Source organism: Chionomys nivalis, chromosome 2 (genome assembly GCF_950005125.1).
Source record: "Chionomys nivalis chromosome 2, mChiNiv1.1, whole genome shotgun sequence".
Taxonomy (NCBI): domain Eukaryota; kingdom Metazoa; phylum Chordata; class Mammalia; order Rodentia; family Cricetidae; genus Chionomys; species Chionomys nivalis.
In genome coordinates, this window is record NC_080087.1 from 44,231,483 (window position 1) to 44,303,571 (window position 72,089).

At 37.3% G+C, this 72,089-nt stretch overlaps 2 protein-coding genes across 3 annotated transcripts; one reads left to right on the forward strand and one right to left on the reverse strand.

Moving 5' to 3' along the window:
* Positions 1-8,434: 8,434 nt before the first annotated feature.
* On the forward strand, positions 8,435-28,588 carry Serinc1 (serine incorporator 1). Its single transcript, XM_057763103.1, has 10 exons — positions 8,435-8,589; positions 12,628-12,789; positions 16,832-17,001; positions 17,901-17,980; positions 18,202-18,339; positions 18,865-19,034; positions 19,130-19,220; positions 25,150-25,294; positions 25,392-25,622; positions 27,292-28,588. The coding sequence occupies exons 1-10, from the start codon at positions 8,551-8,553 to the stop codon at positions 27,425-27,427; spliced, it is 1,362 nt and encodes a 453-aa protein (XP_057619086.1). The 5' UTR covers positions 8,435-8,550; the 3' UTR covers positions 27,428-28,588.
* A 123-nt stretch (positions 28,589-28,711) lies between these two features.
* Positions 28,712-56,988, reverse strand: Hsf2 (heat shock transcription factor 2). 2 transcript variants are annotated; one of them, XM_057763101.1, is made up of 13 exons: positions 56,762-56,988; positions 51,273-51,381; positions 51,017-51,144; positions 49,432-49,556; positions 47,551-47,626; positions 45,466-45,527; positions 43,951-44,038; positions 41,845-41,990; positions 41,189-41,428; positions 40,447-40,552; positions 36,140-36,193; positions 33,676-33,760; positions 28,712-33,224 (listed from the first exon to the last, which is right to left on the reverse strand). In XM_057763101.1, the coding sequence occupies exons 1-13, from the start codon at positions 56,852-56,854 to the stop codon at positions 32,929-32,931; spliced, it is 1,608 nt and encodes a 535-aa protein (XP_057619084.1). In that variant the 5' UTR covers positions 56,855-56,988; the 3' UTR covers positions 28,712-32,928. The 2 variants fall into 2 exon arrangements, with proteins under 2 accessions (XP_057619084.1, XP_057619085.1); XM_057763102.1 differs by lacking the exon at positions 36,140-36,193.
* Between the last annotated feature and the right edge of the window lie 15,101 nt (positions 56,989-72,089).

The following is a 72,089-nucleotide window of genomic DNA, read 5'->3' on the forward strand; positions in this document are numbered from 1 at the left end:
GACCAGAAGACAACTAAAATAATACATAACTAAAGAGAAGGATTGCAAAGAGAGAGAGAGAGAGAGAGAGAGAGAGAGAGAGAGAGAGAGAGAGAAAGAAAGAGAGAGACACTAATGTATAAAGGTGTATGAAGAAGGGAAGAAAGATCCCAGCAAGATCCACCTCTCAAGAGGAACGGCACACCTTGAACTAGAAAGCGATGTTCCTTTTTTGTCATAGTAAAACTAATGCAGGCAAGGGTCACCCCGCTCGCATCTGAGATTTCTCCTGAAAAACAGAAGTGGGGTGAACTGAAGGTCATGAAAATAAATAGCATGTGGAGGGCACAGGGAATGACAAATGAGATAAGAAAGCAAAGAGAACTTTGGTGTGATAGTAGAGGACAGGGATGATGACACTGTCCATTAGCTGAGCAGGACTACAGTAGAAATGACAGCCAGACTTCCTCCCACATGCCAGGTAAACAATAGCTTCTCTTTTCCCCCTTTTATTGATTTTATAGATTGTTTTCTCACATAATACAACCTGATAATCATTTCCTCCCCCTCTACTCCTCCCAGTTCCCCCCACCTCCCTCCTCATCTCCATCCATCCTGTCTCTCAGAAAAGTAAAAGGCTCATAAGGGGTTATAATATTATAACATAATGTGATAAAATGTAACAAAATCCCACACATTGAGATCGAACAAAACAATGAAACAGAAAGAAAGCAGTCCAAAAGAAGGTACGAGAAACTGAGATTCACTCATTCACACACACAGGAATCTCATAAAAACACCAAAAAAAAAAAAAAAAACCAGGCAAAATATATTTACAAAGAACCTATAAGTTAAATGGGAGAACAAAAATATAAATAAAATATAAATAATAGTAAGATCAAAATTTTTAAAAAATTATAAAAAGCATAGGTTCTGAGATGACATTATTAGAAGACAAAGAACCTCCAAAGATGCCATTGAGTTCGTTTTCTGTTGGCCATCTACTGCTTGGTATATAGCCTACCCTTAAGAGTAATTTGTATCCCCAAGGAGACTATCTTGAAAAAAAAAAAAAAGAAAAAAATTGCAAGTGGTTATCAATTTTTTGCCACCTTTGCACCAGTATATCTTGCAGGAAGGACATCCTTGCAGATCAAATAATTTGCAGCTCGTTTGATGTTTCTGTAACAAGCAGAGTACCTTCCTGTCCACATCAAAGGATGATAGAATGTAGGACTGAACGGTCTATGTAGGTACCAGCTCAAGTTCTCCATATTCAGGTGTTCTTTCAGCAATAAGGTCTTGCTGACAGTTTGTTGAGAGCAACCTACAGTGCAACTTCCTGGGTTGTCTGGGAATTCCCATGGGACTCCTTTGGCCAACAACTCAATTAACGATAACCCAATCCAAGCACTTGAAGCATCACTGGGTGGCAATAGATGGCCACTTGAAGATCTGTCTCCCCATTATTTGGCAATGTCATTCAGACCACCTTCATACTTCTTATGGATTTGAAGGAGAGAAAGGAAAGGTGAAGTCCTACAGCTAGCCTGCCTTGCTTCTCTGGCTGGAGTGAGGTTTGTTTTTCTAAATAAGAAAACATAGTAAGATCATGAGCATTTCTCTACACGGACTGCCTTCCATTCTTGAGCACAGACTCTATATAATTCTGAACAGATAAGAAAGCTAAATAGGAGACCATGACAGTGGACGGAAGAAGAATGTCATAATACAGGTAAAAGTAGTTAGCTATGATCTTAAACAAATTAGACTTTGTAAAATAAAGCACAAAATGAAGACTCATAGAACTTGGTGACGAGATGAGGAAATAATAAAATGTAAATTCACAAGTGTCTGGCACTGTGTAGAAGAAAACTGAGCAAAGCAAAATTCTTAAAAGGATTCTAAAGAAGATAATTGATAATGAAGATAGACAAAGACAAAATTCCAGACACATTTTCTTAAAGGAAATAAACTTGAATTTACCTATGAAAGGACTTCTAGGTTCTTTGGTGAGTTTCCTTAGGATATTCAATATTGAGATACATCCTAGTAAAGTTGCTGAACTGGAAGTTAATAAAACAATGCTTTGGAGATGTAGTTCAATAAAGAATATGTTAACAGACTGGTGAAATAACTTACTTTATAAATACCCTCATTACCAAGTCTAATGGCCTGAGCTCAGTCCCTGGGACTGATGTGGTAGAGGGAGAGAATCAACTCAACTCTTCAGGTTGTCCTTTGGCCTCCATACATCTGCTGTGGCATACATGCACTTACACACACACACACACACACACACACACACACACAAGGTTATTTACATAAGCAGTCTACAACTGCTGGTCAACACATTAGCACAGAAGCCAGCCAGATGTGTAGAGGGCTTCACTGATGCAGCTTTTGGTAGGAACAGCCCCTTCAGAAGTGGGCTCATTAGCGATGTAGCCACCCTTGAGTCATCCGTGCGCCACTAAGTAGCTCAGTTAACTAACACTCACTGGGTCACGAGGTGGACGTAGGTGGGTTGAATTGTTTCCTCAGGCTGCTGAGGCCTTCTCAGAGGTGAATGGACGTTTGTTCATGGCCCTTGAGGACAAATTAAAAAAAAAAAAAAACAGATACAGAAAACAGAAAAGAATTTCGTGTGTCATTGTGGGGAGCTGTATAAGCCCTGAGTGAATGTATAAAGTGAAAATGAATATCTGAGTGTTGTTTGCCAGAGTATCTCAGATAGAGTTTCTATTGATGTGGTGGAACATCATGATCAAAAGCAATTTGGGGAAGAAAGGATTTATTTCCTCATCATTGAAAGCAATCAGGGCAGGAATTTGGAGACAGAAGCTGATGCAGAGACCATGGGTGGGTGCTGCTTATTGGATTGTTCTCCCTGGCTTGTTCAGCTGGCTTGTTTTCTTTCTCTCTCTCTCACTGATTAAGAAAATGCCCTATAGGTTTGCCCACAGCTAGAGCTTCTGGAGGTGTTTTCTCAGTTGAGCTTCTCTCCTCTTAGATACTCTACCTCACGTCAAGCTGACATAAAAGCAGCCAGCACACATGGGCACAGCAATGTTAAGAATCTCTATCTCAGAACTTCTGGAAGCATCACAATCCCTGACTTCAAACTCTAGTACAAAGCTACAGTACTGACAACAGCCTGGTATTGACATAAAAACAGACAGAAGGACCAATGGAACTGAATCAAAGACCCAGATATTTATCCACACACCTACAAACACCTGATTTTTGACAAAGAAGCAAGAAAATGGGAAAAAAGAAAGCATATTTAACAAAGGGTGCTAGTATAACTGGATATCAACATGTAGAAGAATGAAAATAGATCCATATCTATCACCATGCACAAAACTCAAGTCCAAGTGAATCAAAGACCTCAACATAAAGCCAGCCACACTGAACTTCATAGAAGAGAAAGTGGGAAATACACTTGAGCACATTAGCACAAGAGACCACTTCCTAAATATGACCCCAGCAGCACAGACACTGAGAGAAACAATTAATAAATGGGACCTTCTGAAACTGAAAAGCCTACAGAATGGGAAAAGATCTTCACTAACCCCACAGACGGAGGTCTGATCTCTAAAATATACAGGAAATTGGGCATCAAAAGAACAAATAATCTAATAAAAAATGGAGTATAGACCTAAACAGAGAACTCTCAGCAAAAGAATCTAAAATGGCTGAAAGACACTTAAGAAAATGCTCAACATCCTTACCCATCAGAGAAATGCAAATCAAAACAATTCTGAGATTACATCTTATACCTGTTAAGAATGGCCAAGATCAATAACACTGCGGACAACTTATACTGGAGAGGTTGTGGGGTAAAGGGAACACTTCTGCATTGCTGGTGGGAGTGAAAACTGGTACAGCCCCTATGGATATCAGTATGGTGATTTCTCAAAAAGCTAGGAAACAGCTTTCCTCAAGACCCAGCAGTACCACTTTTGGGTATATATCCAAAGGATGCTCAATTGTACCACAAGAACATTGCTCAACTATATTCATAGCAGCATTGCTTGTCATAGTCAGAACCTGGAAACAACCTAAATGCCCCTTGATCTAAAAATGGATAAAGAAAATGTGGTACATTTACTCAATGGGGTACTTACTACACAGCAAGAAAAAATAATGAAATTTTGAAATGCTCAGGCAAATGGATGGAGCTAGGAAACATCATATTGAGTGAGGTAACCCAGATTCAGAAAGACAAATACCATATGTACTCACTCATAAGTGGATTTTAGACATAAAGCAAAGAAACTCAGGCTACAAATTACAATCCCAGAGAACCTAGACAACAAAGAGGACCCTAAGAGAATGGATCTAATCTACATGGGAAGTAGAAAAAGACAAGACCTCCTGAGTAAACTGGGAGCATAGGAACCATGGGAGAGGACTACAGGGAAGGGGAGAGGAAAGGAGGGGAGCAGAGAAAATGTATAACTCAATAAAAACAATAAAAAATCAAAATTAAAGAGATTTGATCATTTTATGTGTCTAAGCATTTTGCCTTCATCTATATATGTGCACCACATTAGAGATTGCTGCATGTGGAGTACATTAGATGCCCTGAAACCGGAATTACAGATGACTGTAAAACACCATGTAGGTGCTAGGAATTGAACCTTGGTCCTCTGCAAGAGCAACAAGTGATCATTTCATTAGAAACTATCCTTATATTTAATTAAAATTAGGACAATTTATTTTTTCAGAAGCCAAGATTTTTTTTTTACTTTATTAGTTTCAGTATCTTTTTACAGAGAACAATGGAACAATGTTGTTGACAGAGTTTTCTGTCCCGCCCCAATCCTGTAGCTGTTTAGTCCCAAAGAAACACACAGAGGTCTACATTAATTGTAAACTGGTTGGCCTATTAGGTCAGGCTTCTTATTAATTAACTCTTACATTTTAAATTAACCCATAATTCTTGTCTGTGTTATCCACATGGCTTGGTACCTTTTATTAGCTAGGCATTCTCATCTTGCTTCTTCTGCATCTGGGTGATGACTACAGACTGGGAATTTCTCTTTCCAGAAAAAAAAAAAATATATATATATATGGAAACATTACTTATTAGAGTAGAGGTATTGCAGGTAAAAGAGGAAGCTATTAGTCTGTAAATTATAGTATGACAATTCATTATTTATATGAAAAATTAAAATATCATTTTACTTAGGCATGTACCTGAGGTACATCAAGATTGTCAGGTGATAAACATTCAAGTATTTCAAAAATTTCTGGCAAACCACTGGCACCTAGAACTCATCTAATGAGAAGATTTTTTTTTTTTTTTTTTTTTTTGGTTTTTCGAGATAGGGTTTCTCTGTAGCTTTGGTGCCTGTCCCAATGAGAAGATTTGTACAATGGAAATCAGTAAATGCTACTTAGCAAGACCCTCCCATCTTCTGGAGGTTATCAGCATATTACTGGTTGAACATCTATCTTACATCATATATGGGTGGGTTAAAAATTTAAGTGTACAAACCAAAACTCAAGGCTTAGAAAAAAATGTATAGAGGAAAACCTCTTTTAAGTCTTGAGATTGGGAAGAAATTTTGAACAATAAGTAAAGTTATGTAACTCAAAGACAAATTTGCTACCTCTGTCACTTAAAAATAACTTTAAAACTACATCACAGTAGTTTAGTATAGTATTTTACAAAGTAGAAAAATAAGCCCAGACTAAGGAATGGTAATTTCTCACTCTATATTTTTCTAGAAGGTTCATATTCAAAATTATAAAAAGCTATCCAAAAATCAATAAAAATAAGTGAATAGTCCAGTTGTCATCTTTTTAAAGAATTAAACGGGAACTTTATCTAGAAGAGGGTATACCAATGTTCAATAAGCACAGATAAGTTTTCAGCATCATTAGTCATCAAGATAACGTGAAGGGTTTCCACTTTTTCCAAATTAAAAGCGATAAACTCATATATTAACCAATATCTGGGCAACACAAACATCTCTGGAGAAAGAATGACCTGAGAAACCTAATTTTAAGAGCAATTTGCAGTGTGAAGGCAGGCAGCAAACTGAAACTACTACAGCTGGCTGTACCCTAACATTTGGTCATGTCTTCATTTTTCACGATAGAGAACCAGGAGCAACTCTATTTACAATCTTTTATTTTATGCAGACAGAGTTAATGGTCATTATATATTTCTCACCTATCAATGCTTCTAAAATGTTTCATATTGTGAAGATGTTTAATATTTGAGTAACATGTATCCTCCTCTTTGATATGTCATATTTAAGTGTTATCCATATGAATGTGTGTGCGTGCATGAGTGCGTGTGTGTGTGTGTGTAGTTCTTTCTTGAAAAAATTCTTATGTCAACCTTTTCTTACATACCATCTCTTCCCTCTTCTGGTCCCACATAATTGCAGATTCTCTAAAATGTCTTTCCAGCAATTGTACAGAATAAATTTGTGCATAGAAGTCATGATCTTTGTAATTAACTCACCACTTTATTATTTGATACATGTGAAAAATGTTCTCATGTAAATTAAGACATGATGTAGACCAGAAATTGCAACTGAGTAGGAGATCTCTACATGAACAACAAAGATTAAACGCTATCTAGGTCTCCCTCAGAAAAGTATCAAATGTCTAGGAAGAAAACTTCCATTTTAATAAGTTTGCTGATTATATCTCTCCTACAGATATAGACAAGAGAATATAGAAGAACCTGGAGAGAATCACTGGAGAAATTGACACACCCTTGACTGGTGGGGAAGAAAGAAACATAGCGTGCATTGATTGTCTATGGATTCCTGTATGTGATGCTAGAATTTGCAACTGTAAAAGCACATATCCTATTTAACCCTCACAATTCTATATAGTTAATTTTCATAGCTATATAGCGCTAAAGACGATGCTAAAATTTTAAGAAATCAAGGATCTTACTAATGTCTTAGTTTCTGTCCCTCCTTCCTATCCTTCTCTCCTTCCTTCCTTGTTCCCTTTCTCCCTCCCTTCTTCTCTTACACTCTTCCTCACTTCTTCCTCTCCCTCACTCCCTTCTTTCCTCCCTTCCCTTGCTGTTGTTGCTGCTGCTGTAGCAGTGATAAAATACTCTGACTAAAAAGCTTAGGGAGAAAGGGTTTATTTTTAGCTCACAGCTGCAGGACATAACCTGTCATGGTTCTGTTCACAATTACGGCCCTTATCAATTAGAATAATCAGGATGATCCCCATAGGCTTGACCAGAGATTCTGTGAGGTTGACAATTAATAGCACAATAATTGTTTTTTTTAAAATTTATACTAAAACCAGAATTTAAAACTAGGGTAAAGGAGAGTATAGAGATGACATTATCAATCACACAGGTACAAAGTAATAATTTTTCCCTGATAGTTATTTGTCTTGAATTTTGGGCCTCTATGTTCAGAAATCTTCTAATGTCAATGTTTTCCATTGGTATGGAACTATATAGTATCTGCAACTATAAATGGAATCACTCTACATTTTGTAGATAATATTTTTTTATTACTTCCAAGCTTGAATTTCCAAGTACGAGCAGGCTCATTTCAGACAGTTAAAAGTTTGAGGTGCTCAAAACACATTGATTTTCTTTTATTTACAATTCCACCACTTCTGGCGGGGGGGTGGGGTAGGGGGTAGGGATAGTGGTGGTGGTCTGTGTTAGTTAACAGTTTTAGTCCTACCAGATTGCTAAGGGTTACTCCACCCCTTCCTATGGAATTTTTTTGTCAATCTTACAGACATTTTCTTTTCTTTTTAAAAAATATTTATATTACTGGTTATTTCAAAGTGAAGTTCTGTGTCTCAAACTCTTTTCATAGAATATTTTCAAGGGCCAATTACAAAAAATAAGAATCAACACTCTCCAAGGACACATTCAATCACGCATAATTCACCAAAATGAGTATGTTCATCTTAAGTTTGGATAGCTGTCAGTAAAATCACTGCACTATAATAAAAATCTTAATCAAAATGTTTTCCAAGTACAAACCATGTAAAATCTTACTAAGAAGTCAAATCGTGCATCAACAGTAAACAGAAGATCTAAGAGAAAGCGTCATACTTGGGGGGCAGGGAACGGATATGTACATACATGAACTGCGTATGTAAATAGAAATTTAAAGGGGAGCACAAAACTAGCTGAAAAGGGACTTAAGTGAAAATGAAACTGCTAAATCCCAAGGGGAACCGAGCTCTGAAAAAGCAGAAAGAGAACAGTTCTGAGCTCTGCTAACGTTCAGTACAAATAGAAGGTAAGCAAGTGTCTTCCCTTAGTCTACTCGGCTAAGCAGGCCGGCTCGGCAAAGCCAGAAACCTATTTCCAGGAGAGCAGCCAGACCGCACAGCTGGAGAGCCAGCCCGACCTTCCTGCTAGCCTGGCGCAGGCGCACCACGGACGCGTCGTCGCCGTCACTCCGCCCTCGTCTGCGAGGAAGTGACGCAAGGCCGAGGGGCGGGTGCGTTCTGCGCCGGAAGTGCCTGCCAGACAGTAAATAAGCACAGAAAAGCAGGAGAAGACGCTGTCTCCATCTTGTCGGCAGACGCTGGGCCAGCGACGCGGAGGCGATGGGGAGCGTTCTGGGGCTGTGCTCCGTGGCGAGCTGGGTAAGGCGGCCTGGTGCGGGCCAGTGCGGATCGGTGCAGACCGGCTTTTCCGCCTTCCTCCGGTCTGAGCGGGGCCCGAGTCTAGTGAGGGCGAGGCCGGGCGGGCAGGGGAGCCGCCGGAGCAGATAGCGCCCTTTGGGAGTTCCCTCTGGAGTCAGCCTCGGCCGTCGCTATTCCTTCCTTTGGTTGGGCGCCGCGTCCCTTTCAGTCCCCTCGTGCCTGGCGACCTCGCACTGCGGCACTGTCATTCCCGGAGGCCTCTTTGTTCTAACGCGCAGCCTCCAGGGAATCGGGCCCGTTATTTGGCACAGCTTGACAGCAGTGCCGATGTAGCAATGTCGTTTTTGAAATAAAATAGTCTAATCTCTCTCAGTGCCTTCTTCAGCTTTAGTCGCTTGACTGTTCATACTTCCAAATTGGTATTTCTAGAAAAGCTGACCTGTTCTTTGGTACTAAATATTCTTTGTCGTCAACCATGGGCGTGCAGTCTGAAACTCGATGCTTTAAAAAGAAGGGTATGTTGCGTTTTCGTTAAACAGTAAAAGCGTCTTTAGTGTAGTGGCAAGATTTCGTAACCCAGGTAGCACAGACAACCCCATTCCCCAGTAGTCAAAACATTAGCAATGCAGGTTAAAATAAAGAGCTTCGTTGCTTTGGGTGAGGCATTTGGATTAAAATTTTACTCTTCAATCTGTGATTTCTTAGTTTAACCCATAACAATTTTCTGGCTAACCAAAAGATTCCATTACATGTACATTAACCAACGGACTGGCTATTTTATATGTTTTGTCTCTTAAAACATGCTTTAGTATAGCTTGAATTATAAATGCTTAATTTTTATCAAGTACTTTGTGAAACTTCTTATTCCAACAAGCTATTCTCTTGTATTTCTGTTTGCAGTTGGCGTTGGAAATTTGGAAGTTAAGAGAGTCTAATGAAATTTGTTGAACCTTTTATGCAAAAGGCAAAATTTGGTCCAATAAAGATTAATAAATAAGGGCCTGGAAAGACAATTCAGCTAGCTAGTGCTTGATGCTTCTGCTAGATAATGGAGTTTGTTTGGTTCTCAGCACCCACACTTGGCAGTTCACAACGGCCTGTAACTCCAGCTCCAGGGAATCTGTTTCCCTCTTCTGCTCTGACCTTGTCTCCCTTGGGAACATCCTACCACGCAGACATGCATGCATGCACATAACAATTAGGAATATTATAAAACTTTTTCTTTTTTGATTTGTTATTTAATTTACTAGAATTGGTTTGGTTGTGATAATGGCATAAAATAGTTCTATTGAGGTCATAGAGATAGAGGGATATGAAGTCCCTGTTTTATTATTTTCCAATTCAATTTTGAGTACCTGTTTTTGGTATCAAGGTCGTGTTTTATTGACTTTTTTTTTTTACATTTTAAGGAATTTTTTGTATGTATGTATTTTAAGTCAAAATGGCTCTGGAGATTAACATGGGATAAGTTCCATTACTACTTTTACCACTAAGACTGCCTGTTTTGTTCACTAAAAGAATGCCTTTGATGAAGCTGACACTGCCTTGCCATCATCATTCGATTAGCACCCTGAAAAGGTATCAACAACATGCAGGGTTAAAGTTGACAGAAGCTAGGGTGCCACGCGATCCTACTTCCTGATGACTGATCTGAGGATTCATGGTGTGTCATTTGGATGGTCCCTTTTGTTCCATGTTCTTTTCTCTATTTTAATTATGGCATTTCAGTGCACATCTGTAAGTAGAATTTGCCCTATGACATACGAATCCATCTTTTTCACATCCTCAAGTTAATATGATCATTTACTTGAAAACTTTGATAAAGTAAGTGTTTATTCAGATATTCCTATATTGAAATCATTATGTCAAATAACCCATAATTGAAAGACTTGCTTCTTGAACAGGTTTTTGCAGACTTAGTCAAATTTAATAATTTCTCCCACCTTGTTCATAAAAGAATTATAGAACATTGTTACTGAACAAAAAGAAGTATGAAAGAAAGTTACATGTAAGGATCTCTGGCCCTTTTATTCATTCCTAAATCTACATGTACCAGCAGCCAGTAATTAATATACCTTTCTCTAACCTGAGGTCAGCATTGGTGTTTTGATTTTTTTTTTTAATTACTAGACCTTGTAAACAATTACAATCAGTTCTCTACCCAAAATAGTTAATGTGGTTAAATAATTAAGAAAGAAGTAGGAATTACCAGATACTGACTTTGTGCCAACCTCTGCTCCATTTTTATTTTGTATGCAATGACCTTTTTTGGGGGGGTTATTCATGGTTGCTATGGGACACAGAACAGTTTGGTGGAACTTGTCAGCTTTGACTTTATGAGGAAATGATCTAATTTGACTGTTTCCAGCAGAAAGCTCATCTAAGGCTGTTGGTGCACCTAGTGAAAACTTGTAGCTTCCTGTCTGCATAGAATACCTAGATTTGGGGAGCCAAGTGTGTTGAAGTGCCACATTCTACATATAAAGTGATTTTATGTAGTTAATATGTTGTCAGCTCTACTCGGTGTTCATTTATCTACCAAGAGCTTTGCTTTATTCTCTTCAGTTTTGTCTTTCACTCTGCGTTTTACATCTTTTGTGCCTGTCTCCTGTGTTGGCTAAGATCCTCAGTGTAAATAAATGTAAAGCCCCTTGCTTGCCTTGTTTTAGATGGTAGGGGAAAAATGCATTCGATTTAAATGTAGATGAGAAGGATAGGTATTTTATTAATTCCTTTTTTCAAGCCAAGGCTATTTTATTTCAACTCTACAGACTGAGGGTACTATATTTCATCCAGTAGCTTCTCTTCACTTATTGAGATGACCAAGTTGAGCTTTTTCCTTAGTTTGTGAATACTGTGTATTAAATTGGTTGTTTTTAAAAGTTGAGGCATTTTTTTTTTGCCCCAGACTAAAACTTGTCTTGGTCACAATACTCTATTCCTTTATATTTCTGCTTGATGTGCTAAAATTTAGTTAAGAATTTCCATGTTCATGTTCAGGTTGATGTTAGTCTGTTGTTTTCTTATAGTGTCTTTGGGTTTAGTACTAGTAGTTCTTGTTCATGTTTTAAGTAAGAACATATGGTCAGTATCTCTGATAGTTCGCATCTTTTAGATTTGATTTCTTTGCTGGTTTTGCTCCTAAAAATGTCCCTCTTTTGCCTTAACTTTTGAACACTATTTTCATTCACTACAAAATTAAAGTTGTTCTCTCTCTCTCTCTCTCTCAGTACTGACTTTTGTCTGGAAGTATTTCTTACCATCAATATTTTTTTTGTCTTTGTTCCTCTATATAATATGCCCTTATTTACCTGTATTATTTTTGTGTGCTTTTAAGATTTTTCTGGTTATTACTGCTTTTAAGCAATGTTATAGTGTTACTTAGTATAATTTTTATCATATTTTACTGAGATTTTATTCAATTTGGATATGTGAATGTGTAGTTTTTATTGAATTGATAGAAATTTGGTAATTATTTCTGCAGGATTCCTCCTTTTTCTTCTGTCCTTTAGGGACTCTAATTTCACTCACATTAACTGCTTAAAATGGTCTCAATGTGCACTGATCCTTTTTAAGCATCTCCATCTCTTTTTATGTTCGCTCACACACGCGCACATACACTCACTCACTGATTTACAATAGTGTTGTGGTGGATGGTATTCCTCCACCCTGCACTGTTCCCTCCGTCTTCGTCTTCTTGTGTTGAGAATTCCCAGAATTTTATGACTGTACTCTTAACTGGGAGGCAGGGGCTGGAGGTGAGCTTAGTAGCTGTGCTGTTGATGAATATTCCATTTCTTGGTTATTGTTGATTATTTTTCTTGGTTTTGAATAAATTTACTAGGTATAGAGGACATTGTTTATTGTTTGACCTTGCTCCATTTCTGCCTTTAGGTTTTAGAGCATATAGATAATGTTTGTGAATCAGATACAGTCTTTTTTAAATTTATGTCACTGTTTATTTCCCCTTCAACAAATAGAGTGTACATTTTTATTGAACCATTTTAAACTCTGCTGATCTTTAATATTTTTTCCCAGATACCATGCTTGTGTGGCAGTGCCCCATGCCTGCTGTGCCGATGCTGCCCTAGTGGAAACAACTCCACTGTGACTAGATTGATCTATGCACTTTTCTTGCTTGTGGGAGTTTGTGTAGCTTGTGTAATGTTAATACCAGGAATGGAAGAACAACTGAACAAGGTCAGTCTTTTGTTTTACCTTTGATGAACTAAAACTGTAGAATATACAAAATAACTTTTGGATAATAAAAAGTAATATAAAAATACAGTAATATATAATCCTAGTTTTAGTAGATTATATTCTGTTAGGAAAGACAAACAGTATGAGGTAGCTTGTTCAGTTCTATGATGGCAGCACAAAAAATATTCTTTGGTAATTTCTATGGTTGTTGGTTTCCCACCAAAACTAAACAGTAGATTCCAATACTGAAGACATCACATGCTGTAGTATTAGGACATAAAGAAATGAGGTTGGAAGTGGTCTGGATGCCTCCTTCCTTCTGAATAACTCTCATCATACCAGAAGGTGTTATTCAGGCTTTTGGGGAAGAATTGCCATCAGCAGTCTTACTTGGTCCAGTGGCAAGCCTGTTAGAGATGACCAGTTACTTTGTGATTAGATTTGAGGTCCACTCCCTTGGAAGGAATTTATATCTGGTATTGTAAATTCTTTTACTGTAAACCTCATTAAAAGCCTGTGACTAGACACTATTAGGCCACTGTTACTGCTTTACTAAATGGACTACCCACCAGATTTCCTTCTAAGTAGCTGTTCTTCAAGCCTATAGATGAGTGGTATTGTCAGCTTTGATCAGAGAAGCTTGTTTTTACACCTGAAGACTGTCTGCAGTACTTACAGAGGCCCATAAACTAGTTGGTGTTGAAAATAACTGAAGGTTGAATGCTCAGCCATAAACAGGTTATCTGTGTCACTGCTTCCAAGGCTCAGTGAACATTGCTCAAGTGGGGATGGAAAGAATGTAAGAGCCAGAGGAAAATGAAGAGTGGTATCAAATCCCACTTTCAGGCAAACATAACTGTTTACTTACAAACTCACAGGATCTGGTTGTGTTGAACCCACTAACATTCAGTAATGGAGAGGGGAGGAGCTCACAAGATTCTGCCTCTTTGTGAAATCTATGTGCAGTTAGTAGTTGTTGAGAGAGTGAAAGACATTTTATTCAGTGGTGTAGCCAGTGTTAAGATTCTCGTGGTCCTATAGAGAACCCTTCAACGCTTCTGGAAACAACTCTAGTAACGCTCGTTGGGTCAAAGAAAAAACAAACGATACGGAAGTAGGAGGAGGACAAATAGGAAGATAGCGGGGATCAGCAGGAGTGGGAGGGAGTGTGGTGGGGGTGGGGTGAATATGATCAAAGTACATTATATGTGTGTATGAAATGTCATGTTGAAAACCATGTGTATAACTAATATATCAATGAAATCAGGAAACGACTTTGGTGATATCACTGTAATTGGAAAGGGGATTGTGTATGTGTGTTTTCTTTTTGTTCCTGAAAAGGGAACATTTTAAAAATAAGTAAAACTTAAGTGCAATGCCTGAAAATGAGGAAGCAACAAAGACTAGGAAAGGTTTTGAGATAATTATGTCTAAAGATTAACTTTGTAAAGACAGAAGAAGCCAAGTGCTTAGATCTAGAGGCTTGGTATAATAGAATCAGTGAGGGAACAGGCCTCAGATACTGTTGAAGTTGTAGTGATTGAGTCTGGCTGGAATTCAGATATTGGTAGTACTAGAATATATTAACCAGATTCTGGTTCTTTTCTAACCTAGAAACAAGGGCTGGAGAGGCAGCTCAGTGCTTGCTGCTCCTCCAGAGGACTAGAGGTTGCTTCTTGGCATCCACTGTTGGGTGGCTCATGACTGCCCAAACTCGAGCTCCCAGAGACCTGATAGCTCTCTTCTGACCTCTGTAGGTGCCTGTAGTCATGTTCACATATGCACACACAGACACATAGTCAAAAATAAATCTTAAAGAAATGAAAATAAAGTCATTTTCAATTTTTCTTCTTCAGTGAGTTGGCTTATAGGAGCAGAAGGGAATATATAGTTCATAACATGATGACTTAAAGTTACTATATCACATACCTGTGTGTATGTGGTTCAGGCTGCTAAAATAGTAATATGAAAATGTGGTTTAACAGAAATTTCTTTCTTATTTGCTTGGATGAGGGATATTTGAAATAAGGGTGCCAAAAAGGTTTAGTTCCAGTAAAGGTCTTTTGTTTGCAGTTGACCGTCTTGCATTTCATGTCATAAGGAGAGAAGTAGCAGACTGTGTCATGCTTTTTATATAAAGGCACAATGTTAATCTAATTATTTTCCCCTTCCTAATCTTGTTCTATTAAGGATTACAGTTACAAGATATTGAGGCCAATATTAGATGGCTTAGTCACATGGCTAAATGCACTTGCTACCAAACTCAGTGAGCTCTTTCCATCCACATGATGGAAAGAGAAAACCAGCTAACTCCCTTGAGTTTCCTCTGGTCTCTATAAATGTACTATGGTGTGTGCACATATATAAATAAATTAATTTTAAACATGTGAATTTGGGGCAGATGGTATGGAGGCTAAACACTGTACATCTATGAAGAAATAGAAAACATTAATTCAGATCAGAGTGAGTACCCGTTTTGTGAGATGGAAATTGAAATCCAGGCAGCATATGGTGTAGAAACCCACACAGGATTAGTGATGCTAGAACTTCCTCAGTAGTTCTTAAGGGAGTTGAGAGAGAGGAAGCCTAGTACTGGAAGAAGCAGTGAGAAAAACCACCAGCATACAGGATTTAGACAGAATTGTTGGAAAGACTTTTAGTATACTGAAAATTAAGGACTTCCAACAGCTATTGGATATGAGTGGTAAAAAGCTAATACCTAAAATTTAATATTCTTAGAATACTGGGACTAGGTATGAGAAGAATAGTTTATTCTTATACATATGATATGTGTTGTTTCAATAATACTGACACTTAGTCACAAAACCTCCTTTTTTGCGTATAGATTTCACTGTGACTGTATCTGTGAGTGTGTGTTGGTGGAGACCCATGTTGCATGGGAAGGACTCTGGCACTGTGCCTCTCCACCCCTGCTCAGTTCCTTTCTAATATGGTCGCTGCTATTTCTCAAGATTCTTAATTAAAATATGAATATATTGTCAGCTCAAGTTAAATTAATAATGTACTCATAATGAGAAATAGAACTTAAAGGCCTTATTCTAAAAATGGATTTAAGTAGCATTAGCTTTAAACAGCTCTTTTTTATTCTCTACGGTCTCAGAAGTGACTCTTTTATGCAATTCTTTAAGCTTTTGTTCATTTCTTCCCATTTATCTTAACTTATGTAATTCAGTACATCACAGTAGAATGCAAGTTAAAAATTTACAATTATGGTATGGTATCAGTAAGTACATTTTTGTTTTCATGTAACATTCAGATACTTATTTAAAGAAGTAAAGTAAATCTTCAGCTCAAAATAATCATTTAGCCCAAATGCAGCCATTGTTAGTTTATTGTTTATTATTTGCTCATTTGGAAGTTTTAACTTTTTTTTTCTTTTTGGTGAGAAAAAAGTCTCACTATGTGTTGTAGGAGGCCATTTGTTTGTTTCCAGGTGCTCAGAACCGAAATAATAACACAGAAACTATATTATTTAAATCACTGCTTGGCCAATCACTTAAGCGTATTCCCAGCTAGCTCCTATATGTAGAATTAACCCATTTTCATTATTTTATATTTTACCATGAGGTTTGTGGCCTAACTGCAAGGTTCCAGCTGGCAGCTACATCGTCTCCTGACTCCACCTTCTTTCTCACAGCATTCAGTTTAGTATCTGTGTCGTGCTCCCCCCCACCTCTGTTCTGCCCTTCCAGGCCCAACACAGATTCTTTATTAATCAATGGTATTCACAGCATACAGAGGAGAGTCCCACATCAACTATGTAATCACAGCTGACTTGGACCTATGTGTAGACTAGGCTGACCTCGAAATCATAGAGCTCTATCTACTTCTGCCTCCCTCAGTGCTGGAATTAAATGTTTGTGCCACCATGCCTGGCCCTAACTCCCCCTCCCTGCATTAAAATGCAGCAGGGTTATTTTGATTATATATATATTTTTATGGCTTGTAAAGTAGATTACAGTTTACATGGAAGTTTTAGTTCTTGAAAAGTATTGACCATAAACCCATTTTGTTTTCCTAGATTCCTGGGTTCTGTGAGAATGAGAAAGGTGTTGTTCCTTGTAATATTCTGGTTGGCTACAAAGCTGTGTATCGCTTGTGCTTTGGCTTAGCCATGTTCTACCTTCTCCTCTCTTTACTAATGATCAAAGTGAAAAGCAGCAGTGATCCTAGAGCCGCAGTCCACAATGGGTAAGCCTTGAATTACATGAGAGAAAAGTCTGTAGAACCTGTCTCCTGGTAATTTTGAATTTATCCAAAGAAATTTCAAAGCAGAATCATCTGACCATAAAAAACTTTTAAGAACATCAGTTGATTTTACTAGAGAAAGTCTTGCTTTGGATATTAAATAATGATGGTTAGTCATTTATCAGCATCATCTCTGATGATGTATTTTAATTTCAAAGGAGGATGTATATATGTGACTAAAGGAAGACATATTGTTGCCTCTTAGCTTTTAGTGAGCCAGCCCTATTACATAGAACACTCAACTTCTACATCTACAAGGCAGCCAAATAGAAAGAAACTTTATTCCTGAACAGGCATTGATTTTCTAGATGACTGTTTTGCACAACCTGGTTGGGGGAGTGCTAATTTAATCAGTCTCTTTTAATATTGAATATTTCATCAGGTAGTTTATTTGAATGCTTTATTGCTTCTTTTTCAACATGCTATGCCAAACACGGAATAAAAATGTAATATTACATAATAAAAATGTTCTATAACAGGCTTTTACCATTTTAGTTACTGGCTGTCTTAAATTACTGTTTTGGATATAGGCATTTGTCATAATTTATTAAAGCTATTAATTTGTGAAATTAAATTTTACTTTATATACTGATATATTATCCAGTTCAGTCCTCTGGAATGAAACCAGTATTCTCAAATGAGTTGTTGGCACATCTTTCTTAAGACTATCTTTACAGTAGCCTATGTAGTGGTCGGGGTTTGTTGTTGTTGTTGTTTTTCAGTATATGCGTTAGACTATTTACTGTTATGTAAAATGTAACTGTTCTTTAAGTGGTTCTGAAAAGATTTACTGTTTATTTATTTGGTGCTTATTATTATAATTACATTTCTTTCTGTCTTAGATTTTGGTTCTTTAAATTTGCTACAGCAGTCGCAATTATTGTTGGAGCTTTCTTCATTCCAGAAGGCACTTTTACAACCGGTGAGGATTTAAAAAAATTCTGTGATATTTTTGTTTGTTTGTTGTAAAGGAAACCATAGTAACTGCTACCTGGAATTGTTTATTCTTTTACTGTTTGGTTTTTCTTTTTTTCCCAAGTTGCAAAATCAATTTCCATAAATTTTGTATCAAGATTATTAAGAAAAGTAATAAAAACTAAAGCAGTCATTCCTTTGCTTAAAATATGCTATTTTTCCTTTCAGTGTGGTTTTATGTAGGCATGGCAGGTGCCTTTTGTTTTATCCTCATACAACTAGTTTTGCTTATTGATTTTGCCCATTCTTGGAATGAATCATGGGTTGAAAAAATGGAAGAAGGGAACTCAAGGTGTTGGTATGCAGGTAAGCTTTTATTTCATGGAGTATCCTCAGTATAGTGAACATTGATGAGAACAGATGGTTTGCAGGGAAATCCCTTAGCATTTTGTGTTTTATTCCTATGAAGAGGTTTTCAGTTTAAGTTTATGAGTGACTGTGTCAGCAACTTGTAGAAAATTACTAACTAGCACCATCACTTTACCCTTGAATAGAGAGCATGATATGCAGAGTCTGTTGATTAAAAATTTTTGCAGACAGATTTCCCAGTATATTAAAAGTAAAATTTGAAAGGGAATTCTACTAGAAATAACATAGAATTGTGTTAATTCATCAGCAGCAATAAACAGAAACAAACAAAACCTTTGGAATACTTTATAAAGGTATAAAAGATGCCTAATACCTAAGGGGATTTCTGTATAGTATAGCTGCGTTAACAAGCTTGAGTTAATTGGTTAGTTACATAAAATAAAAGATTTATTTTAAAACAAGTACCATGCTGAATATATAATATTTTATTAAAAAATCTAATAATTCAATTTTTTTTCCCAGCTCTGCTATCAGCTACAGCTCTGAATTATTTGCTGTCTTTAGTTGCCATCATCTTATTCTTTGTCTACTACACTCACCCAGCGAGCTGCTCAGAAAATAAGGCATTCATTAGCGTCAACATGCTCCTCTGCATTGGTGCTTCTGTAATGTCTATACTGCCCAAGATCCAGGTATGTACTCATTTTTATGAAGCCTTTAACTTTCTAAATTTTCATAAAACAGAATGTCAGATATTTATTTACATTACTTCATATTTTGTTTGTAGGAATCACAACCAAGATCTGGCTTGTTACAATCTTCAGTAATTACAGTCTACACAATGTATTTGACATGGTCTGCTATGACCAATGAACCAGGTATATTTACTTATAATGAGTCTTGCAGAATTGACTTTTTATTCCAAACTGTTCATTTTAAGGGGGAAAGTTCCTTAAATTAGGCTGGTAGAGGAGCGGAGCATGTAAACAGTACTACTTCATCTTTAAGGTATTGCTGTTTTTATTTTTACTTAGTTTTCTCCTTCACTAACAATGATATAGTTCTAAGAAATCATGGAAACATATATACTTAAGTTTTATACTATCTAAGATAGTTATATGTAAGAAGAAATAAAGTATTTTCAATTTTTTTTATGTTTTGTCTGAGACAAAGTTTCACTTTGTATCTTATGCTGACCATGCCCTCTCATCAGCCCTCATGCCTCAACCTCCAAAATGCTGGGAATGAACCACTCCTGGCTTTAAGTTCTTTTTCACTTGTAAATTTAATTATAGTTTTGTCATTTTTTTTTTTTTTGGTAACTATTTTGCAAATAGATAACTGGCTTTGTAATGAATTTCTGTACTCAAGTCACACTAAGTCCCATAGGAAATAAACTTCTGTATGTCTTGAAAGAACAGAGAAATTACATTTTTTGGAATTTTTTCCTATAAAATCATATTTGTATAAAATATTTTCTCTGACTCTCATCACTGTTTACAAACTGATTAAATATCTTTTCAGTTGTTACAGAGACAGGGATCTTAGTATATAGAGAATCCTCTTCCCCCATCCCAAAATAAGTAGTTTTAAAATATCATTAATGATTTCTTTGAGATGTTAGCCTTATGTAGTTTTCTTTAATAAAGTGGAGATTGAAGATTTAGATTTTTGGAATTAAAACTGAATATGTATTGGGCACTTAAATGTGTTCTTATCCTTTTAAGACGGCAAAGAAATTCATAGGAAGGCAGCATGTTGTAGGTTAAAAGATTTGCATTGTTTTTCTTCTTTTTTTTTACAAGATATATTTTATTTCCTTGCATTTTATGAGGATAATAGATTATAAATGTGGACGCAAGTATTAGCCCAATGCTTAAGGCTGTAGCCAAAGGTGTTTGGTTGAAAGCAGTAATGCTTAGGGCACAGTTTTCCTAAGGGGTTGTATTTCATCACAGCATCCTTTCTTTCTAGCTTACAAGAGTAAATGCAGTGAAGTTCATTGAAAAAAATCTCTTTGTTCACTGTCTGTGGGAAGAGTAAGAGTTGCACTTTGAGTGGTACCAACAGTAATTTCTGATTTAGCCTTTGTTCTACTGCATAAATAACAAGCATGACCTGCAGACCTATGGTACCAAATTACCAATATTAACTCCTGCAACCCACCAAGGTGTCTAGTGTATCATGTTAAGGTCACTGTGGGATTCTATTTTTTCATTTCTTTTCTCATACGATGTATCCTGATTATAGTTTCCTCTACTTCTACTCTTCCCAGCTCCTCCCCATCTCTCCTCCCTTCTGGGTCTACTCTGTGTCTCTCATTAGAAAAGAACAGGGTTCTAAGAGATAATCAAACATAATAAAATAAAATAAAAGATGAAGCAAAAACTATCATATAAAGTTGGACACAGCAACCCAAGAGGAGAAGAATCCCAAGAGCAGGCACAAGAGTCAGAGACCTACTTCTTATCATGGTCAGAAGTCCCATAAAAATACTAAGCCAGTAGTTATAATACCTATGCAGAGGACCTGGTACAGACCCCTGTAGGCCCCGTGCTTGCTCTATGTGCCTTGATTAATTCAGAGGTCCTTGTTCTCCTGGTGTCCTCCATCTTCTCTTTCCACATCTGATTCTACAGATTCCCTGAGCTCTGAGGGGAAGGATTTAATGGAGATCTTCCCTTGAGACTCTCCACATGCCTGGAGGGAGAGATTTTTTTTTTTTAAAGACCAGTATGTGTGGTTTTACCCTAAGTCTTTGGACTACCTAACCTGTGGTTCTAGGTTACTCAAGCAGTGTCGTGGTGTCAGATACGAGTTCCGTCTCATGGGGTAAGCCTTAGGTCAAATCGGATTGGTTGACTAACTCTCACAGGTTGCCCTAGCATATTTTGCAGGCAGGACAGATTGCAGGTTAATGGTTTGGTAGCTGGGTACCCTGCAAAGTACCTTCCTTCACCAAAGAGACTAGAACATAAGGATCTTTTCTCCATGAGTTGTGTGGGTGTTGTCCTCAGCAATGGGGGCCCTGGTAACAGTCTACAGAGAACAACTCTTTTGTCTTAGCAACAGCCTGGGTTGTTTGGGGATTTCCCTGGGAAACTCTTGGCCAACTCAATTGAATGTAGTCCAGTCCCACCACTGGAATCTCCCCTGGCAACAAGAGATGGACAGTTGAGACTTCATAGCCCCCCTTTACTAGGAGTCCTCGTTAGGATCACTTTTATATATGCCAGGATGTTTACACTGTATTAGGTTTCCACATCATCCCTTAAAGCACCCTCCCAGTTCTAGTCATCTCTACCTCCACCCACCCCACCTTTCCCTCTACCAGATTCACTTCTTTCCCATCTCGACCTGCACCCAGTTTGCCCTAAAATCTATTCTGTTTCCCCCTCCCAAAGAGACCATGCACCACTACCACCCTCACACCCCTCCTCTTTAACCTAACCTCTCTGGGTTTATGGATTGTAGCTTGGTTATCATTTACTTAATGATTTTGTCCACTTATATGTGAGTAAATAACCATATTTATCTTTCTGAGTTACTGTACTCAGGTTTAATTTTTTCTAGTTCTATTTACATGCAAATTTCATGTTGCCATTTTTTTAAATAGCTGAGTAATACTCCATTTTCTTTCTCCATTCTTCTGCTGAGTGACATTTAGGTTGTTTCTAGTTTCTGGATATTATGAATAAAGCTGCGGTGAACATGGTTCAGCAGATGTCCTTGTTAGGATGGAGAGTCCTTTGGGTATATGCCCAGGAATAGTATAGTTGAATCTTAAGGTAGATTAGTTCCCAACTTTCTGAGAAACCACCATACTGATTTCCATAGTGGCTGTACAAGTGTGCACTCCCACCAGCAATGGAGGAGTGTTCTCCTTGCTCCACATCCTCACTAGCATGAGCTGTCAATTGTGTTACTGATTTTAGCCATCTGACAGGTATAAGATGGATTTGTATTTCTCTGTTGGCCAAGAATGTTGAACAGTTCTTTAAGTGTTTCTCAAACATTGAGATTCTTCTACTGGGAATTGTTTAGTTCTGTACTCCATTTTTCATTTTATCATTTGGTTTTGTGCTGTCTAGTTTAAGTTCTCTGGTTATTAGTCCACAATTGGATGTGGATTTGGTAAAAATCTTTCCTCATTTAGTAGCCCGCTACTTTGTCCACTTGACTAGTTTGATATTGAGGTCGTTGATCCAGTTGAACTGGAGTTTTGTGAAGGATGATAAGCATGGGTTCATTTGTATTCTTTGACATGCGGGCATCTAGCTTTTCAGCACCATTTGTTGAAAATGTTGTGTTTTTTTTTTCTAATGTAGCTTTTTTTTTGTTGTTTTTTAAACCAAAACCCAGCAGTTTATTATTGTTCAGGGTTATTTTAGCTATCCTGTTTTTTTGTTTGTTTTGTTTTGTTTTTCCTTATTAGGCTGAGAATTGTCCTGTCAATTTCTGTAAAGAATTGTGTTGGAATTTTGATGGGGATTACACTAAATCTGTAGACGGCTTTCGGTAAGATGGGCATTGTTTCTATGAGAGATCTTTCTATCTTTTGATATCGTCTTCAATTTCTTTCTTCAAATACTTGAATTTCTTGTCACATAAGCCTTTCCTTGCTTGGTTAAACTTACCTCAAGATATTTTACATTATTTGAGGCTATTGTGAGTGGTGCTGTTTTCCTGATTTCCTTCCCTGTCTTGTCAGTTGCCTATAGGAGGGGTTCTGATTTTTATTTATTTATTCAGTTTTAATTAATCTTGTATCCAGCTGCTTTGCTGAAACTGTTTATCAGCCGTAGGAGTTCCCTGGTAGAATTTCTAGGGTTATTTATGTACACTATCATATCACCTGCAAATAATACTTTAGGTTTCTTCCTTTCCAAATTCTATCTCTTTGGTTTCCTTCAGTTGTCTAATTGCTTTAGCTAGAACTTCAAGTACTAAATTGACTAGATATGGAATGAGTGGGCAGCCTTGTCTTGTTCCTGATTTTAGTGGAACTGTTTTGAGTTTCTCCCCATTTAGTTTGTGTTGGCTATTAGCTTGGTGTAAATTGCCATTGTTATGTTTAGTTACGTCCCTTGTATCCCTAATCTCTTTATTTATGATGTTAGATTTTTTTCAAATGCCTTTCCTGCATTTAATGAGATGATCATGTGATTCTTTTCAGTTTGTTTATATGGTGGATTATACTTACAGATTTTCATGTATTAAACCATCCCTGCATCTCTGGAATGAGTCTACTTTGGATGATCTTTTTTATGTGTTCATGGATTCAGTTTCCAAATATTTTATTGAATATTTTTGTATCATTGTTCATAAGGGAAAATAGTCTGTAATTCTAAAAGTTCTATGTTGAGTCTTTATGTGGTTTAGATATCAGGTTAACTGTGGCCTCATAAAATGAAGGTTCCTTTTGTTTCTGTTTTCTGGAATATTGAGGAGTATTGACATTAACTCTACTTTGGAAGTTTAGTACAGTTCTGTGCTAAAAATATGTGGCCCTGGGATTTTTTGGTTGTTAGAATTTTAATGACTGCTTTTATTTCCCTAGGGGTTTAAGGTTTTGTTGTAGGAGCTGCAGGCTGCGTTCCTGCCACCCAGCTCCTGGCCACCTGTCTAGCTTATGCCCCAAAATAACAACACACAAACTGTATTCTTTTAAACACTGCCTGGCCCATTTCTATTCATGTGTGTAGCACCTTGAGGTGCACTTACCAGGAAGATTCTAGCCTACGTCCATCCTGGGTCGGAACTTCATTGCGTCTGCCTGAGAGGAGCTGCCCTGCATCTGAGCTCACTTCCTCTTCCTCCCAGCATTCTGTTCCGTTTACTCCACCCACCTATGGTCTAACCTATGAGGGCCAAGCAGTTTCTTTATTTTTTAACCAATGACCTTCCTCCATCAAGGTTTCTTTGTTTTGTTATTTGATCTTGGGTTTAATTTTGGTAAATGGAGAAAATTAACCATTTTTTTTTTTTAGAATATTCAATTTGGTGTTTTAGGCTTTAAGTTAATTTTATTTCATATAAAATATATATGTATTATTATAATTCTCTGGATTTCATTAGTGTCTCTTGTTATGTCCCCCTTTTCATTTCTGTTTTTGTTAATTTGGATATTCTCTCTCTTGTCTATTAGCTAGTTTGGAATAAGAGTTTGTCTATTTTGATTTTCTAAAAGAATCAACTTTTTGTTTCATTGATTCTTTGTATTCTCTTTGCTTTTTTTCATTTCAGCCCTCAGTTTGATTATTTCTTGCTGTCTACTCTTGGGTGTGGTATTAAATTGCTATGCTAGTATGAGATCACTCCAATTTTTTATATAGGCACCCAGTACTGTGAACTTTTCTCTTAGCAGCCTTTCACTGTGTCCCATAAGTTTGGGTATGCTGAGTATTATTTTCATTTAATCATAGTCTTTAACTTATTTCTGTTTTGACCCATTTTTATGGGTCAGTAGTAAACTGTTCAGTTTCCTTGAGTTTCTAAGTTTAAGTTTTCTGTTGTGAATAGGATGCAGGGAGTTACTAGTTTTCTTCTATCTGTTGAGATTTGCTTTGTGTCCAAGTATGTGATCAGTTCTGGACAAAGTTTCATGAAGTAGAGAGAAGGTAGAATCTTTCATGTTCTTCTTAAAAAAAAAATAGGTTCTTACTATTAATACATACAAATTATGCTTAAGTATGTAATTTGCTTGTGCCTTTTTAAATCAACCCTTTTTGTTTCCATGGGTTAAATATGTCTTGATTTTTTTTTATCTTGCTCTAACATTTAATTTGACCTTAATGTACTTTATAGAAACAAATTGCAATCCAAGTCTACTAAGCATCATTGGCTTCAATACCACAAACCCTATCCCAAAGGACGGGCAATCCGTTCAGTGGTGGCATCCCCAAGGGATTATAGGACTGGTTCTCTTCCTACTGTGTGTGTTTTATTCAAGGTAAGAAAGTCTGTAAACTATACTTTCAGGTGGTGTATTTGTGTAGATTAAGGAATTATCTATTTTTAAAAGTTGTTTCTTTCCCTTTTTCATGCAGTATCCGTACCTCCAACAATAGTCAGGTTAATAAACTGACTCTAACAAGTGATGAGTCAACACTTATAGAAGACGGGAATGCCAGAAGTGATGGATCCTTAGAAGATGGCGATGATGTTCACCGAGCTGTAGATAACGAAAGGGATGGCGTCACTTACAGTTACTCCTTCTTTCACTTCATGCTTTTCCTGGCTTCACTTTATATCATGATGACCCTTACCAACTGGTACAGGTACTTAGATTTCATGTTAACTTCAGGTAATTTTGGTGTTTTTTTCATGACTCTGTTGTAAAATATGTGACAGTAAGTACTTGAGTATGCATGTATGTGTGAATGTTTATGTGTAAGTAGGTGCATATGTACCTGATGTGTGAAGGCCAGAGATGGAACTCACGTGTATTCCTCAGGTACTGTAGAACAGTGGTATGGAACACCAAATAGACTAAGCTAGCTAGCCAGAAAACTCTAGTGATTATCTATTTCCACCATTACACTTCTAGAATGATAAGTGAGTGCCTCTGTATCTGGCTTATTAAAAATGTGGGCTCTGGGAGTCAGAATCCAGTCTTTATGTTTGCAAGGCAAGCCATTTATTTCTCAAGCGCCAAAGTACTTTTTAATCCTCTGATGTATTTCAATATTTAGTTAAAATTAATTCTGAAAGAATGAGAAATGCCAGTTTTACTTCCTTAACAAGTAAATGTGGTTGTTTAAATTTTGAAGACAGTTAAATAGGAAACTATATATAACCATGTTTTAACAGAAATGCATGTTAATAGTTGATTTTGACATACTGTTTAAATTTTTAATTCTGTAAATTTATTGCTAACATACTATAGTAATAGTATACAGTTTTAAAAACAATGGTTTTTTTAAAACTAAATCATTAAACTGGGCTGGTGAGATAGATGACTTTAATTAAGAGCTCTTTTTCCAGAGGTCCCAGATTCAATTTTCAGCACCCATATGGTACTCAAAATTTTTGTAACACCAGTTCCAGATCTGATAATCTTGTGTAGACATGAGCACCATATGCAGACTCAGAGACAAAACAATCATACACATATAATAAAGTATTAGAGACAAGATAGCTAAAAAATTTTGAATGCAAATCATTGTGATTTATTTTTAGTATTCTCTTAACTATGTTTATTATCCCTTCAAAATTAATTCATACTTTCATAAATAATAAAAGTAACGAATTATAGTTTGTTTTTAAACTTTGTCTAAAATGATTACCAAAAGATTCCTCACAAGCCTGATATTGGCCTATATGGTTGGACAAGTTTGTTTTCAGTAATTTTTAACGCATGTCTTTAAATAGTTATGAAAGACTATCATACCAGCAAAGGGTCGAAAAAATATTCTAACCTGATGTTTTTGAGGCTAGTGCTTATTCATTTTTATTATGAAAGTGTGTTTTATCAAATTCTTAAACTACATCTTAAGTAGTATCTCTCAGTAATCAGTAGCTTTAACTGTCAGATAATAGTAAATGCTAAAAAAATTAGTTAAAAGAGATGTATATTTCTGTTTGTATGCAAAAATCAGCTAACTTAAGGATATATTTCCTTCCCCATCTGAAGTGGCATTAGCTGAGAAGGGATGCCCATAAACCTTACAGTTTTATATATAATAGTCACATGTTATTTACTCAGGTCTCATCTGCTCCTATTTAATATCATGTAGAATTACATATGATGCCTCAGAACTGTGTGAAAAATCTACGTCACAGTTCTGTGCTATGCTCAAAGTCTCCCTGATGCATCAGTACAGAAGGCATGGCAGCAAGATGAGCAGCTCCATACAAAGGAAACCTGAGTGAAGGGACTTAGCTTGATGACTTAGTAACACAATCCATTCACCAAAGTAGTCACTTCTGTATTTCCTCAAATTTTAGGTATGAGCCTTCTCGTGAGATGAAGAGTCAGTGGACAGCAGTCTGGGTGAAAATTTCGTCCAGCTGGATTGGCATTGTGTTGTATGTTTGGACGCTGGTGGCACCACTTGTTCTTACAAATCGTGATTTTGACTGAATGGGACTGCTGGCATGAAAGCCCATCTTTGGTCATTGTTTATTTGACATTAACAGTATTCCCAGTTTTTGTAAAGTTGTATGTGTTGTTGTATAACTGTTTTTCTCTTGCATGAATTAGATTTACTCTGCCATTTTATCCACGTTCTTGCTTAGTATATATGGATGATACGGATTGCAAAGAGAGAATTTTGAATAAGGTAGTAAACCAAGGAAAGATAGACACTGATAGGCATATCATCTGCTCTGTACATATGAAATTAAAAGTGAAAAACAAGAATTCTTGACAGTTGTTTTCAAAATTGTGTTAGAGCTTATGCTGTTTTAGAAACATAACAATGGCTGCCTTTTGAAATACTTGGTGTGTTGCCTTACAGAAGACTGCAAAGCAAACACCTGTTCTGAAATTATGTAAATAAGTCAAAGCTAGTTGTCTAAAAAAATGCAAATTACTTCAGGTTTGTCAGGATGTTCTCTTACTAGGTACAGAATGCTCACATTCAGTGGAAAGAGTTTAGGATACCAAGGGAGGCTATGGAACAGATAGGAGCCTTCACAGAAAGTCTCTGGTAGCAGGCTTTAAAGTGGATACTCTTAGATCATGAGATCTAAGATCATGACTTTCTCTTTAAGAAAGGGTGGCCTTTACAAACATACAATTATGGATTTCATGGAGTTGTTAGCAGTTCTGAAACATACACAAGGTTTTGAAAAGGAAAATCATGTTTGAAAATTTTGAAACTAAGTATTTGCAAATCAAAGCTGAGAAAGCTCTAACAGTACCTCTGCGTTAGGTACTGAAGATCTAGTCCACCTCTAGAGAGAAGATGAAGCACAGGCTGAGTCAGCCAAATAGCTGGTTAGTGGCAAAGTTGAGAAATTCTAAGTTTGTCAATACTAGTCAACATACTAAAAACTTTTGTATCTAAAATACATAATTCACTTCATAAATCATCAATGGTAGATAATTTGTGTGATGTGTATTGCTGCTCTTCAGCATGCTTTTTATCCAAACAGGAAGGCCAGGAGTATAATGAACTTGTAGAGTAGACTACTTACATTATATTACACTACACATTTAAACATGTTTAAAATGTTTGTATTTACTGCCATGTAATTGAGGAAATAGTCAACTTGAAAATCAGTATGCCATTTAATTTAGTAGATAAAAATGCTTATTTATGTGTAAATTAGCACCAAGTAAAGCTTACATTTGCTTCTTTAAAAATATTTATTCTGCACATGGAATATAATTCCTGTTAATTTCCCAAACTTACTCTGTGTTAATACTGTGTTTCACAATTTTGAACTGCTGTGTTCTGCCTCTTAAATAAATGAATTCAGAGAAAATATGTAGTGGTACTTTAGGTGGCTTGAACTCAAGATTTCTTTTTTCCTTTTTGAAAAGTACTTGGCTCTAGAGAAAATGCCCACTTTCTGCTCTGATAAATGAATTATTTTGAAAGTAACTTTACTTCTTTTGTCTGTAAATGAATCCTGAAGTTGGGTCTCAAAAGTAAAAGTGGTGTTCTTACCCTTAAAGAACCTTCAGTAGGTGAGCCAGGTCAGTCTGGAGAATGGATTTTAGTTCTCAAAACTGAAAATGCGTACCTCTTATGTCCTCCACCAGCCATGTTTTTAAAAGTTGTGGTCAGTGTGGTGAATATAACTGGTCTCACGGTTTCTTTCATTTGCTGTGATAAAACCTTGACCATAAACAGCTTGGGGAAGAACCTATGCAGAGGCTATGAGGAGTAAGTGAGTGCTGCTTGCTCCCTTTGATTTGGTCGACCTGCTTTTATACCATTCCAGGATGGGCTGGGCCCTCCTACATCAATGACGGTTTAAGAAAATGACCAGCAGGCTTGCCTAACTGGCCAGTATAGCTGGGCATTTTCTCAATTGAGGTTTCCCATTCCCAAATGATTCTAGCCTCTTTGTAGTTGAAATAAACTCTAACTAGTACATAACTGTACTGATAAAATACCTCTGTCCATGAATTACATTAATTTTCTATCACTATAAAGGAATATAGCTAAGAACTTAAGACTTTGACAAGGTATCATGCCCACAAGGCCCACCACTCCTTAGTATTCTGGGAACTATGCCATCAACATGGGAACATTTGACAATTACAGGAGTTGCCAAACTTTGGTGTATTTTGTTTCAGAATTCTTCACTGAGTTTTTACAGTATTTGGGCAGGTAATTGTGTGTGGGGAGAGACAGACATGGTATGGGAGAATGGTCAATATTCTGTCAATCATATTCTAAATAAACGCTGATTGGCCAGTAGCCAAGCAGGAAGTATAGGCGGGTCAATGAGAACAGGAGAATTCTGGGAAGGAGGAAGCTCATTCCTCTGCAGTCTTTGCCCAGCCACAGAAGCAAGATGTGACTGCCTCACTGTATAAGGTACTGAGCCATGTGGCTAACATAGACAAGAATAATGGGCTAATATATAGTATAAGAGTTAATAAGAAGCCTGAGCTAATGGGCCAATCAGTTTATAGTTAATGTAGACATCTGCGATTTCTTTGGGACTTAACGACTGTGGGAACCAGGCAGAACGAGGACCGGGCAGGACAGAAACCTCGGACAACAGAGACAGACAGACTTGAGGCTAGAGGAGGGCACTGGATTCTTTGGATCCAGTTACAAGTGGTTGTGAACTACTTGACTGGTGCTGGGAACTGAATTCTGGTCTCTCTGGTCACTAAAGCAGTTTGTAATAGCCCACACTAGTGTGTGACTGACAAAACATGGGGTACAAGTGGTACAAGTAGTAAGGAAGTAATAACTCAAAATCTGGGTGAGTATAAAACAAAAACTTTGGAAATTGCTTTTTAAAATACTTGTAGTTTGCCTTTGCAAACCAAACTCTAACCTATAGCAAAGTTAATAATAGATGTTGAGAGCATTTATAGCTGTATACCCATTCTGTTTAAGGTAACTTTCAATAAAAACAATATAATCAGTCTTATGCTTTGGAACCCATTGGTGTACCTACCATACTCCCTATTTTTCTTTGTGGCCCAATTTTCCCCCTAAGTATATATGTAAGATGTCATGTCTAGACCAAAGACTATTTGCTGGAGACAGCCCGAGTCAAAACAAACAGTTCCCCTATTATCTAAGTTTCTTTTCAGATTAAAACAATGCATCCTATAGTAAGAAGCTCTTAAGCAGGAAGAAAAACTTAGAACTGCTTCAGTTCTTGAAATCAAAATCACAAGGCCCCTTCCTGCCATAATAAGCAATTTGAAAAGCAGAAAAGAGCTAAGCTGCCAAGATCCAGACAGCCCTAGCTGCCTGGAAGAAGCAAAAACCAGCTGATCTGACAAAGGGGTTCAGACCAACTGAGTCACTTGGAAAGGACACTGTCCAACCTGTACCTCCTTCCTTTTACATATTTGCTGTGCTATTCAGTAATGTACAACATTTATACAGGAGAAAAGACCTGAATTCCGCTAAACAGATCAGGCCTAATCTTTTGTAGGTGGCACCTAGGATCAGTTTCATTTCTAGATTGCCTGTTACTTTTAACATTTGTCTAATCTGATATTTTTCTTTCAGAAAAATTAAACATGGCCTGATTGCTGTGGGACAATGCTCTTGTATTGGTTTAATAAAATGCTGATTGACCAGTAGCCAGGCAGGAGATATAAGGCAGGGCAACCATATAGAATTCTGGTAAGGAGAAAGGCTCAGTCTGCAGTCATCACCCAGACATAGAGGACACAAGATGAGAATGCTTCACTGATGAAAGGACCCTGCAGGACAGAAACCTCTGTCAACACCTGATGACTAGCCAAATTCAGATATATAATTATGAAGGTTAAAAGAATTAACATTTATTTTAACAAATTCTCCTTTATATTCATGCATGACATTTGTTATATCAATAAAAAAATCAAAACTGATGCCCAACAGTCTTTACAAACCTTGAATCCTGTTTATCCTAATAAAAGATATTTGTGTTACCTTTTAATGTTTAACAGCTCACAAAATTGGACTAATCTATCACTGAACACTAAAAACTTAACAAACCAACTTCCAAAGCTCAGAAAATAATCAAAGATGATTGATTAGTGTAAAGTGGGTATGCAGGAGGGCTGGGTAGCTCTATTATCTGATCTGGAAAGCCAAGTCTGTTCCTTTTGTGAATGAGTATTTTTAGAAGCCGTACTTCTCTGCATGAAGCCAGTGAACGAATAGAGACTGGAGGACTGAACGAGGGATGTCAGAAAAGAGCAGGAAAATGCTAGACTTGATTTCTCCTGTTAATTTATTAGATCTCTAATTTAGCACATGGAAGAAAATTTCTGATACTGAGGTACAATATGGCCAATAGAGAAGTCTTCTTGAAGTGCCTTACTACATAAGTATGTAAAATTTAGGTGTTAACTGCACTACTTCTAGCCCTCTGCCTGAGTGTAGACTTCTTGAACTTTTAAAGTACCCTAGTCTTTCAGTTCTTGAAAAGGACAAGTTGATTTGACTCTCTTGTATCAGGGCAAATGATACAGGCATTTGGTGGCATCCACTGATAATGTTCCCATCTTATTTGCAACAATGAGAGGATTTTTTTTCTCTCCGTTCTTTATTAGAAACATAAAAAGCAAGCCAGTATACTTTTAAAACAAAGAACACTAAAATACATGACGATTAGAAGCATCATATTCCCTCATTACTGCAACAGACAATCTATGTTTTCAGATAAAGCACAAAGATCTTGATTTGAGTCACACTGAGATAAAGATGGACAACACATAGTTTAAAGCCACCTCCTTCCCATGAGAAGGAAAAATCATTTTATGTGGACATCACCTCCAAAGACGACACAACAAATACTAGTACTCAACATTAGTCATATTTATTTTACTAAATACCATGGTTTAAAAGAACCAACCAGAAAACATACTTAAACTAGTCTAAGTGGGCAGGGTTAATGCAACCTGTCTCCGCGATCACTTCTAAGTGATTACTCGTGTATACTTGGCCATTTTGTTGAGGCATTTCTCTGAACATAAAAGAACTTCTCTGAACCAAAAAAGACACGAAACATTACAATATACAGGCACTTTATGTTCCCAGTTTTAAAAATAAGCCAAGTTAAAAATACTTAACAAAAGTAACTAGACCAGAGTTTTCTACCGTTAGTTCTAAACACTTTAACTCAATTGGAAATAAACAAGTTTAACTGGGATTAAATGGTCATATTTGAATATAAAAATCCAAATTACTACAATTGGAGAAAAATGGCCATTTGAATTCAACTTAATATATTCCAATAATGTGCAGTAAAATTTATACACCTAAGCAGCCAAGTAACATCTGAAAGCTTTGCAAGAGTGTGGTTAGTGAGAAAAGCAAAAGCGCTTTTATTCCACAGTATCTGATTAAACAAAAAGTAATTTACAAAACAAAGTACCAAATGATACTTTAAAATAAATACTTCATCATTTTGATGAATATATACATAGAGTGTCCATTTGGGGGTTTAACTATCTAAAAGTGGCATATCACTATCCAGAGGAGCAGGAGCAAGTTCACATAAATAAAACAGTGTGGCTTCACTAGCTTCGGCTTCAGTCAATGGTTCCAGGCGAACAAGCTTACTCTGGGTTGGCTCTTGGTCCAGGTTGCTGTCCAGAAGCTCATCAACTTCTATGGGTTTATCTACAGAGGGTATAACTTCTGATGTCACTGTTGTAGTCCCCTGTTCAATAGCAGAAGCAGAGTTCCCATCGAGGAATGCAAGAAGTGGAAATGCAGTATACTGGATAAGTTGTTTATCTATAAAGATCAGAAAAATATTTTATATACCCAAATAAGAAATCGTATATTTTATATCACTAAGTTTTAAAACATTTAAGCCAGGAAAATTAACCTAAATTCAATTTAGCTTTAAGATTTGTCTTTTAATGTTAAAAAAGGCAAAAAATTCAAAGTACAGAAACCATTACCTCAGCATTTACATTTTGTTATGATACTAGAAACTTGAAACACCACCACAAAGTCAAGGCAGCAGTCCGTCTTGTTTGTATGGAGTTTGTTTTCTGTAGTGCTGAACTACAGAATTGTAGGATTGAACCCAGCGCTTTGCACATGCTACACAAGAGCCTAGCCCATCCAGTTGTTAGGTATGACAGTATTTCTATGGTTTGCATTCTATATTGAAATTCAAACAAACCAACCAAAATAACAAAAAACATCCTACAGGAATTCAGACTACTTGCATACCTACCTGGTTTGGACTTGGATTTTCTTCCGTCTTCTGAAACTTGTTGAATGACAGTGCTCTTGGTAGTTTCTAATACCTTATTCTCAGACTAAAAAATAATAATAATAATAAATTATAATATAAAAACTTGTTTTACATCTTTAAGGGTATCAAAATTTAAAAACTGATAAAATAGTATCAACACATCTAAAATATACTGGAAGGGGGAGCACCAGAAAGGATGAACTAGAGGAAAATCTCACTGGAATTAACCAGACTGGCTAAGAAACTTGTCCTTAAAGTTAGAATAAAGTACACGAAATAAAAGAAAAGAAAAGCATTTAAGTACAGGATAGACAGAACTGTCAAAGATTAAAGACAGGAATAAATCAAATACAGGTGATATCACATACTAATGAGGATATAATTAAATATACATTTTAAGCAGTTTTGATTAGAAATGTATCGCACAATATTCTTCATGTGACCAGAAGAGCTAGCAGAGAAAAATGCACTCAACAGTTGCAAAGGATGACACAGTGACTTCTATGTAAACATCTCTGCTCTTGGAAGCCTCAACTGTGATGGCTTCTTCTTATTCTTTAAGTGACTTCCTTAGGTTCTTTAATTTCATTTCCGTTGATTCTTCAGGCACTGTCTTCTTCCATTCTGATTCTTAGAGGACTCACATCTACAATGTTGCTAAGATGTCAGTCATCTTTTCAGCAGTGCTCAAACTCTGAGGTGCAGGCGAAGCTCAATTACTTCTGATAATCCTAAGTACATTTCTACATGCTGCTTTAGTATGTATGGTTTAACAAACATGTAAAATTCCTACATTCTTCTGGTAGAAGTAAAGCATAATGACCATAAGATGAAAACTAAACCATTACAAATATTTAAGTAAAAGTAGTTCATCATTTAGAAGTCATAATACACAAATGTTAATACATTTTCTCTTTGAAAAAGGTATTTACTAAGGATGCTGCTGTTGGCACTCTAATCTGAGAACTTTATTTTTTTACCATCCAAGTTCTTATTCATTTAGTAGTGGCCACTCAGCTACACTAAGGAGTAAAAGCTATCCAGACTAAGAAAATATTATGTTACAGGTCCATATACCCTTGTCACGGGCAAAAGGATAAGTGATAAAAACACCAAATTTGCAATTACTCTGGAATCAGACTGTAATAAAACATCAGCCTTAAAATATATTTTTCTTACGATCAGAAAGCAATATGCAATTTTCTGTTACTGATTATTTCTAAAAATTCTAAGTTTTTTGTTTCTAGAATAAAGAGGATTATCGAAGAACAATGACTCAGTTTTATGAATAAACAGCAAAGCATATAACTAAATAAAAATATGTGACTTAACACTCAATATACTGATAAGATATTCATACTTTAAGCCTAGGTAAATGATTTATAATGTCTATCAAAACACAGCAACACATTTTTATATGTATTACCCATACCTGCTTAACCTACAATTACAGCATTCACAGTTGTGACATAGAACACCCATAAAACCTAGTAGGTTTGGCTGTTTACAGAAATAGTGCACCGTATGTCAATAACCCAAACAGTGCACGATGACTGTCCTACTCTACAATTTCAGAGTTCTGAGAGGCTCTGCATTAGACAAGACAAACCTTCAAAATATAGGAAAACTGGCCAGGTGATCTCCTTACACATGACAATAAAAAATTTCAACTTATCAACTCTATAATCATTCATATTTATTTGAGATGTGTCATTTTTAGATTAATAGGACAAGAATGTAACTGACTTCACTAATTCAGAATTTGAACTTGATTTGTTTTGTAATCAGTAAAAAAAAATAAAGATAATTAGGTATACATATTAGATATGGGGAGTAAATTAGTCAAGGTAATTAAGCTATGTAAAAATAAAAATTTACAAGCATCAGCCATAACAGATTGTCCTTAAGAATCTCCTATGAATTTGCTAAGTCCAACTGGAGCTCCTATTTGTTGAAAAAAAATCTTTTGGTTAATTAAAAAAAAAAAGCTTTATACAGGTAAAACTCCTAGCCAGCAAAATTTGCCTTTGCTTTAGCTAGTTTTTAATTAATGGACCTAAAGAAGAAAAGTGAACCAGTTATTTTCAACTGAAAAAGCTTAGAAATTGTTTATGGAAAGAAAGAATATAAAATGCAGAAATTAAATTTTAATTATTTTTGTTTCAAAGTATCTGAACAAGCCCAGGCCAGGTGATTTCCCAGCACTGAGGCCAATTTTTACAGAGAGTGAATCCCACATGTGCCGGCAGAGTTGGGCAATGAAGATGACCCCAGACCCAAATGTTAATTTTCCATCTAGTACTTTATTATCTCAATCACGCATTAGGTAAGAATATAAAATGTTTTCTGTAATTGAGAGTGCTACTGCTTTCTATCCATGTGTACTAGGACTTTTTCAGATGTTTATAGCTATGGGTCCTGAGCAACATGAATTAAAACTTACTTTTGTATTATTGATGTAATCTGTGGGATTCATCTGCACAGAACTAGTGAAAAGCTGAAAGACCAAATGAGAAAGATGGTAAGTTTAAAAAATATTTTAAAAGATTTGTGTGTTAAAAATTTTTATACAAACATGTTGAGTGAAGGGTGTCACTCCTACACTATGAGGTTTCCACAGATTGAAACAAGTTTGGAAAAGCGAGAAAGCAGAAAAAAAACAAAGGCAGAGCAAGCTGGCCATGCACTAGATGGAATTTTATGTTGTAAGGTTGTCTCTACAGGGCGCAAAGCATTTGAGATAGTTTCCGACAATTCCTATCCTTTAATCTCCATTTAATTTCATATCTTTTCTCTTCCTAAACATCCTTGGGCATATGTAGCACCAAATGCTGTATCATGTCTCGAAACTAGGTTTTCCTATAATACCTGCTAATTACATGACAAAATCAGAACCTACTGTGACAGTGAAACCTAACAAACACATCAGGTGGAGCCTCTGACAAAACACCTACTTCATTTTATTTTCCACGTAGCAATGGAAGTTGTTAAGTGCCAAAATAATGCCAATGTGTTGTACTAATAGCCCAGCCAACTCATAAATACAACTTTAAGTCATAAGCTTCAAAATAAGAATCACTGACACCAAAAAAAAAAAAAAAAAACATTATTTCTGCTCTCTAGGAGCTTACAATCTGAAAGACAATGCTAACATTAAATAGTCTACTTATAGACAATCCAGTTACAAAATTAGTAGAGCTTAAACACACTAGAGAGCATGGAGAACAAGAGCAGAGGGAAGCACAGACGCGGGCATACACAAGATGGCGCTATGTCCCAAGAGGATGGTCTGGAAGACAGCACTGAGTTACTGTAACACCAAGAGGTTACAGCATATTCTAGAAATGGTTAAGAACAACGCAAATAACAGAAGTTCTGACTTGAACAGTTCTAGACAAAAGTTTAGAAAAATCAGTGCAAAGCCATTTAGTGGATGAGTTTAGGTTCTACCACGAATAAGATCCCTAAGAATAGACTGAGCACTGAAACAAACGTTAGGCCCGCCTTTTAGAAGAATGACCAAAGCCAGTGGTTCACAAATAATGAAATGCAGAAATCACAGTTATCCTTCTTCTTTCAATCTTTGTTTTTTTTTTTTTTTTTTTTTATAAACCAATGAATTTATTGGAGTTACTTGTAAGAATACAGGAATGTGGGTGAAGGGTTACTTTCAGGTAAAGACTCCTTTAAAGACCACAGTTGTCAAAAAAAAAAATCCTTGGATCTCTTGCCATTTTATTTCCCTCTCTTTTCATATCATCCACTGACTACTGAAGAGGTAAGGAGCTCAAATCTTTCGCGGCAGGTGACTATGACTAGAGAAGTCTGATGCAATTTTGTACCTACAGACAGGGTAGTACCTGAGTAAGGTCAGCAATGTATGTTGTTTTATCCCTTTCTGTCTCAAAACCCTATTCATTGACTTACGAGTATCTCATACATACTCCAAGATAGATGGTACAAAATATACACAACCAATTCACATGTAAGGAACTGACACAACTTCTTGAATTCTAAGGCTCAATGATTTTCTATTGACTCCACCCTGATATAAGAAAGAACTGAACTTGATAAAGAGAAGCCGGAACTGTACAATGCACTTGGTTTATATCTTGATTATTTTCACCATCCATTTCAGAGAACGAGGCAGCCAGGGGTAGATTTTAAAATTTATGACACTATAATTCATGAGAGATGAAAGTCTTGGTTGAAAAAAGTTAAAATGCAAATTAGGGTAGTTTGTCAATGCTGTTTTGAAAAAAGTATCTAGTGATGAGATAAAGAAAATCGAAGTAATTCTGGTAATATATATCCCAGGAAAGTTAATATTACTGTAAAAATTAAGAATGCTGTAAATGGGCATAGTTTTCAGGAATACAGAAAATTTTGGCATTGAACTTAAATAATCTAAAGACAGGGAGATGAGGCATCCCAAAGTCACGGAGTAGGATTTAAGCCAAGTTTGCATTTAAAAGTATTAAGAACCAGAGATACATACATTTCAGAACAAGATAATGTCAAAATGTCTTCAAAGAGGAAGAACAGAAAGACAAGAAATAGAAAAAAAAAAAAAAGGATACAAAACAGAGTGCCCCGAAGTAGAAGACATCAGAAAAAAAGAAAAGTTCTTCTGGAAATAGAACTGATTAGGAAGACAAAAGAAGAAAGATGTGAGACCCTCATACGGAAGACACCTATAATCCTAGCACGTGGGAGGCAGAAGCTTAAATACAAGGCATTCTGTGTTATAAGAGATCTTGTTTCAAAACCAAAAACAAATCCTCTTGTAGACTACTCTATAGTACTAAAACACAGCATTCATAGTAGGGTTAGTTATTTGTAATTCCTCCAATAGCTCTTCCTGTTAAGCATTAACCCTATTTAATAGATGAAGAAACTGGAAAGACCACCTTTCTATATTGGGGATGTAGTTCAGTTGATATTGTCTGAGTAGCATGCATCAAAGTCTGTGTTTAATCACCCCTAAGTATAAAGCAGGAGTAATGATCTAATGGTGCATGCCTGTAACCCTACCACTCAGGAGGGAAGCAGAAGTTCAAGATCATCCTCAGCTACACACCACGTTCAAGGACAGCTTAGAGAATGCATGAAACCCTGTCTTAAAAAAAGAAAGTTAAGTTTTCTAAGGCCAGTTAAATATTAAGAAGCACTATTCAAACCACGTGGTGGCGGCGCATGCTTTTAATCTCAGTCCTCAGGAGGCAGAGGCAGATTGATCTCTAAGTTCGAGGCCAGCCTACTCTACAAAACCTAGTTCCAGGACAGGCTCCAAACCTACAGAGAAACCTTGTGACTCACACACACACACACACACACACACACACACACACGTACGCACGCACGCACACACGAGAGAAAAAAAAGAAAGATGAAATGGGAACCCAAAACAAACAATATCCCAAACTCAGACTTTTCTAATTCAAAACAAGCCATCTTTCACCAGTCCAGTAAAAGAAAACTAAAGCAAAAAACAAACCCAGAGGGACAGAAAAAGAGAGAGACAGAGACAGACAGACAGACATACACACACCCAAGGACAGAAAACTGAATTGGGTTAAGGAGGCATTAAATTATTTTCTCTAACAAAGGATACAAAACTGCAAAGAGCCACAGCTTGAAGCCTGGAGCACAGTGAATATGGCAGTTTGAATACCAATTCTGTAAATGTTCAACATAAAATTAAATGGATCCAAAGACCACAGAATTGTAGATAACATAAACGATTATATTTTAACACCCACATTCAGACTTGGGAATGGGTCTGATGGACTCAAAAAGGACTGTTAGATTATTGCTGTCAAGCTGAATGGGTATCACATGGCAGCTTAATTCACTTGCCAAGATTAGCATGGCACGGAAATCTTTAAAGATAGTGAAATACAGTCCTGTGTGGTACTGACAATTTGGGAAGGGTGTTTAAGCTATGTAACAGACCAATTTTATGATAAGAGATGCAAATGATTAATTAACCAGAAATCAGACTGAAAAGTAAAAAAGGATTAATTCCTTTTAGCATCATTAAGAAGTTGTTAAAGTGGTAATACTAAGGATTCCTTTGATCTGAAAGAATGTTCATTGTAAGGCAAAATATTTCTTAGAATAAACAGATCTTAGAAAGAGAGGAAAGAACAAGATTTGCATGTATAGGACAAAGATGAATCTAGAAAGCTCTGGATAGGGTAACAAGAATGAAGAGAACAAAATCAAAATGGGTAAGAAGGTGTTTAGGGCCTGAAATCAGAGAAAAGATTATAAGTCCAGACAATATTGGAGTTAAGTTCACACAGATGGTGACAAAGACTGGAGAAGGGAATCAGACTCAAGACATACAAAATATAACAAATATAATGAAAGGTATTTACTAGAAAATGTTAATTCCAAGTATTAACAAATGTCGCTATGATACTCTGTGACTAGATGTATCTATTACTATTTTCAAAGATCCTTTATTCAGTGACAGTTTATTCTAGAGTAAAATATACATAGAGTAACAAGTTTAGATAAAACTTTCATTTGGTAGTGGTAATACTGAAAAGAATGGGCAAGTGCTTCTCAGAGGTAGACAGTGGTCACACCCCCAGTGCCCTATGTCCGCCTGTTACACTTCCTCATAAAAATCATTAAATAAGAAAAACGCAGAAAGTTTAGAATACAAAAAAGCATCAACTTTAAACAATATATATAAGTATACAAACCACCAGTATAGTAAAGATTATGCAAAGTACCTACATCAACCAGGAGATCTGGGTCTATGCTAAATTGTCTTCCTGAGAGCATGGCTTGGAAGTCCTCTAAACTACAATCAATGCTGTCAAGATAATCCAACAGCTCAACCCTAAAGAAAAAAAATAACAATTTCATATTTATTAAGCATTCTAGTTCTTACACTCCAAACCACTGCTGGTGATCTAGCCCTACAGAATCATCTTAGTGACTTTTAAGTTCTTACCAGCTCTGAAAACATCCCATTTAAGATTTGGGATTTCTGAAAATTGAGAAACTCAAGTCTTTTACACAAATTTAGTATTTTCAGAAAAGATGTGCTAACATAAAGGTGAGCTTTCCCCCTTTTTTTTCTTTATCTCTCTACTCTAAAACTCCTAATATTCACACTTACTCCTGTACTATAAATGACTATACTTTTAATACAATCTGTCCCTTAAAAGAAATTACACTAGTACAAAGAATTGGTAGAGTTAAAAAGCACAAATACTTTCAAGAATTTTTAAAAATCTAAAGAACTGCTCAACAAAGTTCTAAGACTACTCACGGGACAGTTAGATCCCTTTGCCTATGGAGTTCAACTTTGATCAATAGAAAAAGAGAAAAGACGGGGTCAAGCATGTAAAAGGAAGATCACTGTACCACTATCATTATTGCTTTTGAATTTACAGAAATTTAATATCAACTTCAGGTTTATTATTGAACTAAATATTAAAAAGTAATTAAAAACATCTAGATGAATACTCACTTTCCCAAGAGGTTAATGTTATCATTCAAAATGGAATCCATCATGGTCACAGGATCCTCTGAGGTTAGAGCGGATGAGCCATTTATCTGGACTGCACTAGACATGAGGGGGCTGCTGCCAGCACTTCCCAAACTTAATGACTCTCTGGCTAGCTCATTCTGATCTGTACTCTGAATGACTGGAGCGTACTCATCTTCATTGTCATCCTCAACAATTACAATGTCAGGATACTGGCTACAGCTAATCAGCAATATAAGAAAAAAATTACAATTTTAGAAAAGGCAAATTTATTTTCATTCTCTGATAAAATTCACAAAACACTGATTAAAACGTTTTCTTTTCTGGAATGAGTAGTTTAGACCAATTATGATAATTCCTAAGACAGAAAACCACTAAGAATCAAGTAAAAAGGTTTTAACTCCAAATAAAAATCATCTATTTTTCTATTCCCTCCCTCCATCCCTCCTTCTTTCCTTCTTTCTTTCTTTCTTTCTTTCTTTGGTAGGGTTTCTCTGGTTCAATACTCCAAATACGAGAAAAAGATTAGTAGTCAAACCAAATATGGGAAAAGAATTATTTTTCAAAAATTTTTAATTTAGTCATTTGGTAAGAACAATGATGGATACTTTTCCAAATATTATCTCATGATCACTTACTTGGGATCCGATACAACATCCTCATTAGTTTCTGGAATAACTGGAATATTTTCTTCATCCGCATTATCATCAGTAACATCATAAATAATTATGTCATCTGAAATCCGCTCTCTTGACTTTAAACCTTCAGTCCTACTATGTGGGACCTAAAGAATAAGGATAAAACAAGAACATATGGACTACTACAAAGGATATCATCAAATAAACAAACTGGATCCATCCTACTTACTAAATGTTGATCATAGTAAACAAAACAGCTTTGTCTTCCGCCCTTCTGGGACTCACATACTAATGGGTTATTATGATATCATTTTTACAGTTATGAAGTATATATCCATATTCTACTTAACAACAAATTACTTTATTATAGGAGACCCTGAAGATGACATGCCTAAAGCGTGCTTCTATGAAGATCTTCAAATTCTAAAGAACTTTTATAGATAAACAGTGAACAGGTTCTATGTCTTCAGAAATTTCAAGTATAATCACGTGGTCACTGTACTGACAGCGACTGTTCTATCTGAACCTGCTGGGTCTAAAGAGGTTTTATTCTTAGTTATTAAATAGCTTCACTAAGAGATATAGAAAACTTCAACAATTCCACAGCTAAAGGCCACTTTGGCTATTTTACCAACAACTTGTTCTTTCTAACGTGAAGATGCAATTACAAAGGTAGTGTGATGGCCCAGGCTATTATGCAACTACTGAGGAGGCTGAGACAGGAAAATTCTGAGTTCAACGCCTGCCTAGATTACAGAGTGAGTTCAACAGCAGGCTAGGCAGCCTGGTGGGATCCTATCACAAAATGAAAAAAGGTAGCTGGGGATACACCTCAATGGCACAATACTTGCCTAACAAGCATGGCACTCTAGGTTCAACCCCAAGAATCCAAAAAAGGAAAAGGAAAAATGTATAGGTACTTTCAGGTCAGTTACATTAAAAAGTTCAATTCCCTAAAAGTAAATTATAATGCAAAAATTTTTGTAGTTTGATATTAGATGACAAAGGTAAGAGATGTAAAGTGCTCTAAAATATATAAATTCTAGTTTAAAAAATCATTTAAAATATATAAAACACTTGAAAAACATATAAATTTCAGTTAAACTAAAATGAACAAAAACCAAACCAAAACAAACACTCATTTACTTCTATAAGCCTTCAATCCAAACATCAAGTTACATCTACTTGGTTTAGAAAAAGAAGTGGGTGAACACTGTAATATAAAGTTAATTCTGTTTTGTACCAGAGAGTTAAAATAAAGATAAATAAATAAAACCTCAACTGTTCAGTAATAAATCTGACACAACAGTATTTAAAAATCCTAACATTCAAACTAACAGTAGTGGTACAGCATTTTCCTTGCTGTGTAAGAATTTAGATTTGATCTCTAGCACAATCAAAAAAAAAAAAAAATACAGGATTATCAATCAGAGAGCACTATCACAAAAAGAGGCTTAGACTAGTTTGATGGTAGACTAATAGGCAAATAGAAGTCTATAGAGAAAACAGAAGTATATAAAAATATTAGAAGTTGCCAGAGAAAAGCACTCTAATCAATACATATTTATCATAGAAGACTAAAAGGAACTAAGCAGCAGGACTTCACACAATCGTTATCACACCATGATGACATCATCACACTGTTTAATTTACAAGATCACAACAAACGGCATTTGCTTTAACAATTTCAAAAGTAACAAAAAGGCTGTACTGCTAAGCTACAGCTCACTGGTACACTGCAGGCCTAGAAGGTAAGAGGCCTGCATCCAACCAAACCCTTGTACCAAGAAGGAAGTCACACTGCAGTGTATATAAATAATATCATTTATATAAAATTTAGATATATGCCAAATAACAACAGTATTCCTGAGTTCACACACATTAAACACCCATGGCAATAACAAATACTAAAGCTTGGAAATAACAACTATTTGTAATGATTTATTTCTTAAAATTACTCTAAAGCGAATAATGAAAACGTCATGCTTTAATAGAGCTGGGGATGAGCACTTACATTATGATTCACTAAACGTCTTTGACTGCATGAAACACTGCCATAATAAAATTTAGTTTGAGACAATAAATATAAAATACATTAAAATTTACTTTATGATGGTGACTATCAGTTGGTTCTTTGACTATGTGCTGAAATAGATTCTTCTTCTGAGCTCCATTAGTGTTTAGAAGAAGAGGCCTGTAAATAAGAATATTTATGTAATTCCAAAGGAGAAAAAAATAAAAGAAATTTAAGGTTTCTAGTAATTTGCTCACAACACCTCAAGCAAATTTACTTAAATGAACAAAAACCTCCAATAAAAATACAACAGAAATTCTTCAGAACTACTGAATTCCTTACAACATACACTTAGTTTTTTAAAGTGGTATCTTACAATTAAAGCCACAGACAATTATACACTGCCACAAAATCTTGGCCTTCCAGGTCATCTTTTTTCCCTTCTATCTATGCCTTTTGTCAATTAGTCTTCTGGTTTAGGTGTAACAATGGTATTATGAGCTAACATAATGTAGTACATTTAAAAGATTGGGTCAACTTATATTTAAAATAAACCAAATAATATTTGGTTCTTTCCCTTCCTCACAACAAATGACATAATTTAGAGTTCTCATTGAGACCTAATGCTACTTTAAACTGTCAATATGAATGAAAATCAATTATTAGTAAGACCCTTGAGTCTACAAACTGACCATCTAGCCTACCTTACTTCTCAAAAAAGCATCAGCATGAAGCTGAACATAGAGAATAAATAGGCTGTGATGGAGGAAGGTCATTGGTTAATTAATAAAGAAACTGCTTGGCCTCATAGGTTAGAACATAGGTGGGTGGAGTAAACAGAACAGAATGCTGGGAGGAAGAGGAAGTGAGCGCTCAGATACAGGGCAGCTCCTCTCAGAGCAGACGCAATGCTGCTGCTCTCGAGAGCAGATGAGATGCAGCCAGCCGCCAGGTCAGACATGCTGAATCTTTCCCGGTAAGCGCACCTAGTGGTGCTACGCAGATTATTAGAAATGGGCTAAATTAATACGTGAGAATTAGCCTAGAAGAGGCTAGATATAATGGGCCAGACAGTGTTTAAAAGAATACAGTTTCCGTGTAATTATTTCGGGTAAAAACTAGCCGTGCGGGCGGCCGGGTGCCAGGAACTTAGCCTGCCACTCATCACTACAAGGCTGCATATCTCCAAAATCAGTAAACTTGTGAGCATTAATATGGCATGAATGCAAAAGTCACTTCTATTTACGTGACAGGCCATGGTCAAGTAAAGGTATCAACATAAAATCTCAATGCTTTGAGTACATAAAACTACCTCATGTACAAAATTACTGAAGATGTAATTACTTTCAGACCACATAAAGTATGCCTAACACATGAATAAATTTTGAGTTCAGACTTAAATTTTTAGTATGTAAATATCCCAAAATCTGAAGAAAATTACAATCTCAAATGTGTCTACTTTCCTAAGCATTGTGATATCACTCTTGAAGCGCTAATATAATTTAACAAGCAGCAGCTGTGCTTTGGTACCAGATATATACTCAGCAAACACAGGTAGTCATGATTAAACACTAAAATGTTTGGAAGGCAAAAATAAAACAACTTACCTTTTACGTTTTAAACTCACAAGTTGATTATTCTGAACCAATGTAACAATAAACTGGACAATCTGAAAGGAAAATGTAAATAAAATTCTTTCATCAAAGATTCTGTCCACATTATATCAAATCTTTTTTTGTTTTTTTTAGATATGGTTTCTCTATATAGCTGTGGTTCCTCTCCCAGAACTAGATTTTGTAGACCAGGCTGGCCTCGAACTCACAGAGATCTGCCTGCCGACTCTGCCTCCAAAGTGCCGGGATTAAAGGTGTGTGCCACCACCACCCGGCTATATCAAATCTTTATATATACTCCCCACTTTCTGCCTACATGCATTGTTCACAATAAGTGATTCTAAACACACACAAACTAATGCCAAGTCATTGTAATTTCTCACAAATTAACACTCGAGATTTGCTGTTTTTATCAGGAAGACTAAAGTGTGATGCAATGACAGAGAAACTGGTGTTCGATAGCTAATTAGAGGCAAAGGAATTACTAACTCGGAACAGATCATAAACTTTCAGGTTCGAAAGAGTGTACTGGGGGCTGGAGAGATGGCTCAGAGGTTAAGAGCATTGCCTGCTCTTCCAAAGGTCCTGAGTTCAATTCCCAGCAACCACATGGTGGCTCACAACCATCTATAATGAGATTTGGTGCCCTCTTCTGGCATGTATGTATACACAATAAATAAATAAAGTCTTTAAAAAAAAAAAAAAAAAAGAAAGAGTGTACTGTCCAATCTTATAAATATGACTTTTGCAATACATCCATCTATGCTTGCCCAATTAACAGACAGTAAATTTTAAGTATCTGGTTAAATTTAGAGATAAATTTATAAATAAACCTTATTTTATAAGCTTGTTTCTTTAAGTAAGATATGGCCCAGCAGCACTGTTCTAGTATGTTCTTAGACATTTAAGTCATCAACCTCACTACAGAAATATCCAATCTAAACTCTGGTGGGGTCCCAGCAATGACTGTATTAACTAACAGTTTAGCCTTCTACGTATCATTTATGAGAACCCCTCTGGCTTAGGGGATGACCTAAAATTTTATCGTCAGCTTCCTACTAAAGATGTCAAGTGAAGACAGTCAGTAGTAACAAAAAGAAGTGCTACAATGTCTGAATAAAAGCCAAGTGGTTGTAGGACCGTTTTAGACTCTGTAGAATTTTATATCTTATAAAATTTAACATGATTAAAATAGAATCATAAACTAAGTTTATTTACTATATAGCATATTCAAACTTCTAAGTTGAGCAGAAAAACTGGTAAAAACCAAAGTTCTGTTAGATAATTATTTCATTAACTATCATTACTTTTGAATAAAACAATGCAGATTAAGTAGTTAATACTTAAGTAAAATGCTGTTTTGTGAAAAATATGAACAGAACTTTTCATCAAGCACTTAAAAGCACCTGTTATTTTAACTCAATTATCCTTAACAGGCCATGCATTAGAACTGCCTACAGAAGTTTTTAAAACACACATACTTGAATGAAACACAGAATTGAATTCAATTATGTCTAACCTTAATGCTATTTTATTTTACAAAACTAGCACACAATTTTGATCCTAGGCCCAGCGTGACAACTGCTATTCCTCTCTGCCATAAGCCTGGTTCACTGGATCCAACTGTCATTCATAAGCTTATTTTTAGCTCAAGTGCCTTTTCAAGCAGGAATAAGATTCATCTCTCCCCTACCCTTCCCTCAAAGGAACCTGTTGCTATGAGTCCAGTTTACTCATAAGCAAAAAATAGATACCATAATTACTCTGTTTCTTTTTTTAATAGCAAATGGAAGCTGGAATGTAGTGATTAAATGACAAGGACATAATGCCATGGACAGATTCTAATTCTTCCATTAATTTTCAGCTCAGTATCTTAAATTTATTTTGTTATTTTTTAAACTATTTTTATACTATGTCCAATTATAGCACACACAGGAAAAAACATCGCTGAATTCCCAATTTGGCCAAATGACTTTAAAACTATGCCGATCAGAGAAAACAGCAACACCAACAAAATAGTCCAGACAGTAAAACTATCAAGCAAACACAGAGTACAGTGTGGGCCGGGAAGCTTCTTACCTTCCTAATGACTTGCTGCTGCTGTGCGTGCTTTGCTCTTAATTCTGACACCTCCTTCCAAAGGGACTCATTCTCACTGTATTAAAGTTCATTTATAAACCAAAACAACAAAGATTTGGTCAGAAGATCAAACCACATTTTTTTAATCAAGAAATCCAGAGACCTTAACTCAGAGGTGGAGTAGCCAGGCAGAGGTAGGAGAACTACAGGTTTAAGAGCAGCTCAAAAAATACAGTGAGACCTTGTCTAAAGAACAAATACTAAATAACTAAGCTTCTCCTAAGCTCTACTCATCACAGCAATACCTGTAAAGAGTCTTAAGATACATACTTGCATGCATACAGTGGTAGGTAATCTACTGCTTTTGATAACTGGACTTAGTGCTTTTTGCTTAAAAATAAAGTAAGTTTAAGCAGGATAGCAAGAATATACAGATTTGGTAACTGTTTCAGGAAACAAAGGGAAGAACCCTGACCAGAACATGATGGGTTCTGGGGACTATGCTTAGTATCTCATGTGTATGAACCACCTAAACTTCCATAAACATTGCAAGGAAAAGAATCACAATCTTGCTATATAGATGGAATGAAGGACCTTTGCCCAAAATCATACAGATAACTGCAACTATTAAAGTAAATTTAGTTTGTTAGGCCCTAAAGCTATCTGAAGATCTGTATCAAACCCTCTAAGGAGGCAAAGAACAGTTCTAAGTCTTTTTAAAGAAGGAAGTCCAATAACTTACCCAATAGTTGTAATTCTCTTCCCTTCTTGCCTTTGTAAAATCAAAATTGCCAAACTAATATAATAAGGATAATTCACCTTATTTGCTTATTTTAATTTCTATTAATCTCCCAAAAGTTATCCTCAAGTTATCTGTACTATTATAACAAAAAAAGGCAGATTCACACATAGAGGTACCAGAAAAGGAAATCGTTTTTAATACTTACTAAATAATCACTGTATATTTTCAATATCAAATTTAAAGATGCTGCTACCTGTCTACTGAGGCAGAAGATGGTTATCTCTAAGAGTTAAAGAATGACTGAATGATCAAATCTTGAATTAGCTTAAAGGATGCTACTAGCAGAAGACAAATAGAGCAAACAGCAAACTAGTTAGATAAAATTAGTAAAGTTGGAAAGTTTAAGGCTTATTCAAACAAGGAATCAAAGTCCAAAGTCACTTGTGATGAAAACATTTGAATCAGGAATAACTTAACAGCCCATCTGTAAGATAGACTGTGTGAAATAACTACTCTCTTGTTATTAAGAAAATGCCTTGTATATGTAATAAAACATACCTACTCCATATACAAGTAAACTGTGTCATCTGAGAAAATACTACTAAATAATGTCGTGAAACAAGTCATGTTTTTGAAGATAAGAGGTGTGTGTAACCCTCTCCTGGGTCTGTGTCAGGATCAAGTAGGACAACTCCGTGTGTGTGTATGTGTGTGTGTTATTTCAATGCCCTACTTTTTTCTAATAGACAGGCCACAATGACATATACATTTTAAAGAAGTCATTCATGTATGAAGACCATAGGAGAACTAATCTTTGCTAAAGTATTGACTACACTATCAATCAGTTATACGTGATTTCTAAAGTGCCCTCACTTCCATGTGAAACCATATGAAAACTAGTCTATGTAGAATTTATTTACTACATTAAAGATCTACCATTTCATAAACAAGACAAGCTTCATGGCAACATTATACATTCTGGCAACCATAATTAAAGTCTACATCTACAAACTAAAAGTAAAGGGAAGTGATACAGAAAACAAAACACCGAGAGTTAAAGTAAAACACCAGACACTCTCCAAACCCCAACACACATTCCCCAACTTCCTTAATAGTAGGATATTTGGAAATATTTTTACCTTTTTAATTCTGAAAGCCTGGACTCAATAGTTTCTTGCTTTATCTGAACCTTCTGAGCACTACTTATAATTTTTGTTAAATCTTCCTGACGAATTTTATTTTCCTCTGGTTTTGAAGATGAAACCTTCCAAAATACAAATTTAAAAAAATTAAATATATACTACGCTTCCATGACTGTAATTCAAAACTTCCTATTATGAGAAGTCTCTGTATCCTATTAAAGAAGTGAGATGTGGTTATAATTTCTAGATAAATTCTAGAGCAAGAACAAACTGCGTAGCTTAAAACAAGAGAAAGCAAAGAATAATCACTTAATTTTCCCCCTTTCCCTAGTCTACTTAGGAATAAGTCACCATATTCGGATGAGCAGGAATATAGGGATCTGTAGCACAATTGATTAAAAACCCAGAGACAGTAATTGGGATTCAACCTGAAGGCAGAAAAGCAAAACAATCAGACACTGGCTCTTAGCTCTACCTCAGTCCAAAATGGCAGGCTTGTCTCCAACAATCTCAGAATAAGACTGTATCTGTGAGCTGTCTCCTCCCATCTTATATTCCTCTCTAGTGCTGGGATTAAAGGCATGCACCACCCGGTTTCTATGTCAAACTAGTGTGACAACTGGGATTAAAGGTGTATGATACCACTACCTGGTCTGTAAGACTGATAAGTGGGGCCGTTTTACTCTCTGATCTTCAGGCAAGCTTTATTTATTAAAATACAAATGAAATATCACTACAAATATCTTTTTTATTCCCTGTCAATTGAATTTCCTATCATTTCCAAGCCTCTTTATCACATCATATTCCATATTAATTAAAATTATATAGTAATACAGCTGCATGTTAGGTAATTTTCTTTCACGGGCTCTTCACCTTTTGTTTTTAATCTGCGGTATTTAGGATTGCACTCAAGGCCTGTGTGTGTTAGATTAAGTAGACTTACATTTCTAGACACTGGGCTCTAGGTAGTCTCTTGCCGTCTTCTCACCACCACCTCCCACTTTTTGGTGACAGGAACTGAAGGAAGAATTTTAAGGTGCTACAAATGCTCTACCACTGGACTATCTATATCCCCATTCTTTCTTTCTTATACATCTATGGATTTACTAAGACATCTCATTTTAGCAGAAGATAGCTGTTTCTTTTCTCTGAAAACTCAAGAGTAAGCCCTCCCTTGACAATGAGTAACTCTACTCTGTCACAATATTGTGAGTATTTTCCTTCCCTCCCTAAAGTGAAGACTGTACTACTCTCAGCACAGCCGAGTCTGAAGTAAGTGGTCAGGACAGATGAACAATTAATCAGAGATTAGTTTAGTTCATCTCTATAAGGAGTATCTCTGTATTTCTTTACATTCATTTTCATTATCTATATATTTGTTAGTAGTGATGGTTACTGAGACAGAATCTCACTCCATAGTCCAGGCTGGCCTGGAACTCACTATTTAGACCAAGCTAGACTCAAATCTACAGCATTCCTACTGCCTCTGCCTCCCAAGTGCTAGGATTACAGGTGTGTACCGCCATACCCAGTCTGTTCCTCAGGTCTATAACCTCAGTAATGCATGCCAGCAGCAGCTCACCTTCCTTTTAATGTTCTCCAGCAAGTCGTCTTGGCCTTGTTTGAAGTAAGGATGCTGAAATTCAACAGGGCCATCTCTTTCCTGTTTTATAATTCCAGAATCGATATGTAGTACTTTACGGAAGCCATCTGACAAAGATTCAATTTTTCATACTAAAATTAGACAACTGAAAAATAAAGCTTATACAGAAACATACTTCATTACTGGCTTAAATAGAGGCTAATAGCATTAAAGGCAAACCACTGGTCATACTCACACATATTTAGTTGTCTCACAAAGCTGGCCATGTTATTATGTTTGAAGTACTTGGGAAGAATTTCTTTTGCAAATCTCTGCTCATCCAAGACCAGAAAACTTTGCCCATTCTAAAAACCAAACAAAAAGCCCACAAATGTCAATCAGCAAAGGTCCTCTGACAAAGTTGTAAATGTGAATCTAAATAAACTTTTCTCGATACCTTCAGACCAACATTCTATTTTTGATAATGTGACAAAAGAAACCTGTAATTACAAGGACATTTTAGGTATCAGCATCAAACCAAAGGCTGCATCATACTCTGTGAAGAACATTAAAAGTGTGTCTACTAAACAAAAGGCCTAATATGTAGACAGTACTACTAAGTTATTTTAAAGCTAAAGTAAACTGACAAAAACAAATTGAGAAATCACTATTTTACCACTATCTATAACATATGTAAGTATTATACTGAAAAACTATGAAAGAGCTTTGAAAGATTTCTGATTACGAGATTAATTCATTCAATAGGGTGTGGTGCTGGTGTCCAGATTTAGAACACTATCTCCAGCACCCACCCCATTTTACTTCTAAAAAAAAGATACAGGCAAAACACTTAGGCACAAACATTAAATATCTGTACATACACCGCAAATATGACTAGTGTTTGTAGAGGTGAAAATGCTTCAGTGCCCCTGGAACTGAGTTACATGTGCATCAGCATGTGAGCTGGGAACCAAACTCTGTCCTCTGCAAGAACAAGTGTTCTTAACTTCCAAGCCACCTCTCCAGCCCTTAGTTTCTGAGGCAAGGGTCTCACTAGATGTCCAGGTTGGCTTAGAACTGCAGCCCAGGCAGGTCTCAACTTTGTGATTCCTGACTCAGCCTATGAGGAGCTACAACAGGCTACATCACCACTGCCACAGGCCAGGCTGGCTTCTAGACTAACATTGAGAAAACAAGACACTCATATGTAAAACAATACAGTTGACCTCTTACCTGACATCATGTACAGAACTTAACTCAAAATAGCCACTAAAAACTAAACACATTAGCATCAAAGATCTGAATCTTGCCAGGCCACTATAGTGTGGATCATCAGTCCCAGCACTCAGCAGGCAGAGGCAGGCAGTCCTCGCCAAGTCCAGAACAGCCAGGGATGCACAGAGAAAGTTGTATGCATGCACACACACACACACACACACGAGAAAAATTTCACGATGTTTGATTTAGAAATTAAGTCTTGAATACAACACTGAAATACAGACAACGTAAAAAAAAAAATGGAACCATATCAAGTTTAAAAACTTCTGCATATTGAACATCAATAAGCAGGAAAAGCCCTCCCATAGGATGGGCAAAAGATTTGTAAATGAGGTATGAGACATATATCAGAAAACAACAAAAATCCAATTTAAAATGAGCAAGGACTCTGATTAACATTTTCCAAAGATTCAAAACTGCCAATAAGTGCATGAACGATGTCTGACATTCACAAATCATTAGGAAAACAAAAGTTAAACAATATGATACTACTTCCCAGTAATTTAGAATGGCTTTATCAAAGAACTATAATGTGTTGAAGGTGTGAAGGAATTTGTGTAGTGACTTGATGGTGAGATAGATGATACTGCAGCTGTTGTTGAATACAATACAGCAGTTGCTCAAAACAAAAAACAAAAAGAACAGACTTATCAAAGGAGCCAGTAATTCCTATTTTATATAAACACTCCAAAACTAACAAAGGACTTGAAGAGATACTGGTACCTCATGATCCCTGTAATATGTCATAAAACTCAAAAAGTAAAGCAACTTAAGTGTCTACCATCTAATCAACGGATCTACAAAATGTGGAACAGAAATACTGAGAAATATTATTCAGATTTTCAAGTAGAATTTGAGATGTGCTACACAGGCTCAAGTATTTGAATGGTTGGCCCCCAATTGGTAGAACTGTTTGGGAAGGACCAGGAGGTGTGGCCTTGTTGGAGGAGGTGTGTCACTGGGAGGTGGGCTTTCTGGGGCTTCAGAAGTCCATACCATTTCCAGCTAGCTCTCTCTGCCTCTTACTTGTGAATAAGATGTAAGATCCTAGCTACTGCTCCAATTCCATGCTGGTGTGACTGCTATGCTCCCCACCCTGATGGTCATGGACTCACATTATGAACTATAAGCCTCAAACAGACTCTTCTGTAAGTTGCTTTGATCATGGTGTCTTATCACAGCAATAGAAAGTAAGCCATAATTTCAGTTTGGAAAGATTAAAGTTATTCTACAGCTGGGCAATGATAATGTAATTGTAATATAATATAATTGAAGTGCACATTTATTTAATACATGGCTAAAATGTTTGATTTCATCTTATTTTAACAAAAAACACATTTAGTAATATAGAGCTAAAATGTTTAATTTGTTTTCATGTTATTTTACAAAAAAAAAACCCACACACAGACACAAAGGTGATGGCATAAACCATCCAGAAAATGATTATTTAATAAAGATGCTAGATAACTAATGAATGAAAAAGGTGAGATATATCCTTCAAATTACCCCCAAAAGTTTATTCCACATAAACTTAAAGACATGGGAAAGAAAAAGTACATTTCTCTTCATAAAATATGTAAGAAAAGGCAGTTTGGAACCACAATAGAGTAAAATATCCCAATAATAAATAATCTAAACACATGAGACCTTTAATTAAATATTAAAATGAAAGAATCTAAGGAAAACAAATATAGCATTGTAGTTAATACTCCTTTAATCCAATACATTGAAGTGTCTCAACTTTAAACTTTCCTAATTTTCAAAAGATTTTTAAAGATGAAAATATGCAATTATAAGAAAAAGGTAACTATATACTTGTTATAAGGAACTCCTATAAACAATAAAATATTAATAAAAATCTACAATACAAATTTTTCACAGAAAAGGGAACCCAAGAGTCTAATAAATAGAAGAAAACTTTAGAACTCACTAATTACTAACAGAAATATAAATTAATGCAAAGTTTTTCTAAGGAAATACTTCCTACCTACCACCTGGAAATCTCCAAGAATGGTAATATTCTCGTTGACAGAGAGATGAAGTAACCGAACACCTCATGCACAGCTATCGAGAGGGAATGCTGTTTAGATCACAGTGGAGCTGGAGAGAAGCCTCAGTAGTCAAGAGCTCATAGTGCTCTCAGAGAACCCAGTTTGGTAGACTCATGATAGCCCATAAACCCAGCATTAGGAAATCTGACTCTCTCCCCTGCCCTCTACAGGTACCTACACTGTGTGTGTGTGTGTGTGTGCACTTAAAAATAAAACCATTAAGAAAGAGAGAATAACTTATTTCAGCTGTCCATCTAACATTAGCTTAAAGTTTTACCTTTCACTATTGGCACTGCTTTCTGGAAAAAAATCTGTGACAGCAAAACTGAGAGAAATCTGTCCTAAGAAACTAGGATTAGCTCCAGATAACATTACCTAGAACTTCCTACCAGTTGTACAGGGCAACACTTTGATATAAAACTAAAGACAGTGCCGGGCTGTATAAAAAGTACACCGTAGATAGTGGGAGAGTTTGGAGCTCAGAATCTTGTTAGTCTTCTCTACCCTGCATACACACAAGCATTATAGTCCCCAGTAAGCCTGGACATATCTATAAAAGGACTAGGCTCATCTAGATGAGCTCTAATTTACTTTTCAAATAGTATTCCATCAGGGCTGTCCAACCTTTAACATTACAATATGACCAGATAGGCCACAGTCATCATTATCCCAGGACACCAGTGATACCATTCCAATCAAACCCATTACATTTGTAGCAATTTCATTGACTCAAAGATTATGAACTAATTGTCTCTAGAACAAATACGCTACTGGGTTTACATTTTGACTGTCCTATGGGTGTATTAGAAATGAGCAGTTAAAATACAAACGGAGACTTAATAATGAGATGAATAAAAAATAAGTAGCTTGTTTCATTCAGAAGTAGTAAGACTTCAAGTTAAGCACTGGTTTAAATTCTCCACATTTCGAACCACTTGAAAGAAAGTTATTAGAATGTTTTGTCTAATTTGAACTTATTAGACAGCCTTTCACAACCCTCAGGAAGTTCAATAAACTTAGCTTGGTTGGGGAAAGTGTTGCAGCCCAATTTCTAACGATAAAGTACAGCTGAGTAACAGTCTGTACTGATCCAGTCTTGTCAACCTTTAATCCTCCCGACTGACGAAGCATGAGACATCTGTTTATTTTAAGTACCTGCTGGTAGTTGCCTTCCTCCTTTTCACATCTTTGCACCGATGTACCAAATTCGCCAAATACTTAATATACACAACCTGCAGGGGTAGGACACCTAAGTGGCAATACTTACACAAGAAAAGGAAATTCTAGAAGTTAGTTTAGAAGACCATATTGACACTAATACTAGGCAAAATTCAGTGACATAGTTGTTAAACTATCAGGTATTCTATTGTTCGCTATTAAAGGCATGTAAAACTGAAAACTAGCTTAATAGCAAAAAGGAACACAGAAACAAAGAGACATTATTCATCTTACACTTAGCAAGTGCTAGGTATTAAGCAGTTAGTTTTCACTAACTCATCTCAAAAACTGTAAACATGAGAATACCCACGCCTAGGTGATCATCTACAGTAAGAGCCGCCAATCCCCTTCAAAAAGCCATTCTGATCATCTAAGAACTGCGCCCACTAAAGCAAAGGCACTAGTGATGCAAGCAATCACTGGGCAAAGAACCTTTGTGTGGAAGGGGGGGGGGAGGGGGTTCCTTGGGTCACCTAGGCAACGCATCCATCTTACGCGTAACTTAGACCAGGCGAGATACCGGGCTTGATTAAGGTCATCTTTATTTATAAGTAGAATCTGGATGAAACTGATCAAGGCAGCCACATACCACTCCGCCAACAACCGCTCAGTGAAATGTAACGACTCGTTTTTAACTCCCCACTAAGTTACCAAGCATGGTCTGCTGCCACTTTTCACTAAAATAACCATTTAAAAAAAAAAAAAGCCGATTAAACAAATGGTCCAGTCTCCAAACAATAATTGATCAATCTCTACGCAGTTTTAGTCTGATCCGAGTCTGTACATTTTCCCTTTACCCTGACCATCATAAAAGATCCCACGACGCGAGGGCGAGCAATCCCCGCCGCGGAGGTGATTTCCTTAGATAAGACCGGCGCGCGCTCACCCACCCGCCCGCGGCTCCGCGAGCGACCTCCGCGCCCGCAACGAGCAGACGACGAGGGATGAGTGTGCAGAACGCGCGGCTGCGGGGCCGGTTCCGAGCGCCCGGGCCGGCCGGCGGGACCGTTACCAGGGCGCCCCTCCCCCACCGCGGCCCGTGCGAGCGCAGCCGGCCGGCCGGGCCCGGCTCGCGGCTCACACAAAGCCGGGGGTCCGCGTGAGGAGGGGGAGGCCGCAGGCCGCGGGAGCCACCGAGCCCAGCCCAGCCCAGCCGGTTCGGCAGGGACACCCGGGGCCACCGAATCCCCGACTGTACCTGGCTCCAGGTGATGAACTCATTGGTGTGGGTTTCCTCCACCAGCGTCCACAGCTTGCTGAGAAAAGCCGGCACGTTGGAACTCTGCTTCATTGTTAGCCAGGCGCAGGGATTCCGAATTCTACTCCCGAACGCGGAGGTCGCTTCAGCTGCGGCTTCGGTGGCGGTGGTAGCGGCTGCGGCGGCGGCAGCGGCGGCGGCGGCGGCAGCAGCTGCTCCCCGAGAAAGCGCACCGCGCAGGCGCGGCAGCTTGCGGGCCCCGCCCCTCTCGGCGCCGCGGGGCGTGCAGTGAGGCGGGGGAGACCCCGCGGCCGCACGTGACGGACAGGGGTTCGCGGCTCCACCCATGCGCTCGGCTCCCGCGCCGGGCCTCGGTGAGTCCAATCCAAAGCCTCGGGTGCACCACGGGGCAAAGCGATTGGCTGCTGCCGCGAGGAGGGGTGGGCGCAGGAGGGGTTCCGCCTTCTCTTTTACCTTTTAGGCAGGCTCCTCGGTGAGGGAACGAGGTGGGGACCAGGGACCCCTTGTTTGGTGGATTCACGTGGCCAGCGTCCGGGTGCACGGGCTGTGGCTGGCCGAGTGCAGAAACGCCCAGGGGCCGTTGACTCAGGAGTCTGGCCGGCAAAGAGTCATTTGCTCCAGTCTAAAGGAAGGAATAAATCCCATGGGGCAGAGCAAGATATGCTAGGCCCCTGGTTGAAACTATCTTAAAGATAATGAGCCTTGTTTTACATTTTTTTTATTGGGAGAAAATGGCTTATTTGAGACGCTTTTTAATCAAAGCCTGAAGCTTAATAGTTCGTTGTTGACTGAGTACTTGCTATCATATTTTCTATTCTAAATCAGCAACTGTTACATGTTGTTTTCAATTGAGCAGACATCAGGTGTTGGCCATAAACCCAGTTTAAAAGCAATTAGTCTAGTTTATAGTATTTGGGCCAAAATTGTTCAGTATGTACCTTACAAAGGTTTCTTCTGGCAATGTGTGGTATGGAAAAACTCCTTAACGCACAATTTCCCCCTTTTTCTTCTCTGAGAATAAAGATGTTTTACCTATTAAGAGTAGCTGTAATAATGTGGGCCTCTGAACATAATTCTTTGAAGGTCTTTTTTTAAACCACAGAAACAAAAACACACACATGAAAGAATGATTTGCAAACAGATAAATAATTAACACTCCACACAATTGAGTGCTAAGTTGGTTTCCTTCCTGGGTATGTGTACAACAGTACATTAAAAACAATAGCTGAGCATGGTGTTTCGCACCTGTAAGTCCATCACTGTGGAGGCTGAGGCAGAATTGGGCAGGAAAGGCCAGCTTGGATTAAATATGAGCTCCAGGTCATCCTGGGCTACCTGACAAAATCCTCTCTCTCAAAAAACATAAGCAAACATACACGTATATGCTTTTACATACAGAATTTTCAGTAACCATATACTGAACGGAGCACTGTTTGCTACAAAAGTGTTGAACATATGATGACAGTAATTGTAATAAAAAGATTAATATTTGACGAGATCTTATTTGACAAGGGTTTTACATGTATTATCTTATTTAATCTTCACAGTAACCCCAAAGATGCTTCAAAAGGTCTGATTCAGGTTTCTACAAGTTTTATTCAGTCAGCTATTCAAAGCAAACCAAAACCAACCCTGTAGCCAGATTCCCAACATGGGTGACTTGGCAGTTTCCAACTGCATTCCAGTGTGACAATGTGGTGGCTTCCCTCAGTTTGGGAGTAGTTTTCCAGTCCCAGAGCATCAAAGATAAAAAACCAGTGGCAATCCTGCTATAGTTACTTCACAAGATAAAGATCAAATAAGTTGCTCCCCGAAGCTCGCTCAACCTGCTTTCTTATAGAACCCAGGCCACCTGTCCAGAGATGGCCCTGTACCCAGTGAGCTGGTCCCTCCCCTGTCAATCATTAATTAAGAAATACCCTACAGACTTGCCTATAGGCGATCGGATGGTTATCTCAACTGAGGTTCCTCTTCCCTGATAATTCTAACTTATATCAAGTTGAAAAAAAAAATAACTAGCTAGCATAATTGAACTCCTTGTCTGTTTGGCACATCAATACTACACTAATTAATAGTAAGCTTGTTTATCAATATCAGCATGACAATATAAAACATTCCAACTTTTAAAAGCCCCACAGTATTTAAAAATTCAGATATTTTAAAGGTTCAATTTTTAAAAAATATATCTCTTCTATTAACTGTGGGCACCTGTAAATCAAAAAGAAGTTTAATACCTTCTTATTTCAAGTGGGAAGAATCAAGAACCAGTCACAATCAAAACAAAGCAAAGCAAAACCAGCTCCACCAGTGTAAATCAAATCCTGTAGCTCAATGTTTTGCACCTAAAGTTTACTGATGACGTTCGGGGCTCGAAAGAGCTTGGGCAGCTCCACCTCTTGAGGTCTGCCTGTCAGAGACAAGTAGCTTCTCCTACAGGCTTAGGCCACCACCATCCTACACCTACCTCTGTTCCTGGCAGTCATCCATGGTTCTGCCATCCCCAAGATACTGGGATCTGCCCTGCAACCGCGCTGCACCTTAACCCATTCCTCACCTAAACCATCTTCAGGACCCTGTCCCTGCCACGTGGTGCCAAACCTCTCCCTGACCCCGTAAATCCTGGGCTTGTCACAGCAATGGAGTCTGAACCTTTACCAGTGGCTGCTCCTGCTGCCAAACCTCAGCCATTCTCCATGATCGCGTTATGCATTCCAAACTGGTGTCACCTGGAAGACACACTACCAAATTCAGTTCACAGCATGGGTTTCAGCCTTGACCCTCTTCAAACCACAGCTTCTGTGTGCTGACTGTGAGGAAATCCTCCCAGAAAACTCCGCTTCAGTGATGCTAGTGTCTTTGGAATCATAGCTGGCTTAACTCCACCTACCCAGAGTCATTTGTTCCAGGAAAAGTTTCCCTGCAGTGGTATTGGTGTCTTTTGAAGCACAGCTAATTCTTTAACTCCAGCTGACGAGATAAATACACCAGATTCTTCATACAAAACATCACCATGAGTGGCTCCCATGGAGTCTTTAAGGCCCTCTCAGATTTCCCTCTGAAGCATCACAAGCCAGGCCTCCATTTTCTCCAAGATAAGGCACTGTTCTCAATTATCTTCCAAGTTCCAACATCTCATTAATCCCTCCACACTCACTGTTCTTTGTTTTCTGGTTTTTGTTTGTTTGTTTTTTCTAGCCCAATATTTCAAACTCCTTCGACGATCCTCCGCTAGATAACACAGTCAGGTTGGGCATATCATCCTCCCACTCTTGGTACCAGTTTTGGTCCTGGATTGCTTTCTATTGCTGTGGTCAAACACTATGGCCGAAAGCAACTTCCAAAGGAAAGGGTTTATTTCAACTTTTAGTTGTAGTTCATCATGAACGGAAGTCAGGGCAGGTACTCAAAGCAAGAACCTGGAGACAGGGACTGAAGTGGGGGCCATGGAGAAGTGCGCCTGCCGGTCTGCTCCTCTTGCTCGGCCACTTTTCTTATACAGTTGACTCCAGGGTTGGCACTGAACATAGTAAGCTAGGTCCTTCCACATAATCATTAATCAAGAAAATATGCTACAGGCAATGTGATGGTGCCATCTGTTAGGATTCCAGCATGATACTGACCCCACTGGTCCCACTGCCCATCACCCCAGGGGCCCTGTGACTGCATGTCTTTATGTCCTCTTGCTTGGCTGCTTATAGCTTTCCCTTTCAAGCAAACTCTGCCCGCCTGTTGGGCCCTTCACGTTCCTCTCCAGGTGGACCGACAGAAGCCCCCTCTTCCCTCCCCTTTCCTAGTAAACTTCTACCTACGTGGGTTTGTTGAGCTCTGTGGTTCATTCCTTACACGGCAGCTGCAGCCAAACACCACCACCATTAACTGAGGTTCTTCTCCGAAAACTAGTATAAAGGTGACCAAAACTGACTAGGACAACTGAACAATATCCTTCTTCCTAAGGCCACAGTTGTATGTCACAGGCATGTAGGTGAGGGGGGAAATGCGTGGGTGTGATTTTCAGCAGGTCTGGGCTGAAAACGTCATGTTGTTAGAATCCAGCAGACCTGGTTAAGGCAGTGGTGTGTACTCTAGGTTTGGGCAGGGTATGTCTTAAGTGTTGAAAGTTCTATGCCCCAAACAAGGCAGCAGAGTTAGTCACCTCAGCTTGTCGCACTCAGTCATTGGTGCTGGACAGGAAGCAAACTTTGGCAAGTTAAGCATCTAGTGTGGATAGGTGATTTAAACACCTTAACACCTGCCTGTACCAGTTTGTTTTTGTCAACTTGACAAACTACAGTCCCCCAGAAGAGATTTTCGACTGAGGAATCGCCTCCCTCAGACTGGCCTGTGGGCTTGTCTGTCAGGCATTTTCTTGATGACTACTTGATGTAGGGTGGCCCAGCCCATTGTGGACAGTGCTGTCCCTTGACAGGCGGTCCTGGGTTCTGTAAGGAAATTAACTGAGCAAGCTAGAGGAAGCCAGTCAGTAAACTGTATTCCTCCATGGTTTCTGCTTCAGTTCCTACCTACCGGATCCCCTTTGGCTTCCTTTTATGATGTGCTGAAACCTGTAATCTAAATAAACTCTTTCCAACCTTGTTGTTTTAGGTCATAGTGCTTCTCACAGCAACAGAAGAGTAACAAGAACATGGGCTTTAGCTTTTTCAGAAACAGAGTGGAGGTATTCAATAGGCATTCCAGCAGATGGCCGATATATGGATGCACTCCGTGTCCTACTCACAGCTGATTACAAAGGAAACAAAAGGTCTAGACAATTGAAAGGTCTGGAAGCAGCAGAAAAACAGAGTTAGTTGCTAAGTGACTTTCATTGGAAGCCTTTTGTTATTTTCACCAGAATAGACTTATATTAAGGCCACAATCTCCATTCTCCTCATTCCAATTGAAGGTGGTGGGAAAGATAAAGGAGTTTGCAGTTTGTCTTTCTAAGTAATCATTTGGCAACAGAGAAGTCTGAGCCACCTCAAATATCAAATGCATTGTATATGATTGAACTCAGATGAATGCTTTTGATTTGAATATTTTATTAAATTGTAGATATTGACTTCTGGGAGATAAAACCACTATTATGGACATGTCATGATCTGAGGTGTGTAGGATTAATGGGAATACTTCTGACTTCTTTGCTGTTTAGCCAACATGAACAGTACCCAGGCACCAGCTATATTGAGAAGAATTTTCTTTCTGTTCTATATTCATTCACAGTGTGTGTTATGGTACAACTGTGATCCAGCAAAAAGTCAAGTCATGGCCACTGGGATAGGATTACATAATGGCGACTTCCAAATTGGGGTTTAATATTGTCTTCATCATGACCTTGTAGGACATGAGAAATAATTACTAAGTAGCAAAAAATCTTAATTTTCATAGCTCTAACATCTAAAGGTTGTTCCATTTACTCTAATTTGCTGTAAAATACCATTTAAGCACTACCGTAAAATGTAATAGTTCATTGTAATCTGTCCTCTAGGGTGGGTTAACACAAAGTATTGTCATGATGAATGGGGTTTTCTGACAGTTAATTAGTGTTAGAAAGATGTATTGAATGCCTGCCAATGCCTGCCATATGAAAGCTTAGCTTAATTTTTCTTCTTTTCAAAAAGAACATCAGAAGTTTTGTTAATTAGGACAAAGAATGTAGAAATATTACTTTTTGGTAGTACAAATAAAGCTCAGAATATTGAAATCAACTAGAAACAGTGTTTTCTTTTGAACTGTTCGCCCAATTGAAAGTCATAATATCTTGAGTGACAACCTATAGCCTCATGAAGCTACACACATCTTTGGGTTCTCCTAAGTTCTACTGAAAAGAGTTGGGTGGCCTGAGTCCAGTGTGAAAAATAGAGGGCTACACACCATTCTTAGAGTCCTTTAAGACTACTTAAAGCCTGTGAATCAAGTTAACAAATTGTTCAGTAAAATGTGTTTTTTTCTCTACCTCTTTGAATACACGTTCATAAAAAGAGACGGAAAGAGGTACAGAGCCACACGGTTTTTCTGAGAGTAGTCTAGAAAGTTAGCATGGGGTTCAGAGATAGAACACTTGACTGATTCCCAGCCACAGGTATTATTGTCTGGTATTTTTAATAGAGGAAGGGAAGGGTTGTTTTTTAAATGATTAATAGCATAAAGATATATAATTTTTTGAGACAGGGTCTTTCTATGCAGCTCTGGTTGGTCTGGAACTTTATGAGTTGGGCTTGAACCTGTGGCTTTTCCTGTAACTTCACAAGTACTGGGCTTATGGGCATGTTCTACTATACCTGTAATATATATAATTATTAACCATATAATTTAAATTATATTGTTATAGCTTATAATTATCTAATTATTGTTATATGGTCATTGAATACTATTATTGTTATAAATATTTATTTCAGTAAAGCCATTGGTTGGTTTGTCTTTATTAAAATTTGTGTTTTTGTTAGCAGTATTGATCAAAATATTAAAAATGCAGTTATGTACTTTTCTTTCTAAACTATACAAGTAAATATTGAACATTGAGACATTATGAAGTTATGTTCATGTATTTAGATTATAGAAAATTAGGATTGTAAAATTTTAAACTACATATGAGTCTAATTAATGACTTTAATATAAAAATATCCCCATAGAATTGATACTATAAACTTAATGTTTTGGGAATATAATCAAATTCTCTTATATTTGGAAAAACAAATTAATTCCTTATGCTGAAGCCACTTCTGTGTCTGCATAGCCCGGAAACTTCGTATTCAGGGCATTTGAGACTCAAGCACTTTCCCGGAGTTCTCAGTTGCGGGAGTGGTACAGAGTGTTCCAGGTTATTAATACTGAGTGTTGGCTCTCAAGTGGTAAGAGGTACCCATTTATTTCTTAATACATTTTTAAATTTTAATCACCAATGTATTAATTGTTTTTATGTGGCTTTGGTTGTCTCGAATTCCTAAATCTTGGCAGGGGCCCAGCTTTCCGGAGTCTGAAGGAGTATTCATCACTTTTCTGCTGCTCTGATGAGACTCCATGAACTGAGGCAGCTCATAGAGTAAAGCATCTGCTTGAGTTCACAGTTCTAGAGAGATAGGAGCTCATGATGATAGAGTGGATGGCAGCTGGAGTTGACAGCTGAGAGCTTACATCCGGAACAGTAATCATGAAGAGAGAGCACAGGGAGAATGATGCAAAACTGAGACCTTGAAGCCTGTCTCTGGTGACTTGATACCTCTGGCAAGGACACATCTTCTAAACTAACCCAAACAATGCCACCAGCTGAGGACTAAGTGTCCAAATACCCAAGACTACAGAGGACATTCTCTTTCAACCCACTATAGAGGGTAATAGCTCTGTTTTGTCAGTTGACTTTTGTCTTGAAAGGTAGCGGGCACCTGTAACTCATTCTCGGCAGTGTACTCCATCAGGTTCACACAACACGGTGCCCTCTGGCTGACTCATCCTGGTATGCATGAAGGAATTCCAACTGAGACTTAGGTTCCTGGTAACATTCCTCATTCTGGTGAGTTTTTAGAAGAATGACCGACCTTTCCCCTAACTTTAGGGGCAACCAGAAAAACCCTGTCATTGTAAATATCAAATTAATTAAGTTTCATTTTTCTCCATGGAAATGTGGCAAAATTCTCTGAACTTGTGCAACAAAACAGCTTTTTCTTTCAACCATGAGTTCAGCGAAGAAGCTGAATTTCTGTGCTGACTTGTAAAGTTTATTACTTGTGACTTTGCAGTCCCTCTTAGTGGCTAGGGATATAGTTTAAGATCTTACCAGCCACTTATGACAGCTTTTTTTTTTTTACTCTGTGAAAAACTCATTGTTTCCACATAGGTTTTGTGTCTCTTATTTTCTTGATATACTAGACTAGCTGTTAACCCTTACCAAGCATTTACACAAGGAAACTCATTTGACAACCTGCCGGGAGCCTTCCAGCTTCTCTTCATAACTGACAATTCTGCATCGGAGAATGTATGTGTTTATACACACACAATGGGTTTGTTGACATTTTCACTCATATACTTTTAGGTTTGTTGCCTTTTTCTTGTTGGGTGTAGGGGCAAGAGTTATAGGTTCTCCTTGATTTCTGGGCTCAGTTGAGGTTGTTGCCTTAAACTAGCTGGGTCTAAAGGTGTGCACCACCGCACCTATCTAAAAGTTTTAAAGTTTACCTTTAATGAGTATAGTTAAATGCCTGTTACTACAGTGTTGTTAATTTCTCTCATTTGTAGTTCAAACAGAAGTCAAGAGAAAATAAAATAATTTTTGGACTGACTATCAGTGTTTGAAATATAGTAGAATTCAGTACTGGTTGGATTTTTTAAGTATTATAGAATAGAGAAGTCAGTTGTACCAGGATTGAGTGTTTAAGATATTGTTATGATTAATCAACAATATTTTTATTGTTTATTACCCGAAAGATATTATCATAATTTCAGTCTGTTTCCTGAAAACAAAACATGATTATACTCACTGTCAGTCAGTCCGTAACCGCCATGTTGTTCAGCACTGACTCTGGGTTTGGCACAGTGGTGTCATTTCCAGAGGAAACAGCTCGTGTTATTGAACTCAATGTGACTTAATAGGTAGTCACCAGAGAGGGAGAGCCTCCCTCTTTTCTGACTTCAAAAGATTTAAGATTAGTTAAGATGAACTTAAACTACTTTGCACTAAATTCAGGCAGCTGGCAACGGATTTTGCCTTTCTTGAGTGTGTTAAGTGCTGACTAACACCTGAAATCCCTTAGAAAATTTAATCATACACACATTTACAGTATGTGTGTGTGTGTGTTTTCTTACTGTTGTTTTTATTTGAGACAGTGTCTTGACCTTGATGAACTCCCTGTGTAGATGCCCTGTGACTACTGAACCTCCTGCTCCCGGAGCACTAGAACGGGCGCCACCATTTCCAGTTTATGTTAACTGTTTTCAGTACAAGGATTGGTGTTAAATACATTCAAATTGTGCGACAAAGCTGCTCTTTTATTTTGACAACACAAAGCCATATATGAATGAAACTACCACTTTCCCCTTCCCTCCCAGTCCAGAAAACTAGCACTTTACTTTATCTCTTTATAAACTGGGTACTCTAACTACCTCTTCTACACTGGATCATACACTATTTGTGTGTGTGTGTGTGTGTTTTATTTCTTTTGGCACAATGTCTTTATGGTTCATTCATCTTGTAGCATTTGTCAGGATTATCATCATATTTAATATTTAAGGTGGAATAACATGTCTTTGGGAGCATACATTTGGATTGTCTATTCTGGAAACTAGTTGCTCCTCATTTTTGATTATTGTAAATAACAGGCTATGAATGTTGGTGCATAAACACAGTTTGAGATAATTTTTTGTTCTCACTTGGAAGCACATAGTAGAAATTCTTTCAAGCTCACTAGTATAGATATACTTATATTAATGATAATTAATATACATATATTATTCCTTTTAATGATTCCATGACATTCTGTGGTGTGACTACCATACTATAGTCAGACATTTTGCTACCAATGGACATCTTTGTCTCAGGACTTTGATTTATTTATTTATTGTTGTTGTTGTTCCTTAATGACACTGCACACAAGAAAAATTTCTTGGATATAAGTCTTTAAATACTGGTGTTTATGTTTCTTTGTATTAGTGGATTTAAGTTTTTTGTGTATAATTTAATTGTAGATCTAAACTTTCTAATATGGTACAGCATGTAAAAACAGAATCCTGCTGAATAAGAAGTCTCACATTTGAGCCAACAGAATGCTATTATATATGCTTCCAAAGGCATGATGTGCCTAGCAACCAGAAATGTCAACAGCATGCTTCTATAGCAATAACAAATGATTAAGCTTCACAAAAGACGCTAATGCTGAGAGTTCAGGAGAGATTTCATCATTGGCTAGAAATGAAAGAAAATAAATTTACTTCTTTGTTAGTTTAATAAGATATTATTGGAGTGCTAATAAAAAAACTAAATTTTATTACTTGTGACATTTTGGACATTGGTAACTGAAAATGTAATCTTGTGTTGCTCTGGGACCAATTTCTTTCTGCTTTAGTTTTCACTGGATTAATTTATAATTTTCCACAGCTATCTCTTTGGTCCCACTTAGCTGTGAGATCAAAAAGAAGCTAACAAGTATTTATGAAGATGTTTGTAGAATTGGGACCCAGAGAAGTTTGCTCATATTCTTCTTGATTTACCATCACTGTAGCACAACGCCTGCTCTATGCGTTATGGTATGGTTCGTGAGTTGGGCAAGAGGCTGGAGATTGAAACACACACACCTATAAACACGGGTAACGCCAAGAATGTCCCAGCTTATATAGGGTCTCCTTATAATGGCCACACCCTCTCAGTTGCAAGCCCACCAGAAACCACACCTCTGCCATCAGGAACTCCTGATGATCTCTGTGCTCAGAGCAGCTACAAAACAAGTTGTTTGCTTAGAGCAGCTGCAAGCATAGGAAAACAAGGTGTTTACTCTTGTTTGGAAGGCAGAGGGTCACAGGAAATTCAGGGTCTGGGGATCCACAGGCCCCAACAATCACTGTGTATTTGTATGTGTTTGTGTGGGTAGTGTTAGAGCTTATGTCTTTCTGTGATTTTATGATTTATCTGTCTCTAAAGGAATTCAAATCAAACTTGATATTCCAGGTATGTTGTGTCTGTCATATACGAAATGAGTGCCTGCTATCCCCCATTTCCATCCAAAATGAAAGCCTCTTTTTTTTTTGCCTCTCCAATTTCTAAATTGGTGTAGTTGTAGTTTTCTGATATGTACTCCAATTTCCATGCAAGGTGCTAATCAGGCTTCCAAACCTACCCACTTGGCTGGGCAGCTTTCTTGGCTCTTAGCTATGGGATGGATGGTAAATGAATGTATTTGAAGATTGATATATAAGAAAATAGAAAGTTCTACTTTTCGCTCAATGATTTAATTTAATAATTTCTAAAAATCTCAAAATCTGCAACAAACAAGTACCCTTTTCCCCAACAAAGTCATGCTCTGGTACCCTCTGTCTAAAACTTAAATAGCTGAATATTCCTATCCAGAGTCTTGTTTCTCCAGAGAGATCATTTGGATATTGAAAGTAGGTGTTACCGACTGATTTGATCACCCCCTCAAAGTTTCTGTGTAGAAACCTCAGAATGTGACGCTATTGCTGATAAGGTCTTTAAGATCTGTAAATAAGATAATTGAATAATTGAGGTCATGTGGGTGGACCTGATCCAGTATGACTGGTGTCCTCTCAAAGAGAGTTTAGGTTATGGACGCACTATAGACTGAGAAAGATTATTCACGGACACAGAAAATGCAATAATTTCTAAACCTAGATATCTCTAAAGAAAGCAGACCCGATGACACATTGCCCTTGAACTGCTTGGCTTCAGATATGTGAAAAAATATGTTTATATTGTGTAATATACATCGTGATAATTGTGATGGCAGTTGGATTGCAGCAAAATCAAGCAGGCAATGGAGCAGCTCAGCCATCTTCAGCCTCCTGTCTTAGGTATCAGTGCTGACTCAGAGAGAGAATTTACCATGCCCTCTGGGTAAGCAACTGGATTTGCTGGCCATCTGGTCCCAGCTGCTCTGATGCTGGTATCCTGCTCTAGCACTGAGTTTTCTAAGTTTGCTCTTCCTACATCTTATCTCCTGCAATTGAGACTGCTAACAGGAGCTCCACAAAAGAGGGTCCCTCCCTCCAGTTAAATCAAAACGTCTGTTTACCCTGAAAGGCCAGCTGCTCTGTGTGTGAAAGCAACTCTAACAACATATTTTCCTTAGACACTTGGTTTCTAGTGCTTGGATACACTGTGAAAGATCATCAGCTTTTTCATTTTGGTAACTGAAAGTTAGCGGTTAGATGAAAGTATCATTCTAAGTCTATATAAGCAAAGCATTTCACTTATGTTAAAATTGAGGTTATCTATGAAATATTTGTTAACTAATATAAAAGGCTTAATTAACACGTTTTCATATCTAAGGGAAGAATAACTATTGATGTTTTGGATGGTAGGCTGTGTTCCTCTTTGTTTTCAGTGTTTTGTTTTTTTGTTGTTGGTGGGTGGTTGTTTTTTTTTTCTGGTGGTGGTTGTTTTTTTTGGTGGTGGTTGTTTTTTCTGGTGGTGGTTGTTTTAGGAATCTAACCCAGGGCCTCACAGATGCAAGATCAGCACCTGACTGCTGATCTGCAGTTCTGGCCATTTTTTTTCATTGTTTTTTTTTTTTTTTTTTTTTTTTTTTTTTTTGAAATAAGATTTTGTTGAGTTGCCAAGGCTAGCTTTAAACTTACCCTCCTCCTGCATCAGCCTCCTGAATAGCTGGGATTACAGATCTGCACCAACAAGGCATAGCTCCTGTTTTTAAATATTCTCTAACAATAATTACATGACTTGACGCTACTGACTTTGTAGTATAGATCATATGAGGGTATGTCCCTCCCGTAATTCATCTCCCTCCAAGTAAAACCAGAGTCCTTCCAAGGTCTACATGTTTCTTCCTGCTTTGTCTCCTTACACCATACACTCTCACCCAGATCAGCTCATCTCTACTGGCCTTGTCTGTTTCTGTCCAGATGCTCTGGAAGTTTTATCTTTCATCAGGTATGTCAGAAGAACGGTGCCTAGGGGCCTTCTCCATGGTGGCTCTCTGTGTCTGGACTACTATTTTCCCAGATTTCCTCAGAGCTCCTTTTGTCTAAGTGTTTGTAGCTCATCTTTTCCTTGAGGCAGTTCTGAACTGCCCATTCTGAATTGCAAAAGTCTCAGTACCCTCCTGCCTTGTGGACCCCAAATCTCCATCCCTTCCTCGGGTATAGGAACACTGCTGAGCGAGCGTGGTGTGCATGCTCACTACTACAGAGTCAGAAGCAGGAGGGGTGCTGTAAAGTTGAAGCCAATACAGTTTATGCAGTGAGATCCAGGCCAGCCAGGGCTGCATAGTAGAAAGTCCTAGTCTCAGAAGAAAAAGGAAATGTTTGCTTTTTTCACTAGTGTATCCAAAATTCTGAACGTGTACCAGAGCATTGCAGGTTCTCAGTAGATACCTGTTGAAAAACAGATGTACAACAAAGAAAACCAAATTGTTATGGAGCTCTCAATCAAGCTAGTGACAGGAGCTGGCAGAGAACGTGGCATGAGGCGGCTTATTACTCATTTTAATACGAGAGAGCCAAGAAATGATTCTGTCACAAGGGAGTAAGGGATAGATTCTGCTTCTTGAAACATGAAATAAAAAATCAAATGTTTTGTTGTTCTCAGAGGCTCGAGTCTCTCAATAATGAATGCTTATTCAAGCTTTCACATATCCCTTGTTTAAAAAAGTGTATTGCACCATTGAAAAATGTCAGCATTGATTCTTTGGGGGACTTTTGACACATTATAAGAATTTCTAACCTTTTAAATTAATCAATTTTATTTGCATTGTTAGCTTCCCTAATATTTCATTGATGAACTCTGTAAGTATGCCTTTTCATCTTTTTATCTTATTTGTTCATCTAATAATTGTTCTGTTTTACACATTTGCTTAGTCCAAAAATGAGAATTTCTACTCCTCATTTGCTTATATCACTGGAAGGTGCTTACGGGGAAGAGCGCACACTTAGTTTACAGATATAGATATGGATCTTAGCTCCTCCATGATTGGTAACAGTATGATTCAGAACTGCTGGGAATCTCATCCCCTTACAAAACCTCACAAGGCTGTCATACAAATTATAATAATAAATCTGAATGGATAAATATTTGATAGTAGCTGTTAAATAAATGTTCCAACTATAAGTGGGCAACCTAGAAGCAGGAAAATCTGTTTGTGAGGATAGTTTTTCTCACTGGCTCTTACCTCGACCTCAGTCCAAAATGGCAATGCAGCCTCCAGAATCTCAGAATGATACTGAGCCTGTGAACTGCCTCCTCCCATTTTATAATCCTTCCTAGGGCTGGGATTAAGGGCATGCACCACTGGGATTAAAGGCATGCACTGCCTGATTTCTATGGCAACCACTATGGCTACTGGGATTAAAGATGTGTGTTACCATGGACTGATCTGTAAGGCCGAGCAGTGGAGCTGTTTTACTCTCTGATCTTCAGGCAAGCTTTATTTATTAAAAAACAAATGAAATGCTGCTACATCAGTTCCCCTCCAAACTTACGCATTGTTTTCTTTTCCATTAACCAGCACACAGGCCTGCAGCTCATGCTACTCCCTCCTGTTGAAACACTGATCACTTTAAACTCTGTGAGTGCATTAGCTAGTGTGTATTCTGAGTCCCTTTAGTTTCACAGAAAGCTAAGCAAGCATGACAGTAGTTTACTGTCCTGTTCAAGAGGTGATCATAATCCAGTGAAGACACAAAAATGAAAACACACAAAATAACTGGAGAATAATAAAATAGCATCTAGCCAGTACTCTAGAAGTACAGTGTGAGTTGGAGCCATTATAAGAGCTTCTAGCAACCTTTTGAATAAAAAACAATGTCAGTGCTCAGAAACACCGTCACAATATTTAGTATGCTGTTAGTGTAGTTTTAAGAAATTTTTGCTCAGTAACTTTTAAAATTCCCATCAAATTCCTAAAAAGAAGGAACTAATTTTATCTCACATTGCAAAGAAGAAAGAAAGCAAGGAAGTACTAATTGCGGTCATTAGTATTTCCAGTCTTTCTCATTGAGACTGCAGAGGATGAAAGGGGGTTAATAAAGGCAGAGTCCGATCTTAATATTGGGAACCATCCCTATTGTCACACAATGCACATGGTGCTCAACTGGCCCTGCGTGCTCCCTCTGGACTCAACACCCTTCCTGCAGCTTGTGTTGCCATTCATCGTACTTTCTCCACTACACTTACTCATGATCTCATTCACTATCGTTCATTACACCCATTGACATCTCATTCATCCCTTAAGGTTCCTCACAGCCTTTCCTCTTCAGAAGTAGTTTTCATGCTAATTCCAAATCCCAAGGGAAAATATTGTGTTTTCATGGGGTGCTGTATGGTAGTGCTCTTAATATCTTTATTCTTGCTTACTGTAAGCTTTATTGTTCCTTTTTCATTTTTTATCTGCCCTATTTACTTCTTATTTATACAAACATCTGGCACATGTCTTAGCATACTATATCTTTATGCTGTGCTATACTATACATGGCACTGGATAACCATTTACAAAATAAATTAATGAACAGAGACAAATATATTTTCTACTTCACAAAAAGTAGAAAAGGAGTCTCCCAATAAGCGTGAAATAAGAGAAAGAAAATATTTTTTTTCTTTTTTAGATTTGACAGCTTAAGTACAGAAGAAGGGAAATGC

Excerpts from the sequence above, each read along its gene's own strand:
- Serinc1 (XM_057763103.1), top strand. The coding sequence starts at position 8,551 with ATGGGGAGCGTTCTGGGGCTGTGCTCCGTGGCGAGCTGG. Across the intron at positions 12,790-16,831 it reads TGGAAGAACAACTGAACAAG|ATTCCTGGGTTCTGTGAGAA; the intron begins GTCAGTCTTTTG and ends TTGTTTTCCTAG. Across the intron at positions 18,340-18,864 it reads CTCAAGGTGTTGGTATGCAG|CTCTGCTATCAGCTACAGCT; the intron begins GTAAGCTTTTAT and ends TTTTTTTCCCAG.
- Hsf2 (XM_057763101.1), bottom strand. The coding sequence starts at position 56,854 with ATGAAGCAGAGTTCCAACGTGCCGGCTTTTCTCAGCAAGCTGTGGACG. Across the intron at positions 47,627-49,431 it reads AGGCTTTCAGAATTAAAAAG|TGAGAATGAGTCCCTTTGGA; the intron begins GTAAAAATATTT and ends ACTTTAATACAG. Across the intron at positions 41,429-41,844 it reads GATGTTGTATCGGATCCCAA|CTGTAGCCAGTATCCTGACA; the intron begins GTAAGTGATCAT and ends ATTGCTGATTAG.